Consider the following 61,056-nt stretch of genomic DNA (forward strand, 5'->3'; position numbering starts at 1 on the left):
GCGATCCTTAAAATACAAGTGCCAGGCTGGAGAGAGAACTCAACGGTTACGAGCATCTGCTGTTCTCACAGAGAACGAATGCTCAATCCCGCGCACGCACATAGCAAAGGAGATCTGACACCCTCTTCTGGCTCCTTCCGAGATGAGGCATACACGTGGTGCACAGACACACGATGCAGCCAAAACACTCACACACATAAAAAAATAAAAAAATAAATAAATAAATAAATAAATAAATAAATAAATTGAAGTTAAAATTACATAAAAGTGCTGCTGAGAGCTAGCCTGACTTCCCTGGTCCCGCCTCTGACTCACCTCCCACAAGCCAGGCTATCCCTCTGCTCTCCAGAGCCATCTCAGCAGGTGGAGGCTCTTAACCTGGAGAGAGATGTCCCATCCATGCTCCTGAAGGCTCTGGATCATCTATCACCCTGCCCGATCAAGTGTGGGTCACATTAACCTTAATCATGGGTTACCAGGAGACATCTTAACAGGTCCCCGATCTTCAGATCTCCTTTCTTCACTGCCCTCCACGGCCGATCATTTCCTTCCACTGAGATGGATCAATCACCCATCTTGATGAATCCCATCTTCACCTGTTGGCACAGAGGCAAAGGATCCAGAGTCAGGTGTCACCTTCCTTTCCAAGTTTAGTGGAATTACGTGGCCTGGGAAAACATTTCCAGTCTGAGAACCGAGACTGCTCTGCTACAGAACAGGAAGCACCAAAGTTGTTGGGTCACTAGGGGTGATTGTGAGAACACTACTCCTGTGTCCTCTCCTGATCCCTGGACCCTCTGATCCTGACTACAGGAAGAACAATACCATGAACTGGATAGTTCAGAAGTTATACTGGATTCTGAAGAACCCTGCCCCTGCCCTCTAGGGTACTCTCACCTAGTTAGTATAGTAACCACATCTTTAAAGGACCATTCCACGATTCTGTCAAACCATGTGCCTGGGGTGTCTAGGGAGGAATAGATTGAAGATCTGTCCACAGGGAAGACCTGGAAGCTCCAAATGGGTTGTTTCTGGCTGTCTTATGGGTGGGGGGGGGGTGAGAGAAGGGCTTACTTGGAAATCAGAGGGGCATAGAGTAGGGTTGAGGGATGCTGGGAAGAGCAGTTGGTGTCAGTGGTTATATGTACAGAACTCCATTGTCACCCCACAGAGTTCACTCATCTTGTTCACAGGTCACATTAGAGAGATCAGTGGGGCCTGTGGGGATGCTGCCCCAGCATCCTTCCAGTCCTTGATAACACCGATCTCTGTGATCCTCCATGGTTGCTATGATACTCTCGATTGGCCTGTTTCTCAGACAGACGTGGCTCTAGTGGCCTCCACAGGCCAGGATCCATGTGGAGATTCTGCCAGATGCTTGTCCACCCCAGTGATGCATTCTGGGACTGAGCACAGGATAAATCTGAGGATGGAGACACACTGGGCCCCTCCTGGATCACCAAGTACACCGGTGCCTCCTGATAACTTTATATCTTGGGGTCCCAGTAAGAAGCTGTCCTTTGATCCTGCCAAATGGCAGGAGGATCTCATGTGACAAACCCAATCCAATGTCCCTGTCGAAGTACTTGGAGCCTTTCAGAGCTGAGGCTAGTGGAAGGCCAGGAGGTTCACAGACACAACCTTTCATTTTTACAGTGGCCTAGAGACAAGCTGAGCCACAAGACGCCGAGAATGGTATCTGCCTCCCAGCAGACCTCACAGCCTTGAAACCCATGGCACCTAGGTCTTGCACCTTCAGGCTTCTGAGCTCAGAGAGAACAAATATCAATTATGTTTAAACTGCAATTTGTCCTAGAAGCCCCTGAAAGAAAATTCAAAGCCTTTAAAATAAAACTAAACTCTCAATGGGAGCAGTGGTCAATAAGGATTTAAAAAAAAAAAAAACACCACATTACTCTATACCAAATGTCTTAGGGTTTCTATTCCTGCACAAACATCATGACCAAGAAGCAAGTTGGGGAGGAAAGGGTTTATTCAGTTTACATTTCCACATTGCTGTCCATCACCAAAGAAGTCAGGACTGGAACTCACACAGGGCAGGAACCTGGAGGCAGGAGCTGATGCAGAGGCCATGGAAGGATGCTGCTTACTGGCTTGCTTCCCCTGGCTTGCTAAGTCTGCTTTCTTATAGAACCCAGGACCACCAGCCCAGGGATGGCCCCACCCACAATGGGCCCTCCCACCTTGATCACTAATTGAGAAAATGCCTTACAGCTGGATCTCATGGAGACATTTCCTCAAGGGAGGCTCCTTTCTCTGTGATAACTCCAGCTTGTGTCAAGTTAACAAAACCAGCCAGTACACCAAATATCAGGGTTCTGAAGTCCTGAGCCCATGAGGGGAAATGGAAACACAGGAGAAGCATCTCTCTTCTATGCCACTGGCTTCACATGACATTTGCTGCATGTTAGGCATGCATCCAGATACCTCACAAGGAAGCCATCTCCAGACATCTATGACAACATGGGTATATAGTCCACTTCTGTCAGCTCTTCCACAGGTGTTTAAATATTCCACGTGAATATCTCTAGACCTGAAAGTCAGCACTACTGGGGATCCGTGGGGCCACTCCCACCAAGCTTCCCATGGGAGTTGTGCTTGTTCCGGTGGTATTTTTGTGAGGCTTGGCAGGAGCAGATATGGGAACATGAACTGAGACCCCCCAACTCAGGCCAGATGTCACATGGGTCATGGAGAATGTGTGTGAAGCTCAGGTGAGGCAGAAGCTCCAGGCTGGGCTCCCCGTCCACTACCTCCCCTGTGATAGCTGAGCCTCACTCAGAACCATCCTCCATCTACTCCTGAAATGCTACCCTTTCTCCTAAGAGGGGCTGAGATGGAAAGAAAACTACTAACTCCACTGCAAATTACATCAAGAATGCTCACAGCCCAACCTACATGGCCACAGGGGAGCAGTGTTCTGGGTCTGTGAGCAGATTTAAAAAGCAGAGGGGACCTTGCCTACCTCAGCTGGGGACATGTGTGTAAGGATCTTGTACCTGTGGTGTGTGGCCACTGCTACCCAGGCTTGAGGTTAGAGCTAATATTCATTAGCATATTAGAATAGCTAATAGGTACCAAAACCATATCTTTAGACAGAAACACACATAAGCCAGAGTAGCATATTGGTGGGTAGATAAAAAGGCCAAAAGAGGCTTGCAGGAGCCTGTTTCCACCAGAGCAATTGACTCACAGGCATGGCGAAGATGTCTCCTGAGGATACTGGGAACCCCACACACAGGCACACACCCAAGGACCCCAGTGACATCGCTTCACCTCCTTGGATACAGATATGCCTAGAGCTCGCCATTCATAGCACAACTCCTGGTTATACAAACCAATATATTTTTCTCCTCTGATTAAACTGGTTTGGGCTTAGTCTCTGCTGTTTACTAATAAAATCTGCCTTACTAACCCCAAATCCAATTTAGCCAGAATGTCTAAGCCAGCAGAGGGTGGGGAGCAGAGGGAAGGATCTTTCTTCTGAGGTCTCCCCAGGCATCAGAGAAGGACTTTCACGGATTTGGAAAAGATTACCATGTCCACTGCCTAGACAGGTAGCCAGGCTCAGCATGCAGGACACACTAAAACTAGCAGAGTAGCAACAGGCCGAGCTGGCTCTCCAAGACCATCTTTCTCTGTCTTCATAATGATATTCACACTGTCTCCTTCCATCTCCCCTCCTGGCAATCTTTCCAACCCTGGTTTCTTCAAAGAACTCCCCAAAGATAAGCCACAAAGCACAGCTGTCGTAAGGAAGATTCATGACCGCGCCGTATACATGTGGTGCTCGCAGACACTGCGCCCGGTGCCGTCTTTTCATTTTATTTAGTACCTAGGAGCAAACTGGTCCCGAATCACATTTATGCTTTCTTCATAAATCAGCTGGTTTGGAGCAGCCGCACCTGGCTTGGTGTCCTTGGCCTGCTCTCAGAATGGGTGGCGAGTGCTCGGGACAACATGCACAGTTCACAGCTCTTGTCTTTGCTCTCACAAAAAGGGACCAGTGATCAGGGGTGTCTGGGAAAAGGAGCTTCAGCGAACAGGAATTTCCGGCTCACATCTTCACTTAAGGGTCACAAGTTCCTCTCATTGTCTGCATCCCTACGGCCGAGAACCAGCTTCCCGAAGCTCATAGAGACTGGCCCTGCGTGCCAGCATCTTTGTCTGCACTCGGGGATCTGAGGTACACCGCCCAGAGATGGTCCCCAGCATTCGATTCCAGTCTCTGGATGCACTCACTGTGTGCTCCATGCCTGTTTATAGTGAAGCACACGTCTTTGAATTTCGTGGTGAACTTATTGTCTCTGGTAGCTCTCAAAGAGGGCTGGGCGTCTTCCTAGGAACAGACAAGGGAGAAAGAACCTAGAGCCTGCGTTCCACACGGGGGCCAGAGGGATCACACTCATTACTAGGAACAGAGGGTCAGGCCAGGGACCAGGTGACCAACTGTGTCCTGAGAGTGATACTGGCATTTGTGTAGAAACAGAGGATTGCCTCAGGGATGCTGGACCTTCCCTGGCTGGGACAGAGGGTCGCAGGGCTGTGTGCATACATGTGCTACATAATGAGCCTTACTTGAGACCCTGTCTAGAAGGTAGGGAAGGAAGAAAGGAGGGAAGGAGGGAGCGAGGAAGGAAGAAAAGGATGGGAGGGAGGAAAGGAAGGAAGAGAGGAAGGGAGGGAGAGAAGGAGGAAAGGGAAGGAGGAAAGGAAAGAAGGGAGAGAAGGAAGGAGGAAGGGGGAGGAGGAAAAGAAGGGAGGGAGGGAGAGAGGGAAGGATGGAGGGGTCGGGGAGGAGTAAAGGAAAGGAGGAAGGGAAGGAGGAGTGGGGGAGGCTTACTGTGTCGTGTCAAACCATTAGACAAATAAAACGGAAGACTCTGCCTTCCTGACTACCTTCACTCTATGAGTTAATTTTTTGAGGAAAAGTCCTAGTTTTTCGTACCAAGTGAAAAAAATTTATATATATATGGGGGGGGGTACCAGAAAGGGAATTGGCTCCTGTACAGCTAGAGTTACAGTTAGCCTGACATGGGTGCTGGGAACTGAACTCAAGTCTTCTGAAAGAGCAAGTGCTCTTAACACCCAAGTCATCTCTCCAGCTCCAAAAAAAAAAAAAAAAGCAACCCAGTAGGATTTGATGGGTCCAAATTGGTGTACTGGAGTTAAGGCTAGACTCATTCAGGGCCCCACCTTGCCTTAATATACACTTAGCCACACACAAGAATACAGCACAAACCTTTGCAGACACATAAGCCCTCCTGTCACATTTGCCATCATATGTAAAGTTGTTTTTCTTACAAATAAGAAGACAAGGAAGTTAACTTCTTTGGTCTTAACCGTTCACTGCTTTCTGGTATTTTATGGGTCAGTCATCTATGGTACACTAACCTGACTGAAGAAAGTAGAGATTGGACAGAGTTAGAGTGTGGGCAAGGCTGGGGACACCCTTACCATCACCATGTAGAGTCAGCATCTTGAGCAGACATTGAAATGGACCTGGTCATACATGTCCCCTTTAGGATTGATGGAGCCAAAGTCACAGCCACACCACCTGGCTTACTGTTGCAAACCATTAGAATAACTAGTCACAATTTAATTTTAAAAAGGAAAAAAAAAAGGATGAAGGGATTGCTTCATGGTTAAGAGCACCTGCTGTTCTTGCAGAGACCTAGAGCTCAGTTCCTAGCACTGACATTGGGTTGTTCACAATACGTCTATTGCAACCATGAACTTCAGGGCTTACAGTGCCCTCTTCTGGCCTCCATAGGTTCCTGCATTCATAAACACACACACACACACACACACACGATTTTTTTTGTTTTTCAAGACAGGGTTTCTTTGTGTAGTTTTAGCTGTCCTGGAACTCACTCTGTAGATCAGGCTGGCCTCCAACTCACAGGCATCCACCTGCTTCTGCTGGGATTAAAGACAAGTTCCACCACCACCAAAGCTTTAAAAAAAAATTTTTTTTAATCTAAAAAAAAAATTGTGCTTGATATCAGGTTTCAGCGCCAGGACTGTGTGCTGTTCAAATTCCACCAGTGCTGGCCTGGGCTTTTGCCAACTTTCACTACTATATAATTTAATCTAATTGATCAATTAAATCCGAATAATTTTTAAACAACTCATAATAACAGTTATATAATTTCAGTACTACATATAATTTTCTTAGCAACTTTATCAAAGGAAATTGCTCATAAGGCTGTGCCATCTGCCTCTTAAAATTCGTCGCCTCCAGCACTCTTTCTTAGGTGCCTAGGAGCACGGGATCCCAGGAGATAAGGGACTCCACAGGAAAGGAGGCAGATTACTAGTGGTCAGACTCCCAGAGTCCTCTTGGTCACCTCTCAACACTAAGGGACCCACTGGAGACCCCACAGGAAAATCATGGTTCTCTTGTCCAGTGAAAATGAGAAACTGCAGCTCTTAAGCTGCATGCCAACTTACCCTGGAGCTGCCCTGGGTAAAGACTGCCATATTCAGACATTAAAGGTATTCAGGGAGCACCTACCTTTGCTCATGTGATTGCCTGGGGTCCTTCTGTGTTCTGTGAGTGGCTCTGTTGAATCCTCTGGGAATGAACCTTAGTGGAGATGCTGTAACCTCCTCCTGTAGGCTGGCTGGGCTCTCTGTACCCAGACAAGAGAACACATGGGCTAGTATCAGCTTTCTGCCACTGTAACACAATACCTGAGACAAATAACTTACAAGGAAGAAAGGCTGTTTGGGCTCATGATCTTAGAGATTTTATTTCATGGCTTCTTTGTCCAGTTGCTTTAGACCAGTAAGGAGCAGCACATTATTGGGAAGACTTGGGCAGAGGATATTGTTCACCTCATAGCAGGCAGGTTGCAAAAAAGAAAGGGAGGGAGGGGGAAGAAAAGAAAGAGAAAGAGGCACAGATCTGAGTCCCAATGTTTCCTTACGTCTCTGATAGTACTAGAGGCTGAAGACCAAAACTTTAACTTAGGTACTCTTAAAATCTATTTACATTTACATTCTCACTGCCACTGCAGAAGTCACAGCACCCAGAGGAAGGGACCTATAAAATTCCAGTCATAGGGCTGAAGGCTGAGTACAAGTGCCTTCAGCAAACCCAAGGTCTTCAGCTGCAGGTAACAGGAACTGACCTGAGCAACTAGACTGGAAACTAGGCTTATGGGTGGATGCAGTGCATCGAAGGCATGTGATGGCAAAACAGGGACCAGCTACCTCCAGTCAGGTCATGTGGCACCAGCAGCCCTGAGGAACACTCACCACATCTCATTCGTATGCAGAGCACCCCAGCTGACTGTTCCTCTAATCAAGAGCCACAGTCAACAGATGACAGCTTCATAACTGGACTGGGCCTTCCTGCTCAGCTCTGCAGTGCTAGGCATTCTTATATCATTGTCCTGTCTTGCCGGGTGACAGTTCCTGTCACCTCACTCTGACTCTGGAAGATGCCGACCCTCTGCCCCCATTTCACAGGTGTTACAGGTTAAAGGTTCCCCCAAAACTTGGAGGATACAGTCCTGCCCTACACAAAAATGCAACCTCATTGTGAATCATAGGCTACATCAGTTGGAACAATCTTGTGCTGGAGTGGATGCCCTAATCCAATGATTCACAGTCTCATAGAGGAGTGAAATCTGAGCACAGAATCCCACCAAAGAAAACCATGAAAGGTCACAGAGAGGACCACATCCACAGACCCAGAAGAGCGGACTGGGAGGACCCGACAACCTCTGATTTCTGATACTGAATCTTGACCTCTTGTGTCATTGCAGCCACTCTGGGAGGCAGGACCAGCAGAAAAGGTCTCGGGGGCTTAGAAACTGCAAGTTTAAGCCACTAACAGTTCAGGCACACAGAGGGCCTGGACCCACCAATCATAAGCAGAAGCTGGGACTGTAGACCAGCCTGTTACCTCCTGCTCTGTTACTGCCTCTACTGGAGCCTTGACTACTGTAGTGGTAGGGGTCAGAGGAGAGTGGAAGATGGCTGACCCTGAGAGTGAAGCAATCCTGGAGAAGAGTCAAGAATGGGGGGGGGGGTCACAAGGTAAGGCCCTGTCAGAGATGTAAAGGCTAGCATCTCAGAAGCAGCATCAGAATAGGTTAAGAGAAGGTAGAAGGCAGAGCCCATGTGAGCCAGGGGAACACGGAAACTCGGCAGGTCCTAGAAGTGAGCCTGGCCCCTGACTCTGAGCGAGCATCCATGTTTGCCTGAATATATGTGTGCCTGCATGTGTGTGGCTTTATGTATGTATCTGCATTTTTGTGCTTATGTGTGTGTGTATGTATATGTCTGTGCGTTTTTGTGTATGTTCATGTGTATATATATATGCCTGCATATATAAGCTCCTGCATGAATGTCCCTACATATGTACCTCTGTATATATGTACATATGTATATATGCATATATGTACATGTGTATATGTGTATATATGCATTATATATATGTGTGTGTATATATGTATATGTGTATATTAATATATCATATATATGAATATGTATTCATATAAATGATTGAAATAGGAATATATAAATGAATGTATTTCTTCATTTGAGTGGTAATACTTTGTTCCTTCATGTGTGTACTTAGTATATATGCATGAGCATGCCTTCATGTGTATGAACCATTGTATGTACATACTTACTTGTGTGGTCCTGTGTGGGACTGCGTAAGGGTATTCTGGATCATGGTTGGGTAGTAGCATAGAACCCCGAGACTCTGCATGAGAACTGGCAGGAGTTTGGCGTGCCCCAAGAACCCAGGGTCCTGAAAAGCAGTCTAGTCTCCTTAAAACTCAGTCACGTAGCCCAGCCATTACAGCCCCTGCCAAAGTGCACAGGTAGAGGGCGTGACTAGAGCCCTCAGGCTCTAGGGATTTACATACTAATGAAGGCCAGAGGGTGGAGCAAATTAAACATGCCTCCCCAGATCCTCCCCCATCATCCCCCTTTCTCCCTCTCTATTTAACTCGGGACTGCCCTGAGTTTTAGGGGGCGTACATCCAAATCCATCCACCATCCACCATGACAATAAACCCTTTTGGAACCAAGGACTTCCTCGAGTCATTGGGGCCTGCCACCGCCAAAGCCTCCAGGCCGCTGGAACCATAGACGTTCCTCCTGCATGTGGGACCCGCCGCAGCGTGGAAACCCACTGGGACTCCACAGCTGCGGCCTGAAATTTTCCCCACAGTCCTGGATGTATTGTGCATCTACATGTGCATTCCAACATTGTGTGCCTGCATAGATGAGTCTGCATAAGCTAAGGTTGCATGTGTGTATACCTGTACATATATTCATTTGTATATGTGTACCTAATGTATATATATCCTAATGTATGTGTCTCAGTTTATGTGTTCATGTATGCATGCTATATGTGTACATTTGTGTGTGTGTGTGTGTGTGTACAGGGAGGTGTCCTTTTGCTTGTATGTGTGTGTATGTGACTGTGCGTGACTTGTCATGCACATATAGTATGTTGTATCACGAGCATGTCTCTGTGTGTGTTCAGTCATGCGTTGTACAAAAAAAAAGTGTTTTAGTCAACAGCAAATCACATAGACAGCAGTGGGCTCATGCTTTCATAATAACACCACCTAATGATGTCATAACTATCTTAGTTTGACTGCACACAAGGTATATCCACAGAGCAGTGAAATTGCTTGGTGATGCATTTTTCAGAAGATAACCAGTGTTGGTTAGTGTTCATCAACTTGACACAAACTAGAGTCACTTGGGGAGAGGGAATCTCAGTAGAAGAATTCCCTCCATCAGATTGGCCTATGGGCATTTTCTTAAGTGATGATTGACGTGAGAACTTTGGGATAAACATGTACAAAGAGGAATAACAGCGTCTTGCCACCGGTGGCCTCTGTGGACACAGACATCATTACTGTTGATCAGAATGTGAGCCCAGCTCCACAGGTGCAGCTGTTATCTATACTTTCTCTCTCCTCCTCCCTCCAGGCCCCCTCTTGGATTCATGTTCTGCATCAGAATTCCATGAGCAAAGTCCAAAGAGGGGAATTTACTCCCTACAGGGCCCAGCCGTGGAGAGCCATCTGTGGCCCTGTCTCCTTCATTGTCTCCTTGAAGAGATGGAAAAGGGATCTCGGAGTGCCTGGTGCTGGTGGTGAAATTCCCAAGATTTCCGCTTAAATGCAGCAACAAAGTTTTCATTAATTCTCCATAAGTGTAAATGTTCCCACGGGCACCAATTAAAGTCTTCTGTGGAGCCGAGCTTTTCCAAACAAGCACGATTTTAATTTGAATATCAAACACTTTGCACAGCAGGGCTGCTGAGATCCCCACAGAGCCAGACCCCGAGTCCTGTTTACTCCACCTCTGGGTTTCTCCTCCACTGGGGTCCTTCTTATCATCTCACTAACTCCCACCTTAGTGCCCAAGACCCAGAATTCTCCAGGCCTTGGAAATATGGGTACATGTATTTGGAGGGCTTAGGGCGGCTGGAGATTGAAGTTTTGGCCAGTCATCTAGGAACTCACACTGAAGGGGTAGCAAGGTCCCACACTCTCAGTCCTTCTGTCCTTTACCTGTTTGTCACCAAAAGAGCTTTCCATCGTTCCCAGTAGATAAACCTCGTGCCCACCAACACTTCTTCAAAAATTCAAGTTGTCAGGAATTTCCAATATCTATCAGCGTTTTGGTGTGAGTATGATGGATGCATCACGTACATACGTGTGCATTTGCACATGTGTGCATACAGGTAGAGGTCAACTTAAGGTATCTTTCCCTATTATTCTCTACCTTATATTTAGAGACAGGGTCTCTCATTGTACTCAGTGCTCATAAACTGGCTAGACCAGATTATCAGCAAGCCCCAGGAATCTGCATGTCTTGTGCCTGGTTTTCATCACTATCATCACCACCATCACTGTCACCACCATCACCGTCACCATCTTCATCATCATCATGATAATTATCGTCACACCTACACAATGGAGTCTTTCTTCTTCAGGTTTATTTGGTACCTCGGGCCCTGTGAGAATTCTCTCAATATGCCTAGGACTGTCAGTCCCTATAAGTACATTTCTGTCAGAGCTGGGGCATGAATAGGTGACTTGGAACCTATTGTTAATAATGTCCAGCTGGGGCTGGAGAGATGGCTCAGTGGTTAAGAGCACTGACTGCTCTTCCAGAGGTCCTGAGTTCAATTCCCAGCAACCACATGGTGGCTCACAACCATCTGTAATGAGATCCAATGCCTTCTTCTAGTGTGTCTGAAGGCAGCTACATTGTACTCATATACATAAAATAAATAAATAAATCTTTAAAAATTAATAATATCCAGCTGGCACAGCTCTGAAGCTACTGGTAAAACGTGGGTCACTCACTGTGCCCAACTTTGCCTGTGTGTGTAGCTGAGAAAGGATGGTCACAACATCTCTTACATTTTATTATTTGGTCACCTCTGTTATTTGGCTAACCAGCAACCATTTTCCCTTCTTCTATTTTTTTCTTATTTGTTTTCGTTTTCTTTATTTTTTGAGACAGGGTTTCTCTGTGTAGACCAGGCTATCCAGGATATCCTGTGTAGGCAGGCTATCCTCCACCTGCCCCTGTCTCCCAAGTGCTGGGATTAAAGCTGGGCACCGCCACCTCCTGGCCTCCCTCTACTTGACTGTAAGATTTCTTTGAGGATCCACTTACTCTAAACCCATTCATTGATGGAGGTAACACTAGCCATATCCAAGCTCCAAGAATGATCCATGAATCTATTACAGCCTGTTAGCATAGCCCACACACCCCACCAGCCCCATAGCCAGGGATTGGCTTAAGGAAGCCTATGGCCCAAACCAGGCCAATATGACTTACTGCATGGCCTTTTTTAAGAAACACCAAATATGCCCTTTTACCATCAGTTTTGTGTGTCATGTAGAAGGTGGGTAAGGGGGTTTCTGGGTATATCTTCCCTAGCAACAGAAAGCTGGACTGAGGAGCTAGTAGCAGGAGACAGCTGAGCTCTTAGGAGGCCTCCTAGTCTGTGGCAGCTGTGCCGGAGGCAGCTGCACAACCGAAATGCTCGCTCTGATGTGTTTGGCTGAGTTCTACCACATACAATCAAAACAGTCTTGGCACATTCATCTTGTGTGGAGGACTTTCCTGGGAAAGGCCCCACCAGGCTGACTTCTGCAGCACTTGAACATCATCTGAAACATCTGCTCAGCTTCAGTCTCCTTCTCCCTGAAGTGGGATGAATGTTCCCACCTCTATCAGCTGAGGCACAGGCTGTGGCAGCCAAATAAGCCTCTTTGGAACCAGCAGGATGTGCATGTTCAGAGGCCTGGGCTCTGCCTGTTCATCAAACTAGCCCTGTGTTGGAGACACTTGAAAACAGAATGACCCATGTTCTCCCTTTCAGGGATCTTTCCAATAGACTTAATCTTTGAGATTGTAAAATAAGCCAGTAGTATCTCCTAAGGACGGTCTGGGAATAGTCATTAATCCCTTGAGGGTCAGGCCTGACAGCATATGGCCTTTTCAGACATCTTGTTCCATCCCTGGGACCCACTGCTCAGAAATGCTGCTGGAGAGCCCTGGGATCCTGTGTCTGTTCTGGGCAAGCAAGTCCTCTGGGCTCATAAATCTTTTGTGGCCTTGTTTCAACTCCTACCAAGGAGCCCTGCCTGATACTCTTCCTCAGCATATATTGAGTAGTGTGGGGTCTGGGTATGGTTTCCATGAGCCCCCCATGGTCACCTCTCTACATGCAGTGGGACCTGGGAGAATGGAGCTGATAAATGAGGTGGAAGTCTCATGTAAAAAGTCTCAAACTTTGTTCAGAGCATCAGACAGTTTACACTTTGAGGGTTAAGCAGAACCACGGGAGTAGAGTCCAGTCACCAGGGCAAGCCACACATAGCAGGCAAGTCGCACATGGATTTTTTCCATAGAGATGTATAAACAAATGATAGCCAGTTATAATGAATAATCTGAAGTAAACTCACCCCTATCTGCTGCATCTGGGAGGGGCATGAAAGCAGAATCCAAGAACAAAGTGGCTTCGAAGAAACAGAAATCACAAGTCCTGGTTTCTTGGAGTTTTCTCACATGCACTCAGATCCCGCCCCATACAACCCCATTCTTGGACCGTATCTGACACCCCAGGCTTCATGTTCTGTAAGCTTGGTCCCCAAACTAAGGTGGCATTAAGGTGGCAGGAACTTTAAGAGGCAGGATCCAATGGATCCACCAAATCCTTGAGCCTGCAGAACTATCAGCTACATAAACTTTTGTCATCAAGCGCTGTCTCCACTGTTTTGTTACAGCAACAGAAGATAAAGATACTATGTTATAATCAAAAGACTGTCTTCTCCCCTGTGTGCTACCTCAGCGGTAGAGCACTTGTCTAGCCTGAGTAAGACCCCAGGTTTGATGTGTAGCTTCATAACTAATTAAAGGTGCTTATGGTTAAAATATCTGATGGAAAAAAATATTCAGAGCCGGGCGGTGGTGGCACACGCCTTTAATCCCAGCACTTGGGAGGCAGAGACAGGCGGATTTCTGAGTTCAAGGCCAGCCTGGTCTACAGAGTGAGTTCCAGGACAGCCAGGACTACACAGAGAAACCCTGTCTCGAAAAAGAAAAGAAAAGAAAATATTCAGGAAATAGAAGGTGTCCAGCTCAAGCTAGTCACACACCCCACTGCTTCAGGACCCTCTTTACCCATTCCTGTTTCTGTTCTTCATCTGCTAGCAACCCACTGGGAGAAGCTCTCTCCTGTGTGCCTGGCATTCCACTGCGTCAAGTGATCCTTAGAAGCCTGATGTCTCTCCAATGAAAGTGGAACACAAGAAAGTATGAGGAATATGGGGAGAGGTGATGTACGCACATGCATACATGCACACACATGCCTGCATGCACATGCATGTGCCCACACATGTTCACACACGTGTACACACACGCACACATGTATGCACACAGGCATGCACACGAACATACATGTATACACACATGAGCATGCACGAACACACACACACGGGCATGCATGCACACATGCATGCCCACAAGCATGCATGCATACACACATGCATGCATTCACACACACACACACACACACACACACACACACGCATGTCTCCTTATTCTCATGAATACTTTCTGGATATGTCAGACACTTTAGGAGCACCCAAACTAAAAAGCATTCTGAATTTCTTCATCTCTAAGCACCAGGGAGGTCTTGATGGAAGGATTCATCTCCAGATTGTCTCTGCCTGTGTCATTTCTCACCTTGGAATTCCAAGCACAGTCTGCCTCTCAGTCACTATATGAGCATCTTCTGAGCCCCCTGCCCCGGGCTGGTCACTGGCTAGACAACTTCCCCCCCCCACAAACCCACAGCTGTGGCCAGAGGATCAGATTGTCCTTACAATCACATCAGTCTTATTTTATCTGAACCTGCCTCCTATGTTTTCAATCTACACAGACTCCTGGGAGCTGCATGTGCACCTCAAGAGCACTTGTCACACAAAGCCTTCCTCACATGGTGCCACAATCTCCCAAACAGAGCAGGACAGGCTTCGTCAGAGCAGTTTCTGGGTAATTGCTGGCACCAGGGACAGACCCTGTGGATGGCTAGAAATGGAACTAAAAGAGCCAGCATCTCAAGGGGAGTCTCTTGTCCCACCATGTCCCCTAACCCCAAATGTCACACTTCTTGTTCTCAAACCCAGCAGCCAGAGCCCACTGCTGCCTATAATACACCAAGATCATAGCAGGCCCTTTGACCTTCTGCCCTTTTCTTCCCTCCCTATGCTGTCCCTAGATCCCAGCTCAAGACTTGGCTGCTAGTGGAAAATGCTGGAAGAGTTGGTGCCCTCAATCCGGTCTAGCCATATGCTCCTTCTCAAAGACTCGCCTCTCAAGTGGATGGATTTAAAGCCACTGTCTTCCTGCCAATACTGCATGCCTCTCTTTTCCAGCAGGTTGGTCCAAGTGCTTCCTCCCCTGCCTTCCCAACACGGGGGAGGAAGGCAATCAGAATATATGAATAAGACAGGTCTTCTTGAATACTCTCCTCCTCCACAGGATGAGCCTGAAGATAAGATGAGGCTGCCAGGAAATGACTTTTCAATCTGAGTCCCGGAGGGGGCTGTCATGTTCCAGGACATGGCTGCTCAGTATGCAGTCATCCAGACCCTGTTCCTGAGCTATAGTTGGGATCCATCCAGACTCTGCGGGGACTCTACTGAGCCTTCCCTCAGCTCCAGGACAAGTCCCCAAAGACCAAGTGGCTCCCCTTAAAAGCATTCCACCATGGCTCATTTGTAGGGATAGCTTCCCTTTGGCTCTGCCTTAAAAGCAGGAGCCAGAACTTTCTAGAACAAAGCACACTGAGCCCTGGATTCAGACACGGTATGGAAAAGTATGTGTCTCCAAAGAGGAGCCTCCCTCACTGGCATCCCCCCACACACACACACACAATGAGAGGAGTGGTGAAAGGCCTTGGCTTCTATGTATAGGAGATACTGCCTAGCTCGGGGGGTCTCAGTAGTGCCCTTGGGAGCACCTCTTTGTATCCTTCCACAAAGTGCCTGGGCTTCCACCAATTCTAGCATCCCACACTGACTTCTACACCAGAAGCCATGATGAGCTTCTCTGGGAATATTCTAGAAGAGCTGAGACAAAGCCACACCGGGGGTGGGGGTGGGGGGAGAGTTGTCCATTTAAGGTGAAAGCCAGGCTGAGAAGCAAATTCAGTGAACTCTGCACCCCCAGAGCCCTACAGCTGGCTATGTGCTCCTGCCTGCCACCCACAGCCTCTTCCAGTGTTCACTTGCAACAGGAACAATCTGAACTGCTGCTCACAGGCAGGTCTTTCCTCAGAAATGTGATAGCCATCCCACCCCCACCCCATCTACCCAGAACTTCTCTTGACTATGTCCCTGAAGGTAACATCCCCATGCTCAGAAACAAACCTTTCATGTGCAAGCAAAGTGAGGACCAATCCCTTAACCATCCATGGGAATCTGCTAGACCCTTGGATTCCTCCTAGCTCATGTACACCAATGGCCTCATGAGCCACTATTAGTCAGTAGTGATCATCTTCCCATGGACAGTCAACATCCCATCTATGTTACATTATGAATGTGAAATGTGGCTTCCGAAAATGTGGCTAGTTGCCGTGGTCTAGATGTCACTGCAGTGTTCCCCTCTTCCAAGAAGTTCACGTGCTGGGGCAAGTCCCTATCTGGTGAAGACACAGAAGGGAAGAAAGTTGGCTTCCCACCCTACCCTCACCTTCTATTCCTGAACCCCAGGGACATCTGAATAGATGGAGGCAGAAGAAGAGAGCAAAGAGCTCCCAGCCCTGTGTGTTCCAGCCTCTGTGAGCCGGTTCTACATTTCAGCCCACCATCTGGTACTCCGCTTGGATCTGTAGTGTTTACTTTCTGGAACTCTGCAGTCATGGGGGTCTGAGACGGGAAGAGACTGTGTGTGGAAAACTGCGCTTCCTTTCATATGTTCTGGTGGCACAGAACAGCTTGCTTTCTGTACTTTAAAAAAACAAACCAGAAAGGAAAAATGAAAAGGGCTTGCCAAGCCCTTTTCCCACCAAAGCAGGAAGCCTAGAGACTCCAGAAAGTGAGGAACCGAGGAGGAATCTCTCTCTCTCTCTCTCTCTCTCTCTCTCTCTCTCTCTCTCTCTCTCTCTTTCTGAAAGGTGGGTCACCTGGTACCTGGTGTAATGGGAAGGAATCATCAGGTGCCTTGCCCCATTAAGGGAACCCTCGGAACCTCTTGGCTCTTCTGGGATCTGCAGATGAGCTGGGTGGGTGTTGGGATATGACACTTGTATTGAGCCCTAGAGACCCCAATAATGTGCCAGTGGGAGGCCTGAGCACTAGCTGGTCCTCTGTCCCTAGTATTTGCACTGTTGATGGGGTGCCATGGAAACTATCATATAACAAAGACCCTAGCTTTGGAACTGAGAACGGGGGACCCTCTAAGCTCTGCTCTGCATCAGACACCTTGCTAATCTCTCCCTCGACCAACCCCATCCTCAGCTGATTCTTCTTTGATGTGTTCCTGGAAGCTCTCAGACCCATACTCCATGAGGCAGGAACTCGAGTCATATTTCTACTTTCTGTACCCACCCTAGAGAGTGGTAGACCAGACCCTTGTCAGCCTCTCCTGCAGTGGGCATAAGCTCCCTGGAGGAGAACATGCAGCAGGTGGCACCCATGAGTGAAGCCGACATGGAGGAGAGATGGTGAGCCAGCTCATGGCTCCCAACTAAATGGCTATGGAGGGTACCAAGACCAGTGGCTATGGGTGTGGCTATATTGTCTTTCAGTTCTCTGGTCCCAAGTGCAGAACCCTCAGGGCTCTGGTTGACCTTTTATGGGTCAGGGTCATCAAAGATCACTTCCAGTGTCAGGAAATCAGGGCTGCATGAGAACCTGGCACCTCCAAGCAGTAAGAGGCAGAGGAACAGGCCTGTCTCACAAATGATGAAAACTATGTTTGATTAAAGAGGGCACACTAGGCCCCAGGCCTGCTCAGAGCCCTAACTATTTAGGGCACGTGGTTAGATCTATAGGTCTCCTTTCTCCACACAGTGAGACCGCTGTCCTAGCTTCTCTTACTTAGCGCCACAGTCTACTGAAGATGTTTGTGACCATGTCTCTTGTCAAGGTAACAGGACTTTTCCCTGTCTTCAGAGTGCACCAAAGGGGCAGAAGGCCCTCACGTGTGCAGCTACTGGGAATGGTCCACCTCCAGGTCTCAGGAGGTCCCTCATCAGCTCTAAATCTCTCCAATTGATGGATTTTACTAGTGTGTCCTCTGTCAGTGCTGGGCAGCAGATCTTCTGTGGGTCCAGAATTCCCTAAATTATTCATGAGACCAGTTATCATGGATGAGAGCAGTCCCAGTCCTAGATATCATGGATGGATATGGGTCTAGCTACTGTGGATGGAAACAGGTCCAGTGTACTGACCCAGATATCATGGATGGGAGCAGACCCAGTGTACTGACCCAGATATCATGGATGGGAGCAGACCCAGTGTACTGACCCAGATATCATGGATGGGAGCAGGCCCAGTGTACTGACCCAGATATCATGGATGGGAGCGGGCCCAGTGTACTCACCCAGTCCTACCCTACTTGCTCAGGGAAGCTGGTCTGTCCTGTGAGACACCTGTCACTATCTAGAAGCCCAGACTGCTTTTAGAACAGACTGGTGTTTCCAAAAGCCATACAGCCTGACCATGCTGCCTCCTCCATCTCCTCACTGACTCCTCTCTTCCCTTCTCACTGCCCATTCCTGTCCTCTGGCCTCCTCTCTTGTCTTGGGGCCTTTGTAGATGGTGCTACCATGCTCAGCATTCTGCACACACACACACACCTTGAAGTTCCCTTCCATGGAGCTAACTGCTGCTCATCCTTTCCATCTCAGCCTTTCTCACTCCCAGAAAGTATCAGGAGTCTTGTTCTTCTAACAGTCACAAAGCAGCTCTTACCAACAGCCATACCAACATGGATGCGTTTGTTTGATAGCTATCTTCCCAATGGTCAAACGCCCTGGAGAAGAGACACCTTGTCCCCTGCCAGAGCCTGACCAATTCAGATTCAGATGCTCAAAGCCAATCATGGGACTGAGCACAGGGACACCCCAATGGAGGAGTTAGAAGAAGGACTGAAGGAGCTGAAGGGGTTTGCAACCCCATATGAAGAACAATATCGACCAACCAGACTCCCCAGAGCTCCCAGGGACTAAACCACCAACCAAAGTGTATACATGGAGGGACCCATGGCTCCATCTGCATATGTAGCAGAAGATGGCCTTATCTGGTATCAATGGGTGAAGAGGCCCTTGGTCCTCTGGAGGCTCAATGCCCCTGTGTAGGGGAATGCCAGGGCAGTGAGGAGGGAGTAGGTGGGTGGGAGGGTGGGGAAGCACCCTCATAGAAGCGGGGGGGAGGAGAGGAAATAGGGGGATTGCGGAGGGGAAACAGGGAAGGGGGATAACATTTGAAATGTATATAAATAAAATAACCAATTAAAAAAGAGAGAGAAACCTGTCTGAAGCACAGACACACTGAGAGGGAAGGAAGGACACAACCTGCCCATCTACCTCAGCCACAGTTACCTAGAAATGCCCCCTTCTGAAGCACCATTCCCTAGTCTTCATCACAGCTGTTTCTGACTCTCCTTGTGAGCTGGCCCAGAAGAAAAGGAAGGATGTCAGACACCTGTCCTCCGCTAGGACAAACTAGCTTAATTGTTCCCATTATCTCTGAGCTTTTACTATTCCCGCTGCCGACCTTCCTTTTCAAAGATGGAGGATGCTGCCGTGTCTCCTAATGAGCATGCTCATGGGCTTGACTCAGCCGGCCATGAAGGAGAAGCCCTGTCTGGTCCTTTTATCCAGTAGTTGGTATGAAAACGATGGGGGGGAGGGAGCTATGTGTGGAGGTCACCCTCAAGAGATCCCTGTGTGCTGCTGGTACTCCAGAAGCAGAGGCCCAGCCTCAGGAGGATCTGTGTAGGCAGGAGACTGAGCGGGCTCATCTTCCCCTGAGGTGCAAACAGGGATGGAAGCCCCGAGCAGGCTTCCTGGGTTCCTGTTCTTACCCCTCAGCCAAGTACTGGATTTAGTTGGTATGTTAAACACTTGCTTGTACTCAAAACACAGTGCCCCCCCACTCCCCCATCTCTCCTCTAGGGGTCACTGCGACTTCCAGCACTTTGTTGGTGAATCGATCTGTCTGCTTCCAGAGCAAACATCTGCCATCCTTCTGGCCAGCTCGAGCAGCCTATCCTGCTCCACAGACTGACTTGGGGAGGGGGGGGGGGGGAGTTGCACAGCCTATCCTACACCACAGATTGGCTCAGGAGGGCAACATGGTATTTAAGTCTCAGATTTTCAATCCAACTATTGAAAGAGGGATTCCTGGAAGCCAACTCACAGAGATCTAGCCTATAGATCAGATGGGGAAAACAGGACAAAGGTGAAGGAAGAAGAAGGAGGAACCGGAACTGTGATTCAAGCAACTGGGTACGGTTACACTCGGAGCTTTCTGCTCTTGAATTTTCAGTTATGGAAAGCCTTTCTGGAAGCTTCTGTATAAATTACATTTCTGTCCATTAAAATTGAGATGGGAAAAAAATTAATACATAAAGGATAGTGCCAGGTATGGTAGCTCATGTCTGTGATCCCAGCACTTGGGAGACTGAGGCAGGAGGATTACCATGAGTTTGTTGCCTGAGCTATAGTGTGAAACAGTGTCTTGGGACTGTCCAGTAGTGCCAACCTACATCCCTGAAGCGGCAGCAATAAGGCTGTGATTTCAGCTCCTGTCGCCTGTCTGGACGTCATGAACTGTTATAGACTTGATCCTTTGGACTGACCACCCAGCTACCTGCGGACAGCCTCAATCAAGATGTCTGTCCAGCTAGCACACCTAGCATGTATAAAAGCCCGAGTTTGAGCCCAGCATAGCAAAACCAGGAGTGGTGTGCTCACTGGTTACCTAAGCATTCAGAAGGTAGAGACAGACAGTTCAAGATCATCTTCAGCTATGGCAAGTTTGAGGATGTGGTGATCCATAGAGAACTGTCTCAAGAGAAGGAAAGAAAAGAAAGAAGGGAGAGAGAGAGGGAAGGAGGGAGGAAGGAAGAGAAGGAAGGAAGGAGGGAAGAAAATATCAAGAAGGATGAAAGGAAATAAAGAAAAGAAAATATATTCTGCCATAAAGGATCTATAACCCTGAACCTTAGGAAAGAGGCTGGCACTGGAGAAAGAAGTCCAGGAAGGTGTCAGCCACAGCTTGGGCCCAGAATGGGCATGGTGAGACCAGTATCATCAGCAGGTAGGAAATAATGCCTGCAGTTGTCAGATCCAGTGCTGGCACACACTGCCTCCCCTACGGTCCTCCATATAGACTTCAGGATCTAAAGACAAGCCATTTTGTTTAATGGACCACACCTTGAAGAAAGTACCATACAGTCTTCTACTGTCCTGACCATCCACCCATCAGTCCTCCTCAAGGTCAGCTCAGAGTAGACACCAGATCCTTCTAGCAGAGGGTTCCGGAGCCTCTGGGCTCTAGAGGGTCGTCCTGCTTGAACTTCCCTGGCCCTGGAGGACATCTATCTTTTATTCTCATATCACAAACTCCATGGCTTCCTCCATGGTCTGTCTACCTCCAATGGGCAACTTGGTTTGTCTGTCTGTCTGTCTGTCTGTTTGTTTGTTTTTCTGAAAATGTGACACTCCTCTTGGACCAACCATCAGGAACCAGTAGCAAGTTCAGTCAGGTGGCCTTTGGGACAAGTTCCAGCAGAGCTTCCATCTGGAACGCCTCATCCCAGTGGAATTTCAGAGAACAGCCCAGATGGTGGGACAAACGGCTGCTGGCACTGCATACCTCACACAAGGGAGCCTACCTGTCCTCCAAGGGCACAAAGTTTCTGCAGTGAGCAAGAGACGGTGCATCCATCTAAGAGTCCTGAAAATTTCCAGGTAGGTGCAAGACTACTTCTCTTCTCAAATCATGGGTAATTAATCACACCTGTGGGGTGGCAGGTGTCATCCAGAGAAGGAACTCTAGCTGAACCCTCTCAATCCAGTCCTTGCAGGAAGCTCCTAGGCTGCTGGATCCAGCTGTCCTCAGATCCTGCTGGGGATCCATCAGACCTGAACGTCACTCTGGCTTTGCTTCTTGATTGCTACGAAGCACAGGGGTGAGAACATCTCAGGGTATCGTTGCATAAAATGGCAACACAGTAAAGCTTAGGCTTTTGCCTTAGAGCCGAGAGTTAACCCTAAGGTACATGGTGACAGATACGTGTCATCATGCATCTACCTACCACCTGCATTGCATGACACAGAGCAACCCTTCTGTGAACCCTGTGAGAAATTGACTTTGGCTCATGACAATTCATCACTAGTAGTTCACCAATAGCAATATCCCCTCTCATACAGCTAGCTAATAGTGGGGAATGATACTCAGGGCCAACATGCTTTCTGCTGTTTCCTCTCTGTGAAGTGTGATACTTTCTAAAGCCAATACAGATTGTCTGTTTCCACACCCAAGCCTGTCGAGTTATGTCTCCTGCCTACCCATTCCCTCCCACAGGTGGCAGGGTTCCTGTTCTGCACACAAAGACATTTCTCTTGGATCTGTCAGAGTCTGTAGTCATCAGCTGCTTAACTAATCTATCTCCATCTCCCCACACAACCCAACATAGTCTGATGTTGGGTTCTTCTGTAATTCAACCATAAATAATGGCATTTTCCTGGTGCCCTGAAATGAGGTTACGCATCAAGAGTCTGAGCCCTACGGCGTGAAAGGAAACATCTCTGGAGAATTTCTGGGAAAGCTTTGCCCTGATAAGGAAACTTCTTCTTTTTTTCTTTCTATTTTGAATGTTGATGTGATGGTTATGGTCTGGTGGCCAATTTTTAGCAATGGAGTCTAAGGGTATTCACTAAAGATGGTGACTCAGGAAGCAAGTCTGAGTTCTCCCTGATGTCCTCCAGCCACTCTCTGAGACTCGCATTTCCTGTCTGTCCCACATTTGCTTAAGTTACTGTACTTGGGTTTCTGTTTGGTGCAGCTGAATTTGCTCTCAAGTGAGATCAACCCACTTAGATACATCAACCATGATTGGTAGAAGATAGCCCTAATTTCATGCCTCGGCCAAAGGCACCCCAGTGACTCAGGCTTCAAACCAGAATACTTAGAAGTACCAAATGATCCAGAACCCACAGAGAAAGCCTGGCTTCTAGCAGTGGGAGCTCTCCATGACTTAAGGGTGGAGGTATGTGGATAGGGCTCTTAGGAGGACCTCAGCCAGTTCAGGAGGGAAGGGGTCATCTACTTGCCTGGCCTAAGGCCTGTTCCTCAGCCAGTTCATGAGGGAAGGGGTCACCTACTCACCTGGTCTACAGCCTATTCCTCAGTTGAGCAGTGTAGAAATCCTAAGTTTCTGATCATCAAAAGCAGAATCAGAGAATGGCTGTACCCAAGCTCCAAACCTGCTCTCCTCTGGAGACAGCAGGCAGATATCCTCTGTAGGAGCCCAGTTAGCATAAACAGCACCATCAGCTGAGTGCCAGCCCTAATTCCTCTTAATTTGCTTAGTTTAAACAAAAAGGAACTTCACATTTTGCCTCTTAACAAACTGTTGGGCCCCAGAGCATATCCTTGGTCTCTGGCTCAGCCTATCTGGCCTCTCCCAGGTGACAGATTCTTTTTAGAGCAACTCAAAGGGGACTTAACCATAACAGTTGGAGGCCAGTTCTACAAAGGTGACTTCAGGAAACTGTCTAGCCGAAGACAAGGCTCCAAGGATGCTACTTGGAGAAGAAAGAACCTCCCATCTCTTTCAGGAGGTCACTGGCAGGTGGCCTCAACCACCCCGTGGCTTTGGGCAAAGGCCATCCACAGCCCAGAATGGTACTATCCTCATCACTTTCCCCTGGCCAGTAGGACAGAGGGCACAGTCAGGAAGCCAGGATTCTGCTTGCTGGTCCAACATTGACTCACCACAAAACCCTAAGCCTCTGCGTCCTTCTCTCAGAATGTAGTTACTTCAATTAGAATGGTGTCTGCAGGGGCTGAGAGATGGCTCGGCAGAGGCCCTGGGTTCAGGTCCCAGTACCTGCATGGTGGCTTGCAACCACTCACAACTCCAGTTCTGAAGGATCCGACACCCTTTTTTGAACTTGAGGAGTACTAGGCATGCATGTAGTACACATGCATTAATATAGGCAAAACATGTATGCACATAAAATAAAAAATAACTTTGAAATTTTTAAAAAAGCATGGTGTCTGAAACAGTTGTGGCGGGGCTGGAGAGATAGCTCAGAGGTTAAGAGTACTGCCTGCTCTTCCAGAAGTCCTGAGTTCAATTCCCAGCAACCACATGGTGGCTCACAACCATCTGTAATGGGATCCAATGCCCTCTGAAGATATCTACAGTGTGCTCATATAAATAAAATAAATAAATTTTTAAAATTAAAAAAGAAAAGAAAGAAACAGTCATGGTTCATTCGGTAGCTGCAGACAGCAGTCTCTCCAACTAAGAATGGCCTAAGTCAGAAAAAGGGTGTGCTGGTGCTCGGTGGTAGTGTGAACTTCAGGCACATCAAAATCAAGATTAAGCCTCTCTCTCTCCTGGGTGATGCCTCATAGCTGGCTGTTTCCAGATTCCTTGCCTGTTCTGGTGACAAGATGGTGCCAGCTGTCCAGATTCTTTCTTAACAGCTCCAAGCACTTGGCTGAGAGAATGTTCTCTTCTTTCCTTCACACGTGCAATGGATTAACTTTCTTTTGCTGTGACCAAGTGCCTGAGGGAACCAACGTAAGAGGAAGAGCTAACTGTTGGGTTGCCTCAGTTTCAGGGAGCTTAGGTCAAGTCTGCTCTTAACCACTAAGCCATCTCTCCATCCCTTCCTGTGGCATTCTTAAAGTCACTGTAAAGCAAACCCTGCTGCCAAAATGACTGGCAATGAAAGCAGGCAAGCCACACAGCTTCCTCAGTGAGAAGAGGCTGTGAGCAGAGCCTTGGACCATAATGGTGGATGAACAACCCCAGCCACTGCCCACAGAGTGACAGAGGGGTTCTGTGGGAAAAGCCACAAGCATCTTTAATCCCTGCTTTGGGCAGAGACATCATGAGTCCACAAAACATTGCCCAGAAGCACTGTAAGTGCTCGGACTCATCACTCCTGAAGAGGGAAGAGGAGGGAAATATCCCCCAGCTTATGCTATAGGGCAGCATCACCTTCACAGAGCAGCTGGACAGGTGACAGGTACAAACTCAGCTTGTTGGGTAACAATCTTTGATTGGCTATGAAATCCCAAATATCCCTGTACACTCTCAGCTGTGACAAAAAAACCCAAGTGACCATACTAGAGCAACAGGGGTTCTGAACACAGCTGCTGAGACAGGATGTGTTCAGCAATGTGATTCTTGAGACAGCATCCAATGCCCCAACAACCCATATTGACAACGTCAGCTATGGCCTCCTGTGTCTATTTCTGGGATAGGAACCATTTCTGAAGCTCTGTCACATCCTTTCTGAGTCTCTCCACTGGATATGACCGGCCAGTTCCACTCACCTGCTGCCTTATTTGGTTGAGCTATTTCATAGGTCAAGGAGTCCAGTAGCTCTGGTTGCCTTAGTAACAGGCACAGACAGTCACTCCATCTCCACAACTCCTGCTCTGTTATGACAGAAACAGCCCAATGATGGAAAGGAGGAAGGGGAAACCCACAGAAGGCCACCAGCCAGGAGAACAGTAACCCATGATTCTCTGAGGAAGCCTCTTGGTGTACCCAGCCACTCTGGACTGGTCATGCTGTCCCCAGAAGCCCAAAGCTGAACAGGCTTCCAGTGGATGTGGAATACTGAGTCCCTCCACTGGGGATGCCTAGCCAGTTCCAGTCACCTTCCCTGTGTCCACCACATGCAGGTTCTACCCTCTGCAGCAACAGAAAGCCAAGCCAGAACCTATACATGCAGGGTGCCGTGGGTTCTTCCTGTCTTGAGCAAGCAGGGAAGCTTCAGTCAGTGACTATCTACTGCTTGAGTGGGCACCTGCACACACATGGATACATACACAAACATGTGCAGCAAGTGCACATATGAACACATGCGTACATACATACATATGCATGTACACACATGTGCATGCACAAATGTATGTTCAAACACACATGGACAGAATGCTTTATACATATGTGCATATACATATTTACCCAGATGCATCTGCACACCTATGCATGCATTTGCACATGTAGTTCGTACACTATCCTACTTTCTTTCATGTTAGGGTGTGTGTGTGTGTGTGTGTGTGTGTGTGTGTGTGTGTGTCTGTATTGTTGTTTCAAAATTCATTTGTTGTATATGAGTATTTTTCTGCATATATGTATATGAACCATGTGTGTTCCTGGTGCCATTGGAGGCCAAAATAGAGTATTGGGTCCCTTGTGAGCTGCCATGTGTTTGTTGAATATCAAACCCAGGTACTAAGTGCTCTTTCCTGCTGAGCCATCTCTCTGGCCCTTATTGATTTATTTATTCATTTTTAGACAGAGTCTCCACTCGTAGACCAGGCTAGTCTTGAACTCTGAGAGCTCCAACTCCCTCAGCCCCTCAAGTACTGATAGTACAGGTATGTTCTACTACGTCCTTTAGTTATGCATGTGTGAGTGAATACCACATCTTCATGGGGTGTCTCTGGAGACCAGAAGAGGTTATCAGATGCCCTGAAACTGAAGTTACAGGTGGTGGGTACTGGGAACTAAACAGGGATCTTCATCAGGAGAGCCATATCTCCAGACCTTTTATTGTTTGTTTGTTTGTTGTTTTAAGCCTACAGCGCCGAGTGTTTCCATAGAATCTCCCATCCAAGTACTACTACCTTGCTTAGTTTTTCAGATCAGATTAGATCAGGCATGCTCAGGGTAGTATAGCTTTTTTTTTTTTTTTTTTTTTGAAATTTTTTATAACCCAGGCTGGATTCAAAAATCTCTATGAAGATGAAGATGAATTTGATCTTGAATTTTGATCTTGCTTTTGGAGAGGGGGGGTTGTTTGTTTGTTTTCATTTTCTGTTTGTCGAGACAGGGTCACAGTATATAGCCCTGGCTGTACTGGAACTCACTGTGTATACCAGACTGATCTTGAACTCATAGAAAGCCATCTGCCTTTCTGGAATTAAAGGCATTTATTGTTTTCTTTCTGAGAGAGGGTCCCGTGTAGCATAGGCTGGCCTGAAACTTGCTGATAATGGTGAACCTTTTCTTTTCACATTTACTACAATTATTTATTTGATAGGGAGTGGAATATACATATCACAGTATTCCTGTGGAAGTCAGGGCACAACCTGGTGTGCTCTTCTCTTCCCAAGAATCAAACTCAAGTCATTAGGCTTGACAGTGAGTGAGTGCCTTTACACGCTGAGCCAAATCACCAACCCTACCCTAGATTTCTGTTCCTCCTTCCTCCACACTCAAGAGTGCCCAGATTACATGAACCACCCAGAGCTTCATGCGTGCTAGGCAAACACTCTGTCAGCTGAGCCAGCCCTCAGCCCTACAAAAGAAACAGCTAATCTATGTGTCCAATTACCAATATAATCATAGCCCTGAATCCATTAGTGTGACTGTTCATGAATACCCGACTTGCTGTGTAGGGAACAGGGGTGAGATTCATGATTGCAGTCAAGCTGACGCTGGGAATTTTAATTTTTATTTTACTCGAAATTCAAACACCAAATAATAACAGCGCTTCTTTGGTGGAATACATTTCCACAATCAATTAAAACTGGAGCCTCTGGTTCAGAAGATGCTCTCAGACAGCCTTCAGCAGGCTTGCTGAAGGCTGCTCTGCAAGATGAAAAGCCACCTTCAGTGAAGGTGTCACCCTGGAGAAGAGGCCTCCAATGTCAATGACAGCAAAAGTGTGTAGCCGTGGTGATGTGAGCCCTAGCTCTGTAGCCTAGGAACAACAGTAGGCACAGCCTTGTCTTCTGGCTCATTGTGCACGATGTAGGACATTTTGAACACACTCTGATCCCCTGCCTGACAAACAGAGCTCAGAAGACCCAGGCAGCTCATGATCCTGACAGCCAAGCATTCTCTCAGGCTCCACTCCAGAGCCCTGAGGTCACAGTGTCCCATGAGAAGTTTCCAATGTCCCTTGAATCCTAGCTGCAGCAATGACCCTTCCCTGGGGATCCAGCCTGCTGGCAGACCCTGAGAATCACACTGTGATTCTGCAGAGCCAGCATGCATGCATGGCTCCTTAGGACATTAATCTCAGTCCCTGGCCTTATCTGCTTATTTCTTGGGGTACTGTTCAGGCTGTTCCCCTTGCACAGGCAACTTTCTGGAATCTGGTGATCAGGGGCTGGAGAAACAGCTCAGAATTGTGTGCTGTTCTTACAGTGGGTCTGATTTTGGGTCCTGGTATCAACGGCAGGCCACTCACTGCTGCCTATAACTCCAGCTACGAAGACTTGATACCCTTGTCTGGCCTCTGCAGCTACCTCCATATGTGGCATACACTCAAACACACATCAGGGCTTTGTGATGTCAAGTGAAGAGTTTACCTGGCTTGGATTGGGCATCCTAGTGTCAAGCTCAGCAGTGGCCTCTGGTTTCTGACAACCAGTAGAGCAGAGCCACCCTGCTTGTAGGAAGCAATGACCCACCTTCTACCATCCCAGCCATGACTCACATTCACAGCCGACAGCAGCACCTTCACCATGTGCTCATCAGCCCTTCAACAATGGTTCTGGGGCCGGGCGATAGTGGCACACGCCTTTAATCCCAGCACTTGGGAGGCAGAGGCAGGCGGATTTCTGAGTTCGAGGCCAGCCTGGTCTACAGAGTGAGTTCCAGGACAGCCAGGGCTACACAGAGAAACCCCGTCTCAAAAACAAAAAAAAACAAAAAAACAAAAAACAATGGTTCTGATACAAGATGAGGGTGATACAAAAAAAAAAAAGGTTTTTCTTTAACTGAGTGATCAGTGAGTCTCCAAGTCAGACAAGCTTCCCCCATACAAGAAAAATGAAAGTTGAACAGAGGCCCAAGGCCTCACCCTCTGTGAGCTGCCTTTATATGGAAATATGAACCCAGAGGTGGTGGGTAGCTCACACCTTTAGTCCCAACGCTTGGGAGGCAGAAGAAGGTGGATCTCCAAGTTTGAGGCCACTCTGGTCTGTAGGTAAGAAAGACCTGCAAGACAAAGAGGCTCAAAATGAACTAACCCAATGGTCTCCAGCTGAGAAGACAAATTCCTGCTGCCTTGTTCCTGTTTGTGAACATAAGGGACACCCCCCACCCCCACCATTTTGTTCCTCAGCAGCTAGCTGGGTCCTTCTGCTATACCCAGAAAGGAATTATGGGTATCAAGATGTTCCCCCAATGCAAACAGTTCTGAGTCTTCAGTGCCTATGGCCAAGGGGCTGGACAGACAGACCCAGAGGCTCACAACTCCAGGCCCTGTGAGCTAGGGACCTATTGCTCCAGCTTTAGAAGCCAAAAGCTCTCTGTTCTCAGCTTGGAGGTTATTGCTCTGGGCTTTAACCACCAGAAGTCCTGGATCTTGGCAGCTATTGTAATCCTCAAGCTTCTAGCAGCAGCGAAGACAGCAGTAGCAGGCAGGCAGCATTTACTAGTATTGCACCTCGTGGATAGGCCTCAGTTTCCAGGACCCTTGGGTCCATGGTGAGTTTTAAAGCTCTCATGCCTTGCCCTGCACTGAGAGGAAGTGACTGTTAGTGTTCACTGGGTATGCCTGAAACAAGCTGTTGGAGCAATCATGGCTTGGACAGGACCTTTAGGAACCAGAGCTGTGCTTTGGCAGCAAGCACCTGTGGTCAAAGTATAGCTTCCTTGAGGCTTGTGTGTAATGTTCAAGGCTGTCTGCTTGTCTTTTTAAGAGGTGGGGATGAATTGAGAGAGACAAAATGTCACTGTATAGTCCTGGCTGGCCTTGAACTCACAAAGATTCACCTGCCTCTACCTGCAATGTTCTGGGATTAAAGGTGTCTGTACCGCCAGGCCTGATTTAGCCAGCTTGTCTCATAAGGGTAGTCTAGCCAGACCATAGGCTGGTAGTCCTCCACTGAGACATCAGGACACCAGGGACAGGCCTAACAATTATGGAGTCAACCTGCCCTTGTCTCCACATTTTTGTTTACTTAAAGGAAAAATAAACATTAAAAATGGTTACTTCAACTGAAGGCCTAAAATCCCTTACATTTGTGATGCTTTAGATGTATTTAATCATTCTCTATGATCTTAGCCAAATACACCAAAGAGCTGGGTCATTTAGCATCTCAATGTGAGACCTAAGATAAGTTTTGAGCAGAAGAACAAGATGTATAAAGGTCCTGGGCAGAGACCAGCTTGGGTGATGAGGCAGGAAGTCCTAGCCATTATTGGCTATAGAAGAGGAAGAACCAGGCCAAGTCCTCAAGGATCTGGGCTGAGTTCCACGTGCTGAGAGAGCTCCTGGAGAAATTTCAGCAGAGAAAGTATAGCCCTGGCTGCTCTGGTGGGTGGGTATGAGTAAGGGACTCTGTAGTGAGGATCCTGAAATATTGGTTTCTTAAAAAACAAACAAACACAGAAATAGTATAAAAACATGCTTTCATTTTTAATTCCAGGTGTGGGGATATGGGGTGTGGGGCTGCTTCAGGCCGTCCGCAGCAGCTGACTATGATTTGCCTCATGCTCTAACATCTAACGGGGCATTATTTTACCAGCTGCAGATAGTTTCTGCGACTGTGTGAGGTTTGGAATTCTGGGAACTTTTCAGAAGGTAGATAAAATGCTAGGTCCCAAGAGGCAAAGTTGGTGGTTGGTGGTCTTTCTGGGAGGTTGACTGTAGTTTGTTCGTTGTGCTCAAAGAAGAAACAAAAGGAAAGAGATTCTGGGATCTCTATCTCTGTCCCCTCTCTTCTTCTTTCTCTCCTATCTAGTGGGGGATAAAAGAGCCCACAAAGTAGCAAAGACCAGCTACAGGGATCCTCCGGTTCTTACTGGTTCTCACAGCTGCTCCTGAGAAGATGCAAATGCAATAGAAGCTTCTGGCACTCCTCAGAGCCGACAACCAAACAGAAGAAACAAAGCTTTGGATATGTTTGCTGAAGCAGCAGGAGCCAGGCAGTACTGGCATTATTGTCACACAATGCCTGCAAATGAGACTTCCAGAAGCCTGCCTTTGCTAAAAAGGACAACAGAGAGTCCAAATCAAGAGCCTGTTCTTGGCGGTTTTGCATGCGGAAACTGTTTTCAAGTTGGTGTCTCTTCCCATGTGGCCTCGAAATGTCCACCCAACTCTGGAGTGGTTGGAGGGATGAGACCTGCCAGGCTGGTCATTCTGGAAAACCAGCCACCATGTTAATTGCTTCATAATGGATTACATGTTGACGTATGGAAACAATCAACGATTCAGGCGAATGCCCTGTGTCCACAGTAGAGATTTGATTACTTCTTTTTTATCACTAAATTAAATTCCTTCTCCTGTTTGTCTTGTTACATTAAATCTCTTCAAATCTTAATAGACTGCAGCTTCTGCCTGCAGCTTAGTCTCTGATAACATGTCTGTAATTTGTAGTGTCCGGGGCCAGAGGTGCCAAGGAAGCCAGGCAGATGTACAGAGTGCTAAAAATAGGAAGGTGCTCGAGAAGCAGCTGGCCAGGAGGCTGGATGTAGACCACAGAGGCTTCCATACCCAGGGCAGTTCTTGTTCCCAAGCTACTACACACTCAGCTTCCCATGCTGTGTGGGAGGAAGCTCCCAGGAGGGGCAGGTGGGAAATTCATAATGTGGGAAATTCAGGTCTTGGTTTGAATTTAGAATTCACTGTCCAGGGGTGCATTCTGGGAGGAGCTCATTTCTTAGTCAGAGGACACTTGCTGAATTAACATTCAGAGGAAGAAGAAAGACCACAGACCACAGGGGAGGAAACCCACCTGCGGGTGAGGCAGGCCCAGAGCACATAGACACATTCCAGGAGAGGGGCCCAGGATGGGAGGTGGTCAGGAAGCTGGGCCCTTAACGTAATAAACCTGGGCAAATGGAAGACACTCACTGTCATAAAAATAACGTGCAAATCTGAGTCACCTAGAGACCAGACCTGGGAAGGTCAGCCTTTGTGGTTGCCCTCGTGAACTCTGTATAAAAACTGTTCCCAACTTTTACTCGGGGTTCTTCTTGCCTGCGGTCGAAGGAACCCCAGTGCACCGGTTATTATTATCATTAAACCTCATGTTTTTGCAGCGAATCCCCCGTCCATGTGTGTTTCTGAGGGATCACGTCCCCTGGTTTGGATCTTAGAGCCCAAGAGGCACAACTGCGTCCTGCAGATCAAAGCAGGGTTCCTACCTTCTCCCTCAGACAAGCTCCCATCTTGCTTTGTGCCCTGTGCATTATCAATCCTCCTTACCAGGCTGTCTTCCTTTCCCCAGTATTCATACCCTGTGAGGAACTATCCTGGAAGGTCAACGGCCTCTAAGATCAGAGATTAAGTATATCCTAAGTCCAGCTGGCCAGGAGCTCCCTGCAGATGTAGCAGGTAGACTTACATATTGTATCTTCTGACAGGATGAGAGAGAGCTACAATGGACATACTGTTTAACACTCATCCATGGATCATCTGAAGACAGTTCATAACAGTCCCCAAAGAACAGGGTCAGGGAGATGTGATAGTGCTCAACTTTAATCCCAGCACTTGGAAGGCAGATCCAAATAGATTTCTGTGAATTCAAAGCAAGCCTGACCTACCTAGTGAGTTCTAGGCTAGGAGGACTACACAGTGAGACCCTGTCAAAAAACAATGCAGGGTATCTTAGTTAGGGCTTTACTGCTGTGAGCAGACACCATGACCAAGGCAAGTCTTACAAAAGACAACATTTAATTGGGGCTGGCTTACAGGTTCAGAGGTTCAGTCCATTATCATCAAGGTAGGAGCATGGCAGCATCCAGGCAGGCATGGCACAGGAGGAGTCGAGAGTTCTACTTATCCATCTGAAGGCTGCTAGTGGAAGACTGACTTCCAGGCAGCTAAGATAAGAGTCTTAAAGCCCATGCACACAATGACACACCTACTCCAACAAGGCCACACCTCCTAATAGTGCCACTCCCTGGGCCAAGCACATACAAACCATCACACAGGGTCAACCTCCAGTGGCCCATTGTGAGTGTGTGAAGGGCCTATGAACCCACATATCTATCACCTGATCCTGAAGCTTCAGTATCTGCAGCTGTTGGCAGCTTCTTTAAAGCTGAATCTCAAGTAAGGTGCTGGCCTTGAGACTCAGCTGCTCTCCCAGGCTGGGAGCCCTAAGTCTATGAGTTCAATGTTGGCTTCTATTTGAATGAGCTGAGCTATGACCATCACTCAGGATCACTGGTTTGAGTGACATCAATTCACAGCCCAGCACCAGAATGTTCCTGACCAAACAGGAGGTACCAAACAGGCAACAGCCAAAGCCCAGGTGGGTGACAAAGACATCCACCAATGTGGACTGAAGCCACAGACTTCCAGCAGGAAAATCCAAAGAGACACAGAGAGAGACCACAGACTGTCCCTGTCCCACATGGCTGACAGGGACATGAGACCCTGGAAAGGGGAAGAAACATTGGAGAGGGAAGAAGAGGCAGTTTCAGTTCCAGAAGAGCATGTGCACCAGATATACATCCAGGCAAAACAAATACTCATAAAAATAAAATAAATAGGCTGGACATGGTAACTCATGCCTTTAATCCCAGTACTCAGGAGGCAGAGGCAGTTGTATCTCTGTGAGTTTGAGGCCAGCATGGTCTACAAAGTGAGTTCCAGGACAGTCAAGGCTATTATACACATTTTGAAACCCTATCTTGAAAACCACCACCACCACCACTGCCAACAGCACCACCACATCACAACTCTGGTAGGAACCAACTCCCAGGAAGGAACTGCTGACAGGTAGCTCTCTTTCCCTGTAGTGACAAATTGGTCAAGTTTCCTGGAATAGTAACTATTGCTTCCTTCCTTGCAAATGGAACCTGGACTCTTCCTGATTTAGCCTGGAATGCATTGGTTTATTTAAGCCAATTAAAAAAAAAACACAAGGATCCTTTTGCTACTGGTGTGCATTTATTATTTCACTAAGCAAAGTTGGCTAGAGAATTCTAGAGAAAGTGTTTATCTTGGCAGAAGGAAGTCTTTTCTGCCTGGTCCCCTTCTGACTTAAATATCGTTTCAGGAGAATGTGACCTTCATGATGGTGGCATCCATGTTATGGTCCTGTGGCAATGGTACAAACCAATACACTGACCACAGGAAGGGAGTCAGAGTAAAGACTCAGAACTGAGTCATCAGACTAGGAGTCAGTCACCTCCAGGACTAATACAATGGCCTTAGTCTTTATTCAGAGCACTGTAAGAGTGGGGCAGTCAGAGTAGCCCTCTTTGAGGTACATACAATTAGGGGGTACACAATAAAGCAACTAAAAATCAGCCCGACTCTGGGGAGATGATCAAGTCTATAACCTACCTGTCATGAAAGCATAAGGAGCTGAGTTCAGATTCCTGTAAATGTGTTCCATGGAAAGATACATGCCTGAATCTTTAATACTGGAGAGGCAGAGACTGTTGGCCAGTCAGTCTAGCAGAATCAAGGAGCTCAAGGTTCAGTGAGAGATCCTCTCTCATAAACTAATGACTGGATGCACTTAACCTTGTGGTAGCTCACAACCATCTGTGACTCCTGTCCCAGAGGACCTGATGCCCTCTTCTGCCCTCTGAGTGTCCCCTATGCAAAGAGTGCACAAGCATACATAAAGGAAAAACACCCATACACACAAAATAATATAATAACAACAATAACAACAATACTTTTTAAATAAGGAGGCAGAAGGAGTGATTCAGTAATCGAGAGTATTTGTTCTTGCAGAGGGGCCAGATTTGATTCTCAGCACCATGCAGCCAAAACACTCATACAATAAAATTTTCAAATCCTTTACTTAAAAAAAAAAAAAAAGTGAGGTAGAAGGTGATCAGTCTAGATGCTCAGCGTGGACCTCTGGCACACACACACACACACCTACACACACCTGCACATACACACATATACACACATGCACAGGTACACATACTACACACACAACTGCCCACACACACACCTGCCCACATACACACATCTATACACACACACCTGTACACATACACACACTTGTACACATACACACACCTGCACACACACACACATGCACACAAACCCCTGCACATACCTACATACATGCAGACATATTTACACATACCTGCACACATACATACACCTGCACACACACACCTGCACACATGCACACACACATACATATCTTGCACATACACACCTGCATACACATATACCTGTACACATGTACCCACACATGCACACACGTGCACAGGAACACATACCATACACAAAAATAAGTAATACTGGCTGGTTTTGTGTAAACTTGACACAAGTAGAGTCATCAGAGAGGAAGGAGCCTCAGTTGAGGAAATGCTTCCATGAGATCCAGATATAAGATATGTTCTCAATTAACAATCAATGGGGCAGGGGAACAGCCTATTATGGGTGGGGCCATCTCTGGGCTTGGTGGTCCTGGGTTCTATAAGAAATCAGACTGAGCGAGCCATGATAAACAAACCAGTAAGCTGCACCCTCCATGGCTTCTGCATTGGCTCCTGCCTCCAGTATCCTCCCCTGTTTGAGTTCCTGTCTGGATCCTACAACAATAAACAACAATATGGAAGTGTAAACCAAATAAACCCTTTTCTCCCCAAGCTGCTTTTTGGTCATGGTGTTTTGTCACATCAATAGAAACTTAACTAAAACAATAAATAAATAAAATTCAAGTCAGTCTTCTTACTAGTCTGTTCAAACTGTTTACCCTCTACCCACAAGTGATGATACCTCACTGCAACCTGCTTCAGGGCCTACTGCCTCCTTCCCCGACTAGAAGCTGTGGGATGGTCTCTCTGTCTTGGATAAGCGAACTGTTCTTGTGAAATAAGTTTTGTCTTAGCAGTATTTTGTTCTTTTTTCAGTTTTAGAAAAGGAAGCCACCTACCAAGGACACATGGGAAATAGGGAGAGCATCTCAGTGTTGAGGAAAGGGTGACATTATCCCTGTACATTCTGAGAAACTCTGAACAGGACCAGCAGTGGACTGAGAGCCAATGGGTCAGCAACTGTGGTCAGCATTGTAAGGCTGCAGTGGTTCCTGGCACCTACAACCGTTCCAAGATTAGCAGACACCATATATTCACGTACCCCACATGAAATGGTTCCCTCATAGAGTAAGGATGGCCCCTCGTGAGGCAGGGCAGTAGACTACCACATGGCTCAGGCTATAATTGCAACAGGACCATATTCAGGAACAATGAGAGTGACTTCAGGAGTCACAGAGGGACCAAGCCCAGTGGGGAACATTACCCAACCTTGGCACGTGAAGAGCTAGTCTATGACACACTGTGGTGACATGAAGAGCTAGACCGTGACTTGCTGGGATAAGATGCAGAGACAAACCATGATATGCTGACGTGAGGTACAGAGCTCTTGACATGCTGGGGTGAGGGACAGAGCTATCCCTTCCCACACTGGGGTAAGATGAAGAGTTAACCCATGACAGGCTAGGTTGTCCGCTATCTATTTATCATTATATCTATCATCCATTCATCATCCCTTCACTCATGCATGGCTCCTTCCATCTACCACCCGTCATCTGTCCACCATCCATCCATCCACCTCTGTCCTTCCATCCATCTAACAGACACTTTCCGGGCAACACCATGTGTAGCCGTTCTCCATCCCGTGACTGCAGAGCTCTGCCAAGCAGACAAGCGTTACCTCATTCAGCTTGCTTTTGCAAGTAAGTAGCAGAAAAGAAACAATGTAAATAAGCACTCTGCTCATCAGGAGAGGGCACACTGGATAAACCAAAAGTCTAGAAAAAGTTCCTCTCCCGGATGCTGAGGTGGGACCTGAAATCACAGAGAGATCTTCTCACCATCCCGTGCTGTGTGGTCTGAGCCCTACAACCACACCACCACCCCTGCCAGGTAGAACAGTGACTGGCTGCAGAGACCCCCATGCTGAGCACGCTGGGGCCTGCTCTGCATTTGAGGGGGATTACGGGAGATTTGTTTGTGTTTGATCTCTTGCCCAGCAGTCGATAAAATGTAATTAATTTTAAAACAAGATCCACAGCTTTGTACTGCACACTGGGATGCACTTGGTGAATGCACACGAGATGCGAGATGCTCGCTCTGACTCTGCTGGGAGTGGGATGTGTGCACGGCAGGCCCTGCTTTTACCTACACAAGAACAAGGCCAGAGCCTCCTTTCTGCACCTGGGGTAGCAGTTCTCCAGCTGAGGTGGGGACAGAGGTCACAGATACCTGTGAAGTCATAGAACCCATAGGATGTGGGACAGGGAAGCTGCAGAACAACACTGTGGTGTATGGATGGGTGTTGAAATCTAATCTCTGATATACTCAAAGTCAGGCAGGCTCACAGATGGGTTCAAATGCTTGCAACAAGCCGTGTGGGAGGGGTGTGGCAGTGAGGGAGATCCTGGAGAAGAGCTGACTGACAGAAGGCAGGAGTCCTGACAGGAGAGTTCTTAAGGAAGTCATCAGCATGCTGCTGGGTTCTTGAGGGGAGCTGTGGCTAAAAAGCCACATGTTGGCATCTTAGGTCTAAAAGCCACAGACTACCACAATCAATAGAGCCACTGAACTTCCCATCTGTGGGGCCTGAAAAATGAAGGAAAAGTGCTGGGTAGTGGTGGTGCACACCTTTAATCCCAGCACTTGGAAGGCAGAGGCAGGAGGATTTCTGAGTTCGAGGCCAGCCTGGTCTACAGAGTGAGTTCCAGGACAGCCAGGACTACACAGAGAAACCCTGTCTTGAAAAAAACAAAAAACAAAAAAAACCAAAACCAAACAAACAAAGAAAAAAAAAACAGAGAAAATGAGATTTAAATTGGTGGGTATTTGGTAACATTTAAACCAGTAGTGTTGGGTGCACTTGATGCCAACCAGGGTGGGGCTCACACCCCAGGCTTCAGACTCTTACATGGATAGAGACTGTGCCACTGGCTACCCACATGGATAGCCATTGAGATTTACTGAGGCTCAACCAAGTACAGTAATAAAAAGACCGACCAAAACATCTGTCATTCCCAGGAGAGTCGACCGCTAAGATCAGTAATGGCAGCACAGCCCTGGGGACCCAAAGTCCTAGCAAAATTTCACAACCACCTCTGTGGTCCAATCATGAGGTCATGAACAGCGTCCTGGTCTCCTGCAAGATTCACCTCCCCATACCAGAAGGAGGTGAATCCTCAGACTGACAACCATGGGGTTGTGCCCCTGCTCCATGAAGCCTCCTAAGACCAGTTGATTGGATGTTGTCAGAAGGAATCTGAGTTTGGGATTAGAGTATGAAACAGCTGCATTCTCTTGGCCAGCCTTAGGGCCCGTGGTATACTATCCAAACTGGCCCTCTCTGCTCTAAGCCGCAGTCCTATCTTCAGGCTAAACCGAACAAGACAAAACTTTCCACATCAAACATAGCTTAAGTATGAAGACACATAGAAAATGGTCTAGTCTGGGGGCTTCCTAAACCTTGAGCATGAAGCGGGCAATCCCACTGGCTGCAGAAAGTTCTGCTTCCCTCTCCCTTCCCCTGTAGCCTGTCACATCCCATCTGAGCCTCTGAGTCCACAGAACACTAAAACAGCTCCCCAGGGAGAGCTACCATTCCTCTTACTGAGGGCACTGGCATCCCGGGAATGCGGTGGGACTTTGAGGTGACAGGCAAGGAGTAGGGACTGTTGACATGATAGGGCCATTGTACCTTTGATGAGGCTCACTCATGATGACCAAGATGGTAGAACAACCATTCTCAATATCACCTTCCCTAAAACTCCGTAGAGACCCTCCTGCTGACCTTACAGAGGTGACAGACACTCTGGGAACTGGAAAGAGCTTGGGTGACAGACTGAGAAGACAGTTTGGTGCTGCAGCTGCAAGGCACTGAACTCTGTCTACCCCATGATCTTAGAAACTGACCTCAAGCCTCTGACAAGAGCCCAGCCATGACCTTAATCTCAGCTTGTAGAGTCCTAGTAAAGGACTCAGTTATGCCCTCTCGACTGTGGATGCTACAGATAAGAAATGTGGATGGTTTTAAGGTGTCAAATCATGTGACCTGTATACCTAATACCTAATGAGAGCTGCTCCCCGAAGAGGGACTTCACATACTCCTTGCCCTCAAGGATTCACAGCCAGGGGGAAAAAACAAAGAAAGCTCTGGCAGAACCCCAGGGTAGTGGAAGGCTGTGATGGACATGGAGCCCAGGGAAATATGAGGCATGGAACCTGGAAGAAGACCCAGATGGGATCAGCTAAAGGGAAGTCTGTCCCAGCCTTCTCAGTCTGAACTCAAGATGTCAGAGCTACTCCAGCAGGGGCTCTGGAGGGATAGTAGCCAGGGCTATATGCTTCAGGGCCTGGGAGCAGGGCTCAGGGATGGGCATATCTGTGGGTCGGGGCCAGCACAGCACCAGGCTACTGCTCATTCTCTGACCCAATCTCAGCCTTGCACATTCCAGTGTTCCATGCCTGTGGGAAATAAAGTCACTCCCTGTCGTAGAAATCACATTTGTCCTCGGATGTCAGGGACATTCTAGCTCCCCCTTCCTCTGCAGAGCCACTAATGTCAAAGGGATGATGAAGGCTCTACCTCCCCGGACTAGTGTTAAAGAGGAGAGGAAAGAATCACAGTGAAGGAGCCATGACTTTATGAAGACACATTGCTGGGGTGAAGTGCATTGGAGCAGAAAGGCCAAGCTGTGATGGATGGATCTAGTTCTAGCTGGGCGGGGCTCAGAAGAGAGCAGAAGCTGCCAGATGCAAGGCAGACAACCTGGCTGGGTATCTGGGGAAAAATATTAATGCCCCTGTGTTAGCAGAAATGAGAAAAGGGAAGGACCATCCTAGACGCACAAGAAGGGGAAATGCAGACCACCTCAGAAAAGCCAAATGGTTAAAAGGTAGCTGATGCCAACTGGTCGTGTGGGCAACACAACTCTGGTGACAGGAGGGAAGGCGTATAACAGCAAAGACCAGTATTGGACTCTCTACTGGCAGATGCACGCAGAGAGCTTAATCTCACGGGGACAAATGCCTCCAGAGTATTAGTAGAAGAATCTGCCATAAAACTTTGGAGACAGTACAAGTGCCTGTCTACAAACTAGGACATATCACAGGCTGGATGCCACAAGATGAGCGTCATGGGTGGCCTGGCAAATGTCCATCCAAGAACTCAGGGCAAGGGCAGAGCAGCAGGAACACTGCTTTTTGGGGGGGATATGTGGAGCGATCTGGAAAACAAAGAGAATGACAGTTCCCAGATTGGAATTTAAAGAGCTTCAGGGAGGCCCTGAAGGCAATGTCAATGGCTCTCAAAGTTACTGCAGCTCAAACCTAGACCACTGGAGCCTCCCTGCCCTCTGTAAGCTTGTAATGCTGGTAGGCTCTGGAAAGACTCCCAGTTTTAAAAGAAGGCCATAAGCCAGGCAGTGGTGGTGCATGCCTTTAATCCCAGCACTTGGGAGGCAGAGGCAGTTGGATTTCTGAGTTCAAGGCCAGCCTGGTCTACAGATTGAGTTCCAGGACAGCCAAGGCTACACAGAGAAACCCTGTCTCGAAAAACCAAAAAAAAAAAAAGTCATATCTAGATCTTTGCTGCCAAAGCCCCAGGCTTTGTCTAAGCCCCAGTTCAGCCATTAGCGTCAGTAGGTGTCATTCTCCAGGCTTGCTAAGAAGAGGCCTTCATTCCACCCCAGTGCCCTTCCTATGGACCAGAGATAATCCAGGGCTCAGTGGTATAGACCATAAGAGTAAGCTGTTGGCTCATAGCTCCATATCTACAGCCTATTTGAACTTCAGGATGCGCCCTGACCTGAGCTGTTCCGTGCCCCTTACTCCTGAAAGCCACTATCTATCTGACCCTGTGATAGGAAAGTCAGGGCCCATCCTGTGTAACTGAAGCCACCAAGGTCCCTGATGTCCTCACCCAGACCCCATCCAAGAGCTACCAATGTCTGATGCTTCTGAGATGTCCAGCCACAGAACCCTCTCCTCCCAAGCTTTATAGCTTTTTGCTCTGGGATGAGTGATCAGCATCCTAGAACACATGGACACACATAGTGCCCATCTGAAAAGATTCTTGGTGGTGAGAAGAACCCTAGAAAAAGGACAGAAGGCAGCACTCACCGTAGGGCCACTCTTGCCACTCCCTACATGACGAATCTTAGGTACAGGACTAGTGTGTCTCTTGGATTTGGAGGGTCCAAACCATAGGGACCTTGTGCCCCTAAACCCTCACCATAGCCAGGGATGCAAGTTGTCAGTGGGATGCCTGTAAGTTCATTCTCCAGACTCTGGTGGGCATACAGCTGAGATGAGGGGTCAGAGACCCTGAAAGGTTCTGGATAAAACCAGCAATACAGATTTGAAAGTTGAGTAGCTCAATGTCAAAGTGCACCTACCCCGGGTAGAGACATCCCTGTGATGCTTGCCTCCCCCCAGATGAAAGCTATGACTGAGGACATCCTGAGAAGCCTGGCCATGACTTCAGTGTAGGAGGAATGCCAAAGCAAGGGACTACTTTTTCTGACTGCAGTGACACCCTCAACTATACAATGTCTTGGCTTTACTTGTATTACTGAGGTCTTGGTGGCCTCTTGTGAGCCAAACGAGGCCTGGGCCGAGCTGAGCCACTACTGAGGATATTCTGTGTGACACAGTGGACATAAACAGGCAGAGTACAGGGACATTCATGCTGGAGTTGAACAAACCTGTCCTTCACAGAAGAGAGTATCCTTCCACAACCCCTTCCTCACAGTTCACCACAAAGCCAGGAGCAGGAGGAAAGCGAAGGAGAGGACCTCCTTCCATAGAGAGCTCAGCACAACCTAGCTTGAGAAAACAGACAGGGTTTGGAGAGCTGGTTCACATTCATAAGAAAGTTAGCATTCTGCCAGGGTACCCAAATGAAGCCAAGCTTTGGTATTGAAATGCCCACTGCACCAGGCAGTAGTGGTGCACACCTTTAGTCCCAGCACTAGGGAGGCAGAGGCAGGTGGATTTCTGAGTTTGAGGCCAGCCTGGTCTACAGAGTGAGTTTCAGGACAGCCTGGGCTACACAGAGAAACTCTATCTTGAAAAACCAAAAGAAAAAAAAAAAGAAATGCCCACTGCTACCCACTGTGGCCAACAACCCTGCTTAATGCTTTTCTAATGGCTGTACCCTTTCCTCTCCCCCAGACAGTACCCACTTCTGTGGATGGTTTACATAACAGGATTGAGCTCACAGCCTGAGTCCTGAGCTGCTGAGGGAGGCTGGAAATCTTTAGAGTTCCTCGACTTGTAGAAACATTCCCCCCACAAATGTGCCTCCTGCTTAAATGGCTTCTTTGTGTCTGCGTTGGTGCAGATTTCCATAGCTGCTGGCTTAGAACATGCTACTTCACCCTAAATCCATCGGCAATGACCCGTGTCCATCTGGCACATTCTGAAGTAGAGGATAGAACTTCACATGCCCCCTAACAGAAGCAGCACCCCTACAATGACTGAGTTGGAATTTCTCACCGAGTCTGAGTAAGAAAACTCAACATGATTCTCATTCCCCGGGTCAGGGTTAGGATGGAGCCACAGGATACCCCGATGATGAGCCTATTGGGAACTCCAAAGAAGGGCAGGACCTCCCCATAGTTCAGGCATCAAGGTTGGGCAGGGACCTCTCTGCATCAGGGCCTGGCCCTTATGCACCAAACACCTGAGGATCTTATTCTTTCTATTGAGGTCTTCCTAAGATACCCACTGCAGTTTCCTGGGAGCTGAGGCCCCTTTAACCAGCTGAACCACTGTTTGGGGGGCAGGCATGGAGCATTGTGTCTTTGTAAAGCCCTTGGCTGTCTACATCATGTGACTAGAACTGAAAACCCCCAAGCACATTCTATGTCCATACACGCACATGCACGTGCTTACGCATACACATAGCCCCTCAATTAGGTTCTCAGAACAAAGAAAATTCACTTTGAGATAATTTGCTGCCTAGATGCTGAAACAGCGAGCAATTTTTAAAGGGCACCTTTTTTTTTTTTTTTTAATTACAAACAGAATTAATGTGTTGCTCCTGGACCATTGGCAATAGCTTAGAGATGTGGCCACAGGCCCCATGATGTTGGTGATATCTGGGTGCTATTAGGAACTGAGGTTCCCAATTCTGCCAAGTAGGCCTCCTGCCTAGGAACCCAGTCTGTGCAGGGCTGTTGGGAAGGGCCTGGGATGTCAGAGTATTTATTAGGTGGGGTCTTTTTGTCAGTTTGAACTCTGGAGTATCAGCTGGACTCTGGGGTAGATACTAAGGTGTAGGCTGTCTTTCCCAGCTGGGCAAGTTGTATTTTTGGTACATTTCAGGCCCTCGCCTCTGAACAACAGAAGGACTTCATATATATTAGCCAGGCCTAGGCTTTTGGGGAACTAGAGACCACAACCTTAGGCTGGCTCTGGAGCTATGAAGTCTATGCAGGTTACCAACCTAAGCACATCTTTCTGCCAAGCCACGGGGATAATGGGACCCTAAGAGCTACACAGAGTCTGGACCAATACTCAGCTAGTCTCTCAACTCCACTCACTCGTGCAAGGAACAAGAAAGAGCTGACTGAGAAGGACGAAGAGTGTGTCTGGAACACATGCCCAGACCATACAAAACAGAAGTTTCTTTACATTAATGTAACATATATATGTGCAAGACCGTGATCCTCCAAGCCACCCTGCTATCCATCTGAGCCCTATAGCAGCCCTACCTACCACAGACGCTGCTTTCCCATGTCAGAAATCAGGACACTGAGGAGTAGAAAATTAAGATACCATCTGGAGACAACCCAGCTAAAAAGGAAGTCCTAGGATCTGAGCCCAGACAGTTCAGGATCAAAAGGAAAGGCAGACAAAGAAAGACAGGCAAACAGAAAGACACCATCAGACAAAGAGAAATAGACAAACAGGAGACAAACAGAGAAAGAATACAAGAGAGAAGAACTCAAAAAAAAAAAAAAAGAGCAGGAACCACATCACCTAAACCTGAAGAGGTAGATATTCTTGTTGTGAGGACCCCTACCTGACCTCCAGCTGCTCCATATAAGTCAGACCACTGCACGTCACAGCTGGCCTGCTGCCAACTTGGAAAGGCAGGCAACCCCATGGCCTACCTCCTTAGGCTAGTATAAAGGGTGCTGCTGTCACCTTGTGGCTATATCTGGTTCTACATGCCTAGAGCCCACAGGCACTCTGTTCACTCGCTAACACTGTCCTAAAGTTCTCTAGCGCTTAATACATACTCCCAGAAGACACTGCCATTGGCTCTGCTTCTTGCAGACTGCAGGGGTTGTTGAGATCCCCGATTTCTTGCCAGTTTCTCCAACTGTCTAGGGCCTGGTCCAGGGCTCTGTCCATCTTAATAGTTGTTTTGTTTTGTTTTGTTTTTTTGGTTTTTCGAGTCAGGGTTTCTCTATGTAGCCCTGGCTGTCCTGGAACTCGCTCTGTAGACCAGGCTGGCCTCGAACTCTCAAACTCAGAAATCTGCCTGCCTCTGCCTCCCAAGTGGTGGGATTAAAGGCATGCGCTACCACTGCCCGGCCCCATCTTAATAGTTTTGAAGAAAACTGCTCAGGTGTTTTCTACATGTGTAGAGGAATTTGTAATCCAGCAACATGGATGCTCTGGCAAGATTCCAAAGACTTTCAGGTCTGTAGAAGTTTGAACCTGGTTCTTCCTCCTGACACAATGCTCCCAGAAATAGGACTTAGACTCAATATGTTTACAAATATCTTGGCCATACAGCTAGGCTCTTCTCTGACTAGATCATAATTTACTATAACCCATTTACTCAAATCTACATTCTGTCACATGGCTGGTTATCTGTGTTCAACCATGCAACTGCCTTGTCACATTGGTCAAATCTGGGACCTGGCTCTATCCCAAAAATGCCTCCCAGATGTCCCACCTTCCATTCTACCCTTCTCTATAGGCCATAGGTTTTTAATTGACAGATAAGGCATCCATACAACACACAAGATGTTCCCTCTACATAGGTCTGTGTAATCCAGCTGGAATACAGTCACATCTTTAATCCCAGGAAACGGAGGCAAGCAGATACGTGGGTTCTAGGCCAGCCTGGTATACAAAAAGTTTCAGGTTAAAAAAAAAAAAAAAGGTCCAGGTACACAACTTAGATCCTAGTACACACCTTGAATTCCAGCACTTAGGAAACAGAGGCATACAGATCTCTGAGTTCTAATCAGTGGGTGAGTCAGTGAGTTAAGAGAACAGTGCAGAGAGAGAGAGGGTGTTGGGGGAAGGAGGAAGAGGAAGAAGAGGAGGAGGAGGAGAAGGCAGTTTTATTGGGACAGCTTTATAGAGACAGGTTGCAAGTGAAGACAGAATGAGGCAAAGAATGAGAAGGAGCCAGAAGATTAGGACAGATTGCTAGAGTTAGTATGAGGCCAAGCAGAGAGATTCAGTTATAGAAGCTGAGAGAAGCCGCTTTGAATCAGTCAGCTTGGAGAGGCACTTGGCCCAGAACATCTGAGTTGAATGAACCAGCCAACCAGAATTTAGAAAGAGCTAGAAAAGGTGAGGTTATAGTAAGTCTCAGAGGCTGAAAACATTCTAGGCCCAGATTAGATTGTAAGGAGGCTAGTCTCTAATATGTCCTTTAGTAGAATTGAGTGACAGATTCCAACCTGTTTGCTAGTTGCACAATCACAGGCAGGTATCAGTTCAGCAAAGTAGCAGTGTGCTATCCTGAAGAGTTCTACTTAAATGACCCCTCCATTTGGTACCAGGTCTGAAGACCCTGCAATGTCTGTAAAGGCAGGTCTCCAGTCCTGGTGAAGACTGGCTTTGACAGGATACCATATGGGCCCCAAACATGTTTCTCAGGAGAGAGGATATCCTGAGGCCGGTTAGACTGCCTTTGTACCTACAACACACACACATACCACATACAGACACATCAGGCTACACACACATATCACACATCACACAAGCAAAGCTAACCACCTGGGCAAATTATTCGGTTAGCAATAGGTATTATATTTGCATACTTTGTGAGAGCCTCAGTCCAGGACACAACCATGTAACTGCAGACCTGTAAAAGTAGCTTTTATTCTCCTGATGTAATTGTATCTCTTAGACTTACTGCCTCCAGTAAGTTTACTGCCAACTTAGGCCTAGCCCTGGAAAGTTCTAGACTCTGTACAATCTAATCTAGGCCTAGAGTGTGTTCTGCCTCTGAGACTTACTGCTGAATAAGCTCGTCCTTCCTAGTTCTTTCTGATCTCTGACTAGATGGTTCAACTCAGATGTTCTGGATCAAACTTCTCTCCACACTAGTTCAGTGTAGCCTCTCTCAGTTTCATACTGAATTGCTCTACTTGACCTCATACTAACTTTGGCAATATGTTCTACTCTTCTGGCTCCTCATTCTCTGGCTTGTTCTCTCCTCAGCTTGTCTCTGTAAAACTCTCCTGGTAAAACAGCCTCCTTTCTTTTTTTTCTCTGAACTGCTCTCTCTCTCTCTCTCTCCTCCTTCCCCCACTCCCACCCCCGGTTTTTCGAGACAGGGTTTCTCTGTGTAGCCCTGGATGTCCTGTAACTCACTTTGTAGACCAGGCTGGCCTTGAACTCAGAAATCTGCCTGCCTCTGCCTCCCAAGTGCTGGAATTAAAGGCGTGCTCCACCACAGCCCGGCTTCTGTACTGCTCTCTTAAGTAGCTTCCCTTTCCTCTCTCTTCTCGTGAGAGTTGAGCATATCCCATTCTGTCAGGTCTTTCTCTAATTTGTCACTTTGCCACTCAATTGGACATGACTTTTAAACATTTAAACTCTTATAAACTAATTTTACCTTTTTTGTTTGGGATTAAATGTGTCTACTTAGGGAGTCTCTTTATTCCAGCCAGAGAGATTAAAGGTGTGTGCTAAGGGTTGAGCCACACCACAATTAGGAACAGGTTTTTCCAGTAAACAACACAATCTCAGGGTTCACAGTGTGATCAAATATCCTGCAACTGGCACCTGGGGCCTTGCTGTGTGAGTTCTATCGTGGCCCTTAGCTGGCCACCACACTGGGCTCAGAGCAGGATGTCATAGAACATGAAGCTCCCAGTGGCTCAAGCCTGGTCTGGGAGGTCTTCACCCCCCAACCTTCCACCCAAGCAATAGGTGACACTGGTGCTACTGGTCAGACAGACCCCAGCTGCAGATACCTAGGCTGATGAACAGGGAAAAAGGCTAAACCTTAGGGCCAGGTCAGGCCTCGGGGGTCCCCTTGTAAGTTGCTCTGACCTGCTTGCATAGGCTCAACAAGAGGGGAAGACAGTCTCCTCTCCCTCCAACAGCCCTTCACAAGCCCCACCACCAGCCCGTCTACCTGAAGCTCTACTCACTGCTGCTGTATGAGAACCCCAAGACTGACCCACAACCCCACCATGTCAGGTCCTGGTTATGTGCCCTCTGACCTTGTGCTGTGACTCTGAGGTGACTATACTATGGGTTCTCTGACCATGTGTTCTGAGGGCTACAAGTTCTTGGGCACAGCCCAAGAGTCCCGATACTTGGAAGGAACTGAAACCCAGCTAGTCAACAAGACTGGAGATGGCTGTCTCCCAGCTCCCTCCCTTGCTCATCTAGCCTTTGAAGGATCTCCCATTTCCATACAACAAGCCAAAGGCTTTCCTACACAGGGTAGAAGGCAATAGCAAAGCAGATGAGCAGGGAGAACCTAGGGATTCTGAATTGAGAAGACGTCTGGGGAGGTGAAGAAGTAGGTTCAGAGGTATGGGCTGATCAAGGACAGTGAGTCCCACTTCACTCTACCATGGAAAGGAAGAGCCTCTGAGAACCTGGAGAACTACAGGAAACCAGAAGAGGGCACCAGCCTCCTTCCCACTGCCCGCCACACCCAGTGGTGCAAGGGTAGCTCAGACCCCTCTCTCTCCCCCCTCCTTTAGTGTTCTTGCCCATCCTTAGAACACAAGGCTGTAGGAATTTGCCTTCTACTTTTCTCACCAACGTAGAATGGGCTCTGCAGACAGGAGGTGCTCAATAAGGGCCTTGGCAGGAAGGAGACCACAAAAGCGCAGCACCCTAATACCCCAGATACCCACTGAGACTTCCGTTCCCCTCCTGGTCTAAAGGCACGTAGGGAAAGCTCAGACCACACCCTGGGGGTGGAGCTAGAGTGGAACTCTGAGTTCCTCAGTCCTGTGTACAGAGCCTGCTGATGGGATTCAGGTCATTCCCGAGATGAGTTATTTACTTAAACAAAGTGCACCACGGAGTAGGAGTTGGAGCCCTGTAGAAAATGGAGGCCTGCCACTTACTGGGAATTGGCTTCTTCAAAATCTGTATCACACAGGCTTCTGAGAGCTATGATAGGGTGCACATGCTAACCTTGTCAGCACAGCTGCAGCCCAGCATGAGCTGGTGAGGAGAAAAGCCAGAGCCCAGGGTAGAGTACCCCCCACATAGACCCAGAGAGTCTCCTGACACACTGAATGGGGGATATAAAAGGGGGAAGGAGGCTAGGGTAGTGCTGTAACACACCTGTAATCCCAGCACTCAGGAGGCGGAGGCAGGCAGATCTCTGAGTTCAAGACTAGCATAGTCTACAGAGCAAGTTCCAGGACAGCTAGAGCTACACAGAGAAACCCTGCCTCAAAAAAACCAATCAATCAATCATCAATCAATAGAGGAAGAAAAGCTGAGCACAGTAGCACACACCTGTAATTCCTCTGTCATTAGAGAGGCTAATACAGGACAGCCTGAGGAGGACCCTGTCTTGGTCTCAAGAGAGAATCCCAAAGGCAGACCTGGGGGAGAGTGGGGAAGCAGAGTTCTGAAAGATGAACAGGAGCCTGCTGGCTAGAGGAGTGCAATCTCAGAGCAGCAGTGAGACCCGAGGAGAGACGGTGAGCCAGAGGGGACACATCTGTAATCTCAGCACTGGAAAAGGAAGGGCATGAGGGTCTCCAGTTTGAAAACAGACTGAGCTGCAGACAGTTTTTTGAAACCCTATCTCAAAAGAGGGAGGTGGCAGGCATGGTGGCACTTGAGAGGTAAAAGCAAAAGCAGGCAGATCTCTCTGAATTCAAGGTCAGTGCTGATTATATAAGGGACTTCAGGCCAGCCAAGGCTACATGACAAAACCCTGTCTCAAAAACACGAGGAGCACTAGAGAGCTGGCTCAGAGGTGAAGAGCCCCTTGCTGCCCTTGCAGGGGATCTAGGTTCAGTTCTCCGCACCTGCATGACAGCTCACAATTATCTGTAAATCCAGTTCTAGTGGATCCAATCCCCTCTTCTAGTGTCCACGAGTACCAGGCATGAACATGGTATACATACATACATACATACATACATACATGGGAAACACATACATTTTTAAAGGGTGGGGAATGCAGGTTCTTTATCTCATCATGCTTGGGGGAGGTGTTAAACCAGGGCCAGCAGACAGAAACTAAGAGAATCAGAGGCAGACACATAAAGACAGACAAAGACACAGAGACCCAGAGAGGAGAAAGAGGTGACATCATAGGATGGTATCTGCCTTCAGGATATGACTGACTGCTTAAACAATTGTCTAGATTTCCCAAGATGCTGCAGGGTCTATTATCAATGCATATGAAACTTAAAAAGGGACATTTCTCATGAATTACACCAAACACTCTGAAAGTGCTAGAACTTATTCCCAGTCCCATAGTTACATGTATGGTTGACAAGCAAAAAGCTTCATTCGCTCTGTGGTCATACTCCCTTCTTCTGTCCTTCCCTAGATGAGTGTGGCCAGCACCGTGTTGTCACCAGACCTTGTCACCAGCTGGCTGGGGACTGACACGAGGGGCCAGATTATAGCTTGATCTATGGAAATCTTATCACCCAAGTTTCACATTAGCAATGCCTGCCCTGAGTGTGGCTCTCCTACAATTACAACAGGGATGGCGTCAAGGGGCCCTGGAACTTGTGTGGTCTGGAGGAAGAGCCCAAGGGTTTTTGCAGTGTCCTAAGGGCCACACCCTCTGCTCCTTGAGCTCACAGTGAGGTGCTAATTATGTGTCAGGAGGTCCCACCTGACTCCAGATCTGCTGAGCTGTGATCACCGGCTTTCAGCCTCTAGAGAGAGGATCCTCTGTAGCCTGTGAGCCACCATCTGTGGCACACTGCCTAGTGGCCCACATGGACTAGACACAGACAGATACCTAAGCACTTCTAGGCAGCTGGCTAATATACCACTGTCCAAGCACCAGGTTGGCAGAAGATAGAAGCATGCTGGCCAGCTCAGTGCATACCAAGACAACTCTTAGGCAGAAGGCCCAAGGTGGCTATCCTATCGCTCACCCACACACACATCTCCCACTCTGAGTTAACTATCATTAACCTTGAAAAGTCTCTCAGCTATTGAGGTATCTATCTGCTTTTTCCGGTTACGATAAAATTCCCTGACGTAAAACAACTCAAGAAAGAATGGGTTTATTATTTCACTTATTGGTAGTGTTTTGTTTTGTTTGCAACAGGGTTTCTACATAGCCCTTGCTGTCATGGAACTCAGTGTGTAGACCGGGCTGGCCTCGACCTCACAGAGATCCATCTACTTCTGCCTCCAGAGTGCTGGAATTAAAGGTATACATACGATGCCTGGCTCAGATTCACCAGCAAATGTGGGAACTGCCTGTGGGTGACAGGTGATGGTTTTTCCACTCCCTGGGACAATTGACACATTTAGCGTCTGTCTCCTCATCTGTAAACTGGTCCAACAGAGACAGCTGTCTATAGGGTTGAAGTGTGTGTGTGGTATTCAGTTTAGATACTACAATGGAAACTTACTCACAGGCAAGTGGTGAGTTTCACGTGGAAATACACAGAGCCAATCGGCTCAGGACATCAGAAAGGCCCAGAGGGTACATTTGCCTACCAGGGACAGCAGTTTCCTTTCCTGCCAGTCAAGAATGTAAGGACACCACAGCCCTTATCAGGGAGTAGAGTTGTGACATATGTCAAGTCAGGAGGCCTCCTAGTGAGTCTCCTTCAATCCTAATTAGATTTTGTTGTAAAGAGATAAAAAGCTGTTACTTTGTATCAGCAAGGCATCTTTTTCAGCCGGGATGAGAGGGGGAAGTTTGGAGAGGGTTGGAAGGAAATGGCTAGGCATTAATGGACTTCGGAATAAAATCCTGACAGATCCAAATTGATTCTGAAGCCTGAGAAAATTGAGTTCAGAGAAAATTAGATTTATGCACTGTAAAATGTACCTGCCTCTTGGTATCTACCAAAAGCTGTTAAAATGGTAATCTTTAGAGATGTATGGAAATTGTGTGTGAATAGACCAGTGAACCATCCAAGGAGCAGGCTGCCTCTGTGGAGACATACACACGTAGCAGTATCACAATGAATAATAGTATACAGCAAATACTGTGTGTTTGTTCAAAGCATGTAGAAGTACGTGTGCTAAACTGAAGGCTCCTGGTATCTGTCCCATGTGAATGCTCTCAGAAACCTTGGGAGTGTGAGGTGCAGCATGAACCCATCAGTTCCTGGGCTGTGTAGCTTCACTTTCCCTTTCAGCTGAGCCCAAGTTGTTTCTCAGGAGATCTCAGGAAATCTGTGATTTGCTACTCTGTTGAGGATGGAGACAAAGAAACCCTCTTCCTAACCCTTTCACCCCAGGAGAGTCCACCAGCCTCGCAACTCCTCTGCGGACAGACCCTGTCTTGTTCCTTTTTACAGTTTCTCAGGGACCTAGAAAATGACTTTGGGACATGGCTGTAAAACAGCTTTGGGTCTTTGTTCCATGAATGGGACAGACACACTCCCATTCACGATAATTATCAATCAAGCTGGGCAGTACTGAGCCGAGTAACAAACAGCCCTCACACTACACTGAGCGCATAAAAGTGTGCTTACATGCCATTCGAAATGAAGGTCAGCCTTTCACTTTTGCTCTGTGACCACTGAAGACCAGAGACTGAGAGTAACACACACTCCCACAACCACCAGAGCAGATCCACACCCAAGCCTAATATTTAGAGAACAATAAAGCATGGTCCTCCGTCCTTATCTCAAAGGAGACCAAAGTGTCTGCAAACTGCTCTTAAAACCCCTAGAGTCAGCATCTGGGCCAGGTCTACTGCCTTTGTCCAAATGAGATGATCCTTAAATTGCAGGAAGAAAATCAAGTCAGTGGGAACCTGTCACAAACTCAAGACTTGGACTTCATGCTCACAGCTGGTACCCCTGACCCCATGAGGCTTTTGGAGGTGGGCCTGTAAGGATGGTGCTCAGACAGGAAGAGAGAAGGACCACACAGGAAGAAAGAAGGACCATTTGCGCCATCTCTCTTCTCTGTCTCTCCCTGTTTCTTCTCTCTGTCACTGATTCTTTATCTCTGACTCTGTCTCTTTATCTCTGTTCTCTCCCAAGCCCCAGAACCAGGAGTCAGAAATGCCTGATATTTCAGCTGCTTGCTCTGTGGTGTTATAGTACATACCCTGAGCTGGCTGAAACAGATGCTAAACCAACCCAGCCTGAACTCCTCCTTCACTGTATAAGTAAGCTCAGGCCCTCCATGAAGACCTCCTGTGGGACATGAATATTGCAGAACCTGAAGGGATTCCCCCTGCTGTGGCCTCCATCTCTCTGTGAAAATCACTTGCTCATAAACTTACCACTTCTGGGAAAGGGAGAGAGACCAGAGGTGGGAGTTGCAGTACATGAGATTCTGCTCTGAGCCTGAGATGTACAGCAGGGAAGAATAAAAATCTCAGGGAAAACAACCTGTTCTCCTGATTGCCTATTATTCCCTGGTTGCAAGAGGGGAGGCAACAACAGAGTCTGGTGTCTGCAAGTTCTAGGACAGTGGGAGGGGTTAGCAAGGTAGAGTTAAGAAGGACCCATAGGAAAGCTGACATTTGAAGAATATGAGAACAAAGCGATCCAAGGGGTTTGGAGAATGGTATCTCCAGCAGAGGATGAGACAGTGTAAAGACTCTGAGACAGAAGTAGCCTGGGTGTTCAGAGTACAGCCCAACACAGCTGGAGGAGAGGGAGAAAATGGGATAGGGACACCGGAGGCAGGAGGTGGTCATAAAGACAAAGTTGAAGCCGGGCGCACGCCTTTAGTCCCAGCACTTGGGAGGCAGAGGCAGGCAGATTTCCGAGTTCGAGGCCAGCCTGGTCTACAGAGTGAGTTCCAGGACAGCCAGTGCTACACAGAGAAACCCTGTCTCGAAAAAACAAAAAAAAAAGAAAAAGAAAAAAAGAAAGAAAGAAAGAAAGAGAGAGAGAGAGAGAGAAAGAAAGAAAGAAAGAAAGAAAGAAAGAAAGAAAGAAAAGAAAAGAAAGAAAGAAAGACAAAGTTGATGGGAGGACACTGTAGAGCCATGAACAGCAAACCCATGTGAGGCGACTTGGGTCTTTCATGGAAACCTCTCTGGTTGTTGGAGGCAGAGCATGGGGTGCAATGGTCAGTTACTGCTATCAAATACATAGTTCCTGAATTAGCCACATAAGACACATAGGAATTCTCAAGAATTCTGTGGATCAGGAACTAGACTAGGTCCAGCCAGATCCTTGAGATCAAGGCCCAGGTGTCAGCTGGGTCTGGGGTATCTTCTGATGGCAACTAAAGAAGGACATGTACCTTTTCCTCACACGGCTCTCAGCTGGGCCAGTGGCTCTGACCCCAGATGAATGTGCAGAGCTACATCTTCCCATAGCTATCTCCTTAATTCTGTTTTTGCTTTTCAGTAGTAACCTCAGTCTGCCTCCTGCCTTCCCATGGACCACAGGAAAGTACAAGTACCAGCAGGTTAAGCTGTGGGGCCACCAAAGACAATGAACACAAGAACTAGACACAAGCTCTTATAGCAGTGATCTGTACATGATATAGCAGCAGCTGGGGGAAGCAGCCAGACTGTATTTTATTTATTTATTTATTTATTTATTTTTGGTTTTTCGAGACAGGGTTTCTCTGTGTATTTCTGGCTGTCCTGGAACTCACTCTGTAGACCAGGCTGGCCTCGAACTCAGAAATCCGCCTGCCTCTGCCTCCCAAGTGCTGGGATTAAAGGCATGTGCCACCACCGCCCGGCTATTTATTTATTTGATACTGCAACCAACAGGACCTGACAGACAAAGTAAGCAATGTCCAGCCTTTGGCATAAGGATGGGATTGCCACAACCGGAAATAAAAACAGCCCAGCCCCACCCTGGAAAGGTGTACTCCCATTTAAAAGAGTTAGGGAGAGTATCCTAAAATCGGTTCTGCTTGGCAAAGGTTGACAGATCTCAACAGAAACACCCACATCTAGCTCGATACCCAACACTAACCAAAAGCAGCTCTCCTGTCAGTAAATGAGTAAAGCTCTACTTGGGGAGGGCTGCCAGTGCCTGAGCTTCTGTCCAGCCCTAACCAATCAAACCTCCCACTAATTGCTTTAGAGAAGAAGCAAGGCAGAAGGCTCCTTAATGGGGCTTTAAGGAGAGAGACAATAGCCCCACTCCAGCTGTTGCCCGGGGCAACTGTACAAAGGGCTCTAGCTCAGGCAGAGATTGGATTACCGGCCTGTTTATTCATCCACACACACATTTATCCTGAGCCACCCAGGGTGGAGAGGGGATTTAGCAGCTGTGTCACAGCCCATGAATGCAAAGATGAATTTATGTGGGAAACACGCAGACAGATGACAGGAATTCATCTCTGTCAGTTTCCGCTTCCTCTGTGACTTTCCCCTTCAAAGCGCTACCTGAGCTAATCTGCTCAGAAACCAAAAGAGAGGCTAATTCTGTGAGGAATTGAGTCATACCTGGCTTTAGCTTCCAGGATCTCCTGGAATTTAAGGTAGATTTGACAGAATTCCCATCTCCCGCAAGGGATGCCCTACTTAGGAAAAGGAGAGCCTGGCACAACCCCACATAAAATGATAACGCATCAAACTCATCTCTTACACTGGTCCAGGTTCCCCCAACCTAAGGACAAGACACCAGGCCTTTTTACAGATCTGCAAGGACTCAGTTTATATTTTCCCATGTTACCTTCTTGGATTAGCATAGCAGGGCATCTGCCACTGCTGGAAATGAACTGACAAACAGACTCTCTGCCCCACCTTGTGTTCTAACTCTAAAACTTCCAGAAGTCAAGACCTTGATGTTCCTCTAGGGAAGGAGGAAAGGAAGAGGTATCCAGGTGGAAGAGTGTGCAGACAGAAGGCTGATAATAAGCAGGGAGGTGGCAGATCAGCCATTGCTCTGGCTGGCCTGGAGGTACCAATTTGTGAAGAGAGCTTTCAGGCCTGTGATGGTTTGTATATACTTGGCTCAGGGAGTGGCACTATTAGGAGGTGTGGCCTTGTTGGATTAGGTGTGACCTTGTTGGAATAGGTGTGTCGCTGTGGGTGTGGGCTTTAATACCCTTGTCCTAGCTGCCTGGGAGCCAGTATTTTGCTAGCAACTTTCAGATGAAGACATAGAACTCTCAGCTTCTAATGCACCATGCCTGCCTGGATGCTGCCAAGTTCCCGCCTTGATAATAACGGACTGAACCTCTGAACTTGTAAGCCAGCTCCAATTAAATATGATCCTTATAAGAGTTGCCTTGATCATGGTATCTGTTCATAGCAATAAAACCTTAACTAAGACAAGGCCAGACAGTATCATGGAGAGGCAGAAAACATGTCCTGTGCAGACTGAGATGGGCTCAGAGAGTCCCAAGGAGAATGTGGACACTCAACAATATACCCTGGAAGGAAGGAAGATTCTGGTGTCTGGGAACAGATCAAACTGAGGCCGGGGTGCCCTGTGTCATGGCCAGAGGTCCTATGCAGCTCTGTCTAATGTTCCTTCTTTAAAACACCCAAAAAGGACTCCATAAAGATGAAGGCGTCCTGCTGGACCCACTAGGATAGGACTCTGGGACCTCCCATGAGCAATCTGTGGTGCAGCTGGCCCCTCCTTCCTGCCCCAGCTTAAGGCTTAAGTCCCACCCCAACCCACACACACAACCGCACAGTAAAAAGTCCCACAGGAACTGTCAAAAATGGCAGCTTCTGTCAAAATGGTAATACCACAACACCTCGGCCTACTGCCCTCATGGAGCTGTCCACAGTGGAGTCACCTTCGTTTCTGCCTCAGCCTACAGCCTTGGTGAACCCCACAGAAGGAGCTGTCACACAGGAGCTGTCCACAGTAGCAGCATCACTTCTCCAAGCTTCCCCATCAGCCCCACAGTGATGACGCCTCAAGAAAAGCCGGCTGTGACCAGGATGGACTTCCCACCCTAACACATGGGTGGGGGGAAAAAAACACACCAAACCCTGAACACGAAAACCCACTAATCTGAGTGTCCCACACACAAAAAAAAATCACCAATCCCTAAGACCCCTCAAAATCCTATGCAAGTCATAAGTCATGCCTTTTGCCCAGTTTCCTGTTGTTCACTTCCAGGAGCAGAGGGTAGCCATCCCTGGATTTGTCCCTCCTCCTCTTTCTCCTCTTCCTCCTCCTTCTCCAGTAAATCTCCTTTATGAGATTTACTGCTTGATGTGCCTCTCATCGGAAGAAGATAAGAGGAGAAGAAATGAAGGAGTGGGACTGAGGCTCCTGAGTTCCTGAGCCCAGCTGGGGGTACCCTCTCCTGAGAGCTGCAACACCTGCTGAGGAGGCCTTCTCTCAGAGCTGTGTGATTCCTGGACTCCCAAGCCCTAAGACACCTTCCCATCCAAGCAGGAACACTGACATATGTTACCCTGAACAGGCCAGCCAGAGTTCAAACTCAATATGTAGACAGAGATAACCCAGAACTTCTGGTTCTCCTCTCACCTCCTGATTGAATCAGCTTGGAGAGGAATTTGAGCCAGGACAGCTGAGTTAAACTAGCCAGTCAGAGATCAGGAAGAACTAGAAAGGGTGAGCTTACTCAGCAATAAGTCTCAGAGGCTGAAAACATCCTAGGCTTAGATGAGATCGTATGGAGGATAGAAGCTTCCAGGACTAGGCCTAGGTTAGCAGACAGAGACTCCACCAAATGGGTCTCGACACTTGCTCCCAGTCCGATCCTTAGGTCGCAGGGGTCAGAAGCAGTGAAATCAGAATAGAAGTCATGGGCAGAGCAGCCAGAGGCGATGGGAGCAGGAGGGTAGTGGGAGCGCAACCCGGGGCACAGGTAGAATTCGGAGGGAGACCAGTGGCAGAGGTCCAGGAGGTAAAGCTGGAGCCCTCAGCCACCCTGATGGCACTCACAGGACCAGTCCTCACACTCTGACTCGTAAGGAGCTGGGCTCTTGGGACCAGCAGAATCTCAAGTGCTCCCCAGGGTCGTTTACATCTAGCTTGGAATCCCTAAGCTGCTCCGGAGCCCTGGGGCATCTGCAGCCATGCGAAGCAAGATAGTTTCCACCTTCAGCTGGCCAAGCTTCGCTGCAAGATCCTTATTCGAGACAGGTGGGCCAAGCCATTGACCTGCTGGCCAAGTACATCCGTGTAGAGATCAAAGACCGGCAGTGGAGATGCACGAACGCTAGACCTTCCTCCAGCAGCACCTCGCGGTGGTGAACATGGAGGACTTGCTGGAGGACATCCAGATTGTACACACCGCAAGAGTGTGGACTTCCGACGCGACGTGACAACCATCATGGAGGACGAGATTGCCAAGCTTCGCAAGCTGGAGGTCTCGGGAGAAGGCCAAGGCAAGCACCGTGAAGAGGTCAAGGCCTCGGTCAGCTCCAATGTGCAGTTGGTGTTCAAGGGGAAGACATACAACCAGCTGCAGGTCATCTTCTAGGAGGACATGGAAGGCAAGATCCGTGCTGGATGCCCCAACGACGACATGGGCTACTGCTTGCAGCAGTTTGCCTGCACACATGGCCAGGGGCAGGATCCGTGAGCGCCAATAGATTGTTCTTTGGTAGAAGCTGTTCAAAGTGAAGCAGAAGCAGGGCCTGCGGTTCCCAATCCTCAAGTCCGAGCCTGCGGATACACACAGCTTTGGGTCTGAGGAGCCGGCCCCCAGTACGGGGCCTTTGATGGGACCCGAGGGGCTCCGACACCCAGAGATGCAGAGGCAGAGGCCAAGGCAAACCGTGAAGAGGTGCTGATGGAGAAGGACCTTCAGTGCCTGGCAGGCTACGACGCAGGGCGCTACAGCACGCAGCTGCTCACCACACAGGAGCTGCCGCTGGACATGCACCTGCGGGAGCCTCCAGGACCACGCACCAGCAGCTCCAGGCCACAGGCGACGCGAGCAGGACGAGGCGCAGTTCAGTGTGGAAACACCGCTGGGCAGCCGCGCAAGCCACGCTTCTTCAATCGCATGCACACCGGCTTCGAGTGGAACAAATACAACCAGACGCACTAAGGACTTCGACAACCCGGCGCCCGAGATCATGCAGGGCTACAAGTCAACAGTTTCTACCCAGACCTCAGCCTCAAGCGCGCCATGCCCGAGTACTTCCTGAAGCCGGGCGTCCACAGCCCCGACTTCACCATCCTGCTCTTCCATGCCAGCCATCCTACGACGACATCGCCTTCAAGATCTTCAGTCGCGAAAGGAGAGCTCCACGGCGTCTCTAACAGTTCGCTAGCAGCACCTTCCAGCTATGGGTCCACTTCAAGCGTTGCCGCTGCCGCTGCCGCTGCTGACGCCCATGCTGGGCTGGCCGCTGCTTGGACAGCTCCCGGGTGGGAAAGCCAAGGGGACCCCCGATGTCAGCCATGGCCCTTCAGGAGCCCCGCCAGTCCAGAGAAGATTTCAACTGTTTCTCTGAAAAGATTGCTTTAGGGGGGAGACATATCTAGTTTCCACGGACTTGTTCAGCTGTGGAATGTAGTTTTAATACGTTTAAAGTTTGAAATCTCTCCACTGTGATTTTGTAAAGGTAAAACAAAGTACTTTTAAAGAGTGAAGACGAGCTGGGTGGTGGCGGCGCACGCCTTTAATCCCAGCACTTGGGAGGAAGAGGCAGGTGGATTTCTGAGTTCGAGGCCAGCCTGGTCTACAGAGTGAGTTCCAGGACAGCCCGGGCTATACAGAGAAACCCTGTCTCGAAAAACCAAAAAAGAAAGAAAAAAAAAGAAAAAAGAAATGGAAACAGAGGCACAGCCAGACTAGTGGTACATTGAGTCTATGAGAACACATTAATTTGGGGCTGGTGAGATGGCTCAGTGGTTAAGAGCACTGACTGCTCTTCCAGAGGTCATGAGTTCAAATCCCAGCAACCACATGGTGGCTAACAACCATCTGTAATGATATCTGATGCCCTCTTGTGGGGTGTCTGAAGACAGCTACAGTGTACTTACATATAATAAATAAATAAAAATTTTAAAAAAAAGAAAAAGAGTGAAGACATGGGAGCATAACCATTATTTCCAGGAGGCAAAAACCAAGTTCTAACAGTGAGAACAATTTAGTGTTTCTAAAATCAAATGGGTACCCGGGAAGGTACAAACTTTTTTTTTTTTAATTATCCTTAACAGTTGGCAATTATTTAGTAGCTTTCTTAAGACTGGGACTCTGTTAGGTCTAGATTTTAAAATCATAATATTGAATTGAAGCTATTTTAGTAATAAACCTTTTTTTTTTTTTTTGAGACAGGGTTTCTCTGTGTAGCTCTGGCTATCCTGGAACTCACTCTATAGACCAGGCTGGCCTTCAATTCAGAAATCTGCCTGCCTCTGCCTCCCAAGTGGTGGGATTAAAGGCGTGTGCCACCACTGCCCGGCAGTAACAAACTTTTTTTTTTTGGTTTTTCGAGACAGGGTTTCTCTGTGTAGTCCTGGCTGTCCTGGAACTCACTCTGTAGACCAGGCTGGCCTCGAACTCAGAAATTCGCCTGTCTCTGCCTCCCAAGTGCTGGGATTAAAGGCGTGCGCCACCACCGCCCGGCTAGTAACAAACTTTTTTGAGATAGAGTTTCTCTGTGTAGTAGCCTTGGCTGTCCTGGGACTCTATCTGTAGACCAAGCCTGCCTTGAACTCAGAGATCAACCTGCAGATAAGGGCCACCACATCTGGCCTATATTATAGGGGGTGGGATGTTTGTTTTAAGAAAAAATGTTTTAGAAATTTTTTTAGATTTATTTGTGTATGAGTGTTCTATCTGCATGTATATCTCATGCCAGAAGAGGGCAACAGATCACACTATACATAGATGGTTATGAGCCACCATGTGGTTGCTGGGAATTGAACTCAGGACCTCTGGATGAGCAGACAGTGCTCTTAACCCCTAAGCCATCTCTCCAGCCCTTAAGGAAGTTTAAGTGTGTGTTTAAGTATACATGTGTTCAGGGCCCACTGAGTCAACCGTCCAGAAGAAGGCACTGGAGCCCCTGGAGCTGAGGTTACAGCTGGGGATCATAAGTGAGAATCAAAGTTGAGTCCTCTGGAAGAGCAGGAAAAATTCTTAACAGCTGACTCATCTCTCCGGCCCTATTCTGTTTTTGTTTTGAGATAGGGTCTAACGTTAACCCAAACTAGCCTCAAACTCTCTATGTAAAGGAAGATAACCAAGACCTTTTGGTTCTCTTTCTTTCACCACCTAAATGCAGGAACAGGCTACCATGCCTGACTACTAACTGCATTCAGAATCCCCTGGGAGACACCATTTAAGATGTCTAGAGCATTTCCAGAGGAAATGAACTATTGAAATAGAAAGAACATTGTGGATGTGGGATGAGCTAGAGTCCCAAAATTAATAAAAAAGGAAATGGAAGAAAGCCAGCCAAGTGCAGGCATGCATCCTCTGCTTCCCATTCCACAAATGTGTCAGGGTGTGAAGACTCTCAGCTGTGTGTTACCACTGCATGGAGATGCCTGCTCTCAAGTCCTCCCACCACGGTGGGCTATATCCCAGCAGCTTGTGAGCCAAAGCAAACTCTTCCTCCCTTAAGTTGCTTTTTCTTTCAATGGGGTCTCTATCTCTCTCTATCATGTACATGACCTTGAACTCACAGAGATCCACACATCTCAGCTTCCGTGTGCTGAGGTTAAAGGCATGTGCCACCACATCCACCACTCCCAGCTAACGTTGCTTCCCTGTTAGGTATTTGGTAACAGCAATGAGAAAAGTAATGATTGCAATAGCTCCAGAGATGTAATAGGGTGAGATAACTGTGTGGGATCTGGGGGTTACTGTCCTTACAAGAGGTATACGAAAGCAAACTTTGGGCATGGAGCACACGTGTGACCTCACTCAAGGTCAAGGCTGGAAAATTGTCAGTCACAGGCTACCAGGGCAACCATTGCAAAATTCTGTAAGAAGAAGAAGAAGTAGAAGGAGGAAGAGGAGGAGGAGGAGGAAGAAGAGGAAGAAGAGGAGGAAGGAGAAGAAGAAGAAGAAGAAGAAGAAGAAGAAGAAGAAGAAGAAGAAGAAGAAGAAGAAGAA

The 61,056-nt window shown here is 47.9% G+C and overlaps 1 pseudogene; it reads left to right on the forward strand.

Moving 5' to 3' along the window:
- Positions 1-17,210: 17,210 nt before the first annotated feature.
- On the forward strand, positions 17,211-58,247 carry LOC114629402 (annotated as a pseudogene).
- Positions 58,248-61,056: the final 2,809 nt, after the last annotated feature.

Source organism: Grammomys surdaster, unplaced genomic scaffold, assembly GCF_004785775.1.
Source record: "Grammomys surdaster isolate TR1022 unplaced genomic scaffold, NIH_TR_1.0 309, whole genome shotgun sequence".
Classification (NCBI taxonomy): domain Eukaryota; kingdom Metazoa; phylum Chordata; class Mammalia; order Rodentia; family Muridae; genus Grammomys; species Grammomys surdaster.